Raw genomic sequence first — 60,568 nt, 5'->3', positions numbered from 1 at the left:
TCCACACAAGTGGTTTTGTTTTTACTTCACTGACCATATGACTGAAAGAATAAGATTGCAAACTTGTGTACATTTCTCTGAAGGTTTACACAAAGTGAAGAAGGTTTTTTTTATTTGTCAGCGTTCAGAAACTTGAATCATTACTTATGAATGTCAGAGTCGATGTCTGTTCTCAGTACAAGGTGTTTCTCAGTGTGCTGGAATGTGTTATCAAAGAACATTTATAGTTTTTCTACATGGTTTCATATTCTAGGCACATTTTTACTGCTGCAGTGCAGTGATAAGGCAATTGATATTGGCTTATCAAAAAGATAGAAACGTAGAGTCGGGATACAGTCAGTGTGGATAATACTGGAACAACAAACATTGTGTCAGGAGAAGTGAATAATTCAGTGCATTGATGATAGCCACTGGTAAAATTGTCCATTTGCAAAGTGTTGTCGTGTACCATGGTCATCACTTTTGGTTACGTAAATTTATAGGTTAACCATAATATATTTATTTATTACAGTGAGTAGATTGGTAGCAGAATTTGCATAAGCTCAACTCTGTGCTCTTTGCTCTGTCTCACTTCACATGTGCATTACGTCACACTTTTTTGTGGATTGTTTTCTTTTTGTTTTTGTTTTTTTTCCTTTCATTTCTGTATGTTCATTCTTTTTTTCTTATTTCATCAAAAACGCAATCAGTTCTTACTTTAATCACAATTCTTCTCACAATTCTTCTCTATGTACCACATATTAGTGTACATTTCAAGGTTAAATGTCACCTCAAAATGAGCCAGACTCTACTGGATTGGATCCAGCTTGTCTTGTGGTGACAGCCATGTTGGCTCCAGGAAACTCTGTCAACTGCTCTGGTTATGTGTCGAGTTTCCCCTGGAAGCTGGGAATATTACCAAACCTTGTAGTCAATTGAAATGGATTAAATTACTTTTTTGCGATTAATGAATCCCCCCCCCCGCCCCCATCTCTCACTCCAGACAGACTGAAGTTAAATGCTCAAGGTACTTCACACTTCACATTTCCTCAGTTGATGATGGATCTGTCTAATTAAAACCCACAGAAGCCAGCTGTTTTTGGCTTTTTTTTTAAGTTTTATGTTATGAGTTATAAATAATGTAACCTAAAAGATGTACAATATATTTTAATGATTTTTGTGTTTGCTAAATTATTATACTTATACATAAAGAAAATAAAGTGAAATATTAATATGATTTCTTTGTGGTGAGATTGGCATCCTGATGGTTCAGTGGGTTTAGGCACAACAACCAGTTTTTCACTCTCCACTGTACACCAACTAATAAAGCAGAAATTACAGAATATTTAAAAAATGTTGATTGTTTAGTCCGAATAATTTTGTTTAGATTGCTGCCTTTTACGGGGTTGGATTGAAGCAGGCTTTGAGAAGTCCTTAAGGCAAAGTAGAGCAATTGCACCTAAATCAATTTATATTCAAGGAGTTATGGTAAAGTATTATCTTTTTAAGAAGAGTGGGCATTCTACCACTCTTTATCATTTTTCCCTACAGAAACACTTGGAATGATGGGAAATGTTGGGGGGAGAAACGAGAGAGAAGGTTGTTAGACTTGATCATAGTTTGTGCCGGTATGACCAGGTAACATCCATTCATTCATACATTCATTCACTACAACAGTCTCATGAGTAACCTTGTCTGTGTCCATGCAGTGTGTCAGTCTCCCTGTAGATGGTGCTGCTGCCTTAAACAGCGGCTGCAGCCAGGCAGTGTGCAGCTGTTCAGTGCAATAATCACTATTCACTTCAAGGCTGAGCTCAGTGCGCTTTCAATTCATCACACAAAAGTTAGACTTGATGCATTTGCTAATGATAAAGTATTCAGCTATTTTTAATAGGTTGGGTTCAGCATGATAAACATCTCACACCAGAAGTGTTGATGAGCTGCACCAGAGGGCTCTGCACTGCACTGTCCCATCTGGTGGCATACACCCAGACCAGAGCAAAGCACTGAGTGAAGGCATCATGAATATGCATGAAAAAACAAACAAACATGTGAATCACTTGATTTATCCTGTGTTGTCAGTGTTTCTTGCCCTTATGAGGCAGTTTAAACATCTGACAAGATAAATCAAGCACACTTCAACCAGTTCAAATATTTGAAATCATATTCAGCTATATTTTTGCTCAGGTGTGATAATGCTATCAAAACAACACAGGCAGAGGAGGCAAGGCCATGTAGTTAAAGGGGAATACCACTGAATTTAAGCTTTGAAATATGTTGTGAAATATGCTATTCCTTTAGACAGTTTGGTCCCTGTTAGTGTAAATTCACTGCTCTCTCTCAGGCCACGAGAGAAGAATGACACACGTGAATTCTTAAATTGAGTGGCATTCCCCTTTAAAGGAATGTCCTGTCTTGGCAGTAAGCAGACCGACTCGACCCCTGCAGCAGTTGTGCTCCTGCGCTGCAGGACGGCCCGGCCGGCCAGGTGCTGCTGAGGCCTGCATGGGTTTCCAATTCCAACTCCATGTGCTGCAGCGTCACCACTCTCCTCACTCTCCTGTTTATCTCCTGAGTACTATTTGAGGAACTAGCAGACCAGAGGTGCTGACCCTTTTTGGCCATACTTAGACGGAACAATATTCTGTAGGCCGCATCAATTTATTGATTGACAAAGCCTTGTATGTTTGTATAAGAGGGCCATAAAAAAGCACAATGTGTGGCTCAGCATTGCCCAAAATGCATCAACTTGGATGAACATGATTCATTATAAGTTCATTATGTTGCATTTTTGTTCAACATTTGAGCAAGATCACAAGGTGCGCCTCAACTCATGCCACACCACACTGGTTGGAAACAGTGCAGAAGAATACTGGAGGAGAGTGGCTCACTGTCCCTTAAAATACTAAAATATACTCATGGTTGACCAAATATACCCAAACTAAATAATCTCTAAGTAAAGAAAAAAAATGAGAAGACAGTCAACATGGGACATCACACTACCTCAGAAATGGGGGTGCAACACAAGCACAACAGCATGTTTTTTTTTACCCATTTACTTTCTAAGATTCTCACTGATCTCCTCATGGTGTGACAACACTGTCCACTCCTTATGTTGCCTCCCAGCCACCAAGCAGGAAACCAAACATCTTCTATTACCAACCCAAGGAAAATCTCCTTTGGCCAGTGGAGATGTTTGGAGTAGAACTGGACAAGACTGGCCAAGAGACACAGTCTCTGTCCATTCCTATGCTTTCACACTTCTGTTTCCTTCCTCTACTGTCTATTCCTATTGAGAGCATTAGAAAAACAAGGTGCTGACTAGTGTATGTAATGTCAATAGTAAAAAGAGGAAAAAATAGGAAGACAGCCGTGTGCTGAAACATCAGCAATCAATAAATGTCAGAAGCTGAAGACAGAATTTGTGCTATTTATTCTCTCTTTACTGCCCCTTTAAAATATCCTCAGTCATTCTTCACTGCAATAACTGAGATAGAAAACTAATCTCCAACAATCTCTTCCTTTTAAAAACTCTACATGAGCCACACGTGCCACATTTGTTGAGCAGACAGCCGCACGTAACTGGCAGGCCACCCATGTGTCCATGTGTGCACTGGCACCAGTGATTGAATGGGACTTGTGCTATTCTTGTGCACTCTCTCTGTAACTCTCTCTCTCCCCTCTCTGCTCTCCCTACAGTAGTGTATCCCTAAGTAAAAAAAGAAAAATCAATTAAATACTGAAGCAAAGTAGACAGCCGACACTCCTTTTCAAAAAGTCTCCAATGGCCATCAGTACCACGACAGCTTACATAGAGAAACATCCATTTCTTTCTACCTGTCCACATGTCTCTCTTGTGTATCGACTCAAATGATCACACTACTATTCTGTCACTTCTCTCTCCCACCTTCACTATGATTACATCCACAATAAAGCCACTGTAGTTGTAAAAAAAGATACTGACAGCCCACTCTCCTTTTCAAAAGTCACCATGAAAAGTCTGTCTCTGTCTGTCCCCTTCCAGCTGGCTCGCTCTTCTGACAGGCTGAGCTCTTCTTCTGCCACCTGCTGCACGCACGCCCCTTCACCTCCCTCTCTCTCCTCCCTCTCTCCTTCCTCCTCTCCGCTCTGCTCCCCTCCCCCTTGGCCCCTTTGACCTCTCCCCTCCCTCTCTCCCTCCCTCCCTCCCTCTCTCTCTCTCTCTCTCTCTCTCCAGCAACTGCCAACACATTTACATTTTAGGCGTTTCACCGACACTCTCATCCAGAACGGCTCACAAGTGCATAAAAGTAGCTCAACCTTGCTGTGCAACCCCCCCTGCACCCCTGCCCCACCCCCTCACACACACACACACACACTCCTCCTCCTTCGTACACACACTCTCACTACTTCAGTTTGCACCCCACCACACTTTCTCTCTTTTTCCTTCCAAGTCTTCTAAGTTTTTCTCCCCTTCTTGCTCGATTTCTCCGCTCCCACGCTCTTCATTTAATAAGCTAACCTCATTCTATGACAGTTTTTTATTTTATTTTTTTTGAGCATTATTTTTCTTGCTGGTAGCCCTTTTTGACCATGCAGGATTTCCCCTGACACCCTGCCTATAAGAATTCAATTTCATTAGTTGTTTCATTAGTGTTTTAGTGTCACATCATCTAAATTCTGTTTCAGGTGCCTTCCCATCCAACCAAGAAACAATATTCTTGGAAAATCTGGTACACACTGCAAAAAATGACACGTTGTCAAGTGATTTTAACTTGTCTCCAGACCTATCAAGCTTATTTCATGATATTTTTAATCAAATGATCTCACTGCACTGGCAGATAATCTTGCTGGTTTCAATAAATTTCACTTGACACATGCCAAAATGACTTCTTTCAAGAAATCATCATAAAACAATGAAGAAAATCTTGAAATAAGAAACTTTTTCCAAGACAGTTTAACTTTTACTAAGTGAATGCCTGAAACAAGTTGCATTATCCTGAAAAAAAGTCAAATTTGTTGAAATCTGTAAAATTATCTGCAGTGCAGTACGATGATTTCACACAAAAAATCCTAAAATAAGCTTGATAAGTCTGGATACAAAATGAAATAACTTCACATGTTTGTCAGTTTTTCAGTGCAGGGCCATTGAATTCAACCTCCCTAAACATCCATCTCCTCTGGCTCAACTGACAGTAGGCCTACTTAAAAAGAGCCATAAAAATTGCTTTAATGTTTAGGTGCTTAACCTTACCCCCTCTCTCTTTCTTTCCAACTCGCCCTCTCTCCTAGTCTGTGTTTACCCAGGAAGTGAATGTGTCATATCCAACCAGTTGTGATCCATATTGAAGCTTTTTTATTGCTGCAATAACAGGAATCAGGGTCATGAAAGGTTAAACATCAACATGTCTCCACTCCCACATGAATCCAACCTCAAGGCTGAGATATGAGAGCATTCTGCGGCAATATAGTCAGGTGTTTTTACCTTTAATTATGACCAACAGTGTTTTATTCAGTATTAATTATTCATTTCATTCTTGTTTCTCATAGAAGCTCTAACTATTTTTGACCAAAAGGTGATGGCCTTGATACATTTTGAGGACAAAAGGTAAATTTTCCAACAGCTGTGATCATAAATATGCTTAATGATTTTCTTGTTCCTTAAAATGAGCACTATATTATGATGATCTCCAACTTCCCAAGTCTCTCTGCTGTCTTTACCTCTCCACGTCTCTCTCTCTCTACCTCTCCATGTCTCTCTCTCTCTCTCTATTTGTCCACATGTCTCTCTCTCTCTCCTCCTCTCCCTCTCATGTCTCCTCCAATGTCTCTCTTTCTCTTCTTCTTCTGCTATGCGTCACTTCCTTTGAGTTTATTATAAGCTCCTTGGCACCTCCCATACCCATCCACTCCCTCTGGCCTCTCACACCCCAACTTAGACCCCAACACACACGCACACACACACACACACACACACACACACACACACACACACACACATACACTTGCATGCATGTACACACTCTGTATTTCTTTCTCTATTGCTCACTCATACACACATACACATGCACTAGGCCCCCTCCGCCATTAGAGTTATAATTAATCCAGCTCCTCCAGTGACAGAGCAGAGTAGTCCCTGCAGATAAGGTTTCAGCTGTTGGCTCATGATCTGTTTTAATAGTTTTTCTCCTTATTTATACAATAAGCATACAGTGCAGATTTTTCACAAAAAAATCATATTGTTGTGCTTTGCAGAATGGAATATTTTGCAATTAATAAATTTAGATAAAAAAATAATTTAGGTGCTAATGGATTTGCAGTTGTACCTTCATTAAGAAAGACGTCTTAAAGTTTGCAATTGCTTAATGTTGAAGAATAAGACTTTCCACAAAGATGTTAATAAGTTTTGCACTTCATGCATATACAGTAATTAGATGATAACAGAAAGGTACCTATTTGACAGAAATGTTTCACCTATTTGCAGATACACAAAGACACAGAGAAAGTTTTGTTTCCCACTCTAAGCCCTCAACTTCATTCATTGATTGGAAAAGAGAGTTGTGGTCAATTTAAACGTTGAATTAATGCCAGTATATTTTTAAATTAAAAATATACTGGCATTGTAATTTTATGACTGAATTTTTTTTTTTTTGCATAGAATGTAGCCTGCTTTATAAGCATCTACCAAAAGTTTATGTCGTTTTATATGAGCTTCCTGTGTTGATCAAACTGAGTGTGAACTGAACTCTTAATTGGCACTTTGCGGCTGCAAAACCCTCGCAGGTCGACATGCCGATCTCGTTCAGGCTCGCAGCCCCCAGTGTGGCCTAAATCTGTTCAGATGAGGGCAGCATTTTCCCGTTTTAAGGGTGGATGCGGCCTAGTAGCACCAAATCTATAACCCTGCTTGGTAGCAACTGTCGTCTCCCGTAGAAACCCCCAACGGCCCGCGCGCTCCTTATACGGCCCTCGAGGTGGGCCCGCCAGGCGCGCTGAGGTCCGCGCGGGGAGGTCAAAGCGACAGTTCCATATATGGCGCGCGCTCTCTCTCTCTTGGAAAACCTCGTCGGGGGCGCGCAGCGTCACTCACCTCCCGATCCTCCTGAAACCTGATGGAGTTCCCTTCTCCCCTGCGCGAGGCGCGGCTCCTCACCGCCCCCTCCTCCCCTCCTCCTCCTCGGCCTGTCAACAGCCTAATATGGCAGTGGGCCGGGATGGGGGCCAGTGCCCACGGTTGTGAATGGTGGAGGTCGGGTATATAAGGTGGACGGGCAGCAACGAGGATTGTAGCTGGTTCAGCAACATCACTGGTTGGGTCGTTCTCACTCCGAGCCGCAGCAACACTCCCAAGGTAAGACACCAGCTAGGACCAGCTACCACAGGAGCCAAACTCTGGAGACCAAGCTAGACCATGTAGGCTACCTATGGAACCGAGGCAACACTGGAGACTCTGCTGGAGCAGAAATTAGGCTAGACCAGCAGTATGAGGCCAGCTAGGACCAGCTGCCACTGGAGGCAACCTGGGGAACTCTACTGGAGTATAGGCTAGGCTGTAGGAAACCTGGATGAGAAGGAAAAGACTTGTTGATAGTTGAGGCCTGGGCATTTGGATAGACTGAGAGAGTTATCATAGAAAATACTGGACAGCGCTGGACTGGAGAAACTCTACAAGTGGAGTATCTCCAGGCCTGGGGATTGAGGATAGATTGAATCTGATTTTCCTCAAAAGCATCTTCTTAACTCTAACACTGAACCTTGGAAAGATGCTGATGCTGCAAGACGCCATGCGCCTTCAGCCCAGTTAGACACAGGCAGAGGATAGAGGAAAACATGATCTTCTTACTGGGAGAATAGCCAGGCTGTGGGGATAGATCGATTTACCTGATTGTTAGAATTACTTGAGTGCACAGATTTATTGATTTTGCTTCAGCTTATGACAGTAGACCTACTTCCCAAGTTAGAATAACATAGAATAGCGCATTAGACTGACCACATCCAGATAGGAAAGTAGACATGTTTGCAAATTAATAGACTAGCCTAAAGGAAGTAATTAGTAGAAAGTAATTTATATATACAATATTGTTCGCTGTTAAGTGAGTTTTGTTGGCCACAGGCGGTGTAGGCATAGCCACTGTCATGCGTAATGGCCGGCTGTCAGTGTGCCATGGACACATTTGGAGCAAGCATAGGCCTAAATTACATTAAAATTACAGATTTAAATGATGTAGGGAAAATAGGCAAAAGTAACAGCGAGTGTAGTTAAAACAACGAATGTTACAAGAAAACGAGCGAAAGGGCAAACAAAACTTTCATTTTGCATGTAATTTCTGTCACATTATCATGTATCACTCTGTCAAACAGTTTTACTGACCTGAACTTTTTCTTTTCCCCCTCTCTTCCGCTCCAGAAGCCATCATGTGTGACGACGAAGAGACTACCGCCCTTGTGTGCGACAACGGCTCCGGCCTTGTGAAGGCTGGCTTCGCCGGAGACGATGCCCCCAGGGCCGTCTTCCCCTCCATCGTCGGCCGCCCCCGTCATCAGGTAAACAGCGGGGGAAATCTTCATGCAATAACGGGCTACACGGGCAACATGTTGAGGAAAGACAGATGGGCAATAGCTCTTGAAGAAATGATAAGAATTGGTAAATGGAACAAAACTTTTGGGATAACAAAGAAACAAAAAAAAACTACATCTAGATTTCCTCAAAATGTTTCCCATATGGCCCAGTGCAGAACATCTCAGACTATTCGTTACCTAACTTAGAGAAACACAATACAATTTACAGTTTTACAACACTGAATTGGATATTCGCTCAAACAAGTGGACACCAATTTGGCAGAGGAGCCCCATTGTTCATTTACAGTTCTGGCAGAGCGTTAAACATATTTTACTGACATTTTCAGTCTTTTTGTAACAATTCAATTTATTTTTGTACATCTAGAAATCATCAGGCGACAACAGAGCGCCCTTTTCACACCCAGGAATGCAGCCCTCTGGCTCCCTGGGACTAAATTAGTCACAATTTAATGACAGTCACACACAATTTGTTGCTCTCTCTCTGTCAGTCTGTGTGACCCACGCTGCTATTTGACACATTACGCAACCGTCACCATGCCTGTGTTTCTGCGCCCCGCCACACAGTAAAGACTTTAATCTCAGCCAGAAGGTCATATCTTTCTATGTCTATATGGATTGTTTGACGGCCCCGGCTAACCTTTCCCTCCTCCTGTCCTCTCGCCTCCCTTCAGGGTGTCATGGTCGGTATGGGTCAGAAGGACTCCTACGTCGGCGACGAGGCCCAGAGCAAGAGGGGTATCCTGACTCTGAAGTACCCCATTGAGCACGGCATCATCACCAACTGGGACGACATGGAGAAGATCTGGCACCACACCTTCTACAATGAGCTGAGAGTGGCACCCGAGGAGCACCCCACCCTGCTCACTGAGGCCCCCCTGAACCCCAAGGCCAACAGAGAGAAGATGACCCAGATCATGTTTGAGACCTTCAACGTCCCCGCCATGTATGTGGCCATCCAGGCTGTCCTGTCCCTGTACGCTTCCGGCCGTACCACCGGTAAGACTGACAACAGCAGCAGACAGCTAACTTTATCACAGACTATGCAGCTAAAAACAACAGCAGGAATATATAGCTACAGCTGACACATAACACAGACAGTAGCCTTCATAGTGATCTAACAGATCTACCAGATAAAAGTAACAGTAAATGTACCTAACAACCACAACACAAAACATTAAAGTAGTCATTAATGCGCCTTTTCCCCAGATGTAGCCATTTTACGCACAACTTTTACGCACAGACGGGGACTCATTCAAGGCCAATTTATTGTCATTTTATGGCACTTATACGATGACATAAACGAATAGTTACACCAAAACGTAGTTACATCCACACCTGTGTATTGGTAACTGCTATTTCAAGCATCCATTTTAGTCACAACTTTACGCACAGACAGGACAGAGTATTTAGTGTATTTTCCTTGGAGGACTCTTTGGTGTCTTTACTGAATCGATGCGCCTTGCCTCTCTCCAGGTATTGTGCTGGATGCTGGTGATGGTGTGACCCACAACGTCCCAGTCTATGAGGGTTACGCCCTGCCCCACGCCATCATGCGTCTGGACCTGGCTGGTCGCGATCTGACCGACTACCTGATGAAGATCCTGACTGAGCGTGGCTACTCCTTCGTCACCACCGGTGAGGACCTCCTTCTTTACGCACAGCCTACTCCAAAATAAACAAAAATATTGGGAGAAACAATTAGACCATCAGCCTAGAACACAGATTATTGGGCCGACAATCTATGGCCCAGTATTAGAATATATTATCATCATAACCTTATATATTTGTGCTAGTTAAGTACTCAAATTAACAGCGCATTGACCCAAAACAATTTTGTTGCTAGATTAACGTTCAATTTAATGGCAGCTTGACGCAAAAACTAAAGCTACGAGGACTTTGTGTAATTTATCATAATGGATGATGCACAAATATGGTCCTAGATTATATTGCTGCTATTTTGTTAGCTATTTCTGAGTCATAGCCTAATTAATACGCATTGTGCTTAACAACGCTACTGAAAAATAACGCACATGTTAAAAAAGATAAAGGAACCCTTCAGTCTTGTATTTTTCAGCATTTGTACTTAGGCTGATCATGTGACTTTCGTGGTTTAGCCTTTACGCACAAGGTGTAGTCTATGTGGAAATCGTGCGGTTTGAGCTGGACTCCACTGTTTGAGTAACAACACATAAACTTGTCCCCATACAGCTGAGCGTGAGATCGTGCGCGACATCAAGGAGAAGCTGTGCTATGTGGCTCTGGACTTCGAGAACGAGATGGCCACCGCTGCCTCCTCCTCCTCCCTGGAGAAGAGCTACGAGCTTCCCGACGGTCAGGTCATCACCATCGGTAACGAGAGGTTCCGTTGTCCCGAGACCCTCTTCCAGCCTTCCTTCATCGGTACGTGAGATGACCATACATTCCCCCCTCAAATCAATAACATTTGAAACAGTGACCAATTGGATGTGAGCCCTTCTTTAAATACTTGTCACTCTCACCTGACCAGGTATGGAGTCTGCTGGTATTCACGAGACCGCCTACAACAGCATCATGAAGTGCGACATTGACATCCGTAAGGATCTGTACGCCAACAATGTGCTCTCCGGTGGTACCACCATGTACCCTGGTATTGCTGACCGTATGCAGAAGGAGATCACTGCTCTGGCCCCCAGCACCATGAAGATCAAGGTAGATATAAAAACACACACAAATATGAGAAAAATATAATACAATTAGCCTATAGGGCCTTAATGGAAGATGATTTTACGCACAAGTTTCTCATTAAATACATACACGAATTTATTGAACAAGCCAGCTATGATCAGTAAATATTAAATGAGTATAATATGACGATTTGCCCCTCTAATTTTCTTTTTAAAACTCACCATAAAGTCCACATTGATTTTGTTCAGTATGCAAATCGTCCCATCCTTGCTGAAGACAGTATTGGCTATACCTATTCCTTCAGAAAGTTGCCATGTATTATCACCTTAATGCAACTGTTTCCATGTGATGCCTCCATATTAATCCGTCTCCTCCTCCTCCTCCAGATCATTGCTCCCCCCGAGAGGAAGTACTCCGTCTGGATCGGTGGCTCCATCCTGGCTTCCCTGTCCACCTTCCAGCAGATGTGGATCTCCAAGCAGGAGTACGACGAGGCAGGCCCCAGCATTGTCCACAGGAAGTGCTTCTAAATCCTCCATCTTCTTCTCCATCTTCTCCATCGTCTCCATCATCACCACCAGCCATCTGGAGATCAAGCGAGGAGGAGGACCACCCTCTGCGGCACAGCGGCACTCTGCTGTCAACTGACTGTCTGCCTGCGCTGTTGACATTATGCATTTTTTATTCTTTTAAAAGCTGCATATTTTATAGCTGTCTGTTGTCTGTGTTGCACGGAGAACAAGCTGTGAAAACCAACACTGAACCATGCATCCAACCCCCGAAACATTAATAAAAAAATCAAATAACAACGACATGTAGCCCAACACATGTGAATGTAAGTGTATATACATGACTATTAATAATTTATTAAAGTCCATTATTTGGTATTTTTTCACCGTTTCTTCTTTCTAACAGAGGGGATGATAGGGGGAAAGGGTAAAAAACAGAAGAAAAAAAGCTCTTGACACTTAAAATGAAGGTGCGCTCACGGTGGAAATTACAGTGGAAATCTGGGAATGTGAATGATGTCTATCATTCAAAAGGTGGCACTCAAAGGGAATTCTTCTGCCTTCACAATCATGCAAATGAATGTCACCTAAAGGTTCAAATACTGACATGATGTACAGCAACAGTAAGCTCACTATCAAAGCCAGCCTAATTTAAGAGACCTATGAAATATACTGCCTCTAACACCGGGATAATGAACCAACATGACTGAAACGAGCCCTAAGAGAGATGAATGAAGGCGTGTTGCTATGGCCTAATGGAAAACTGAGTAGCCTAACGGTAATCTCCGCGCAGATATTAGGCTATAATAGGCCTATATAATGACATATAGTCTATCCACCAGCTGACCAGGTCTGGGAGAAAAATGGGAGTGAGGTCGATAGGGGCGCCGGGGTGGCTCTCTGTCTCCGGCTGGGTGGGTGAGAGGGAGAGAGTGACCGCATGAGGGAGGTGACAGGCAGAAAATAAAGAAGACTGTTGGCTTCTGGGTGACAGCGGCGGTGAAAGGCGACCCTCCGACAGTCCGGGTTTGACTTGCCAGGAATGTGCCCAGGCAGCAGCAGCTCCGCTTTAGACCGAGCGGATCAGTAGCACGGGACACCCGACACCCGGCTCTGAATCCCGTTGAGCTGCCTGCCCGCCCTGCCCTGCCCTGCTACACGCTGCCCCGGGCCCCACACCATCTTTAGACAAAACCAGACCCTCCGCAACCCTGCCTTATATGCATGAGAACACACCGGGTTGTCTGGGTGTGGGTTTGGGTCCGGGCTAAGTTCACCAAGGAGCCTATTGGGCGCGTCTGTTGCGCTTATAGCCTGCCAGCTTCTGCCAACAGCCTATAATAGAATAAAATGTAGGATTAGAAAACCACCAATGGCGTTGGCTGCCTATAGTCACATTTTCCTCCCACCCCTTCAAAAATAAAGCAGAAACTCAATGTAAATGCAAAAACAGCCAATCCCACAGCCTACTGGAAGATTTTAAGCCTTGACCAAAAGGGGACATATGGGACCCATCAGTCGCCAATTAAGCCTTATTAATAAATTCATAAGCAACAGGTGAATGTGTCGCCTATATCCCTTAACATCCTCTGTTTATGTGCTGGAGGTGTGATAGTTCCCATTAAATAACTACAGTAAAATATGTTGTCTTTATATCCTCTATAATCATCTGAACGAAATCATTAACAGCCAAACAGTGCAGAACAGCATTCCTCGCAGTCCTTGGCCACCTGTTGCGGGTGTGTTTGGCTTTTTAAAAACGTCTTGAGCGGGCGGAGCTAAAGGACGCAGACTGTGATTACAACACCACTGTGAACGCCATCTGTTCTGTTTTGCTTCCGCGAAATCCGACCTAGTGTAAGTATTGTACACCAAATTAGACTCTTGCAACCCGGAGCTGCTGCGAATTTCTGCTGTCAAGCCTCGTTCTGTTGTAGATGCGAGTCTAATTAAGACTGTAAATAAATAAGGTCTTATATTTACTATCAGCAGGCATAGACAGGCGATTATAGCTACCACTTATTCCCTTATGATTAACATATCTATAAATAACACAAGCATATTTCAGTGAAGAGGTATCATAGAACAATTGACAATTAGTTAACGTAGACAATGGAGCTGTATTACACTGTAACAAGAGTTTTTAGTCCAAAAATGGCGATCGAATAGGCGAGCTGATTATATTGAAGCTTTGGAGAAATCATTGCATCTCCACTATCAGGAAACCAGGCTATGATTATTTGCTGCGATGTAGCCCAGTCGGTGTGATTTCATACAGACTGCTGGCCGTTTAGAATATTCATAAAATCTGGGAGAGTCGTTTAGATCGCTAGAACCAATCAGAGAAGGACAAGACAATGGCGTCATCATATTTAGGAAATTCGGTGTTTACGGCGTTGTTTTTGCCGTGACCGCAAATATTTTGTTCAGAACTGTTAGCCTAGCCTAGCCTACAGGTAAATTACGGTAGTCAAACGCCGCCTGGGTTCACAGAGCGGAGGTCCCAGGTTAGCCTAGCTTGTGACTTCCGCAAAACTTTGACTTAACCTTGTACTACTCGACCCAGGGAGAACGCCCCCCGGGAGAGGAAGAGGGCGTGTTCTCCGCCCGGCACAAGCCTCCAGCTGCTTCGCCATTGGTTTTAACGGCGTCGAGATTTTGGTTTAAATGTCTGGCGGCGTCACGAAACCTACTCGGTTTCATTCACAGAGGTGCGTGTACAATAAACGTCGTTACATTAGAGAGGGCGTTGTTTGGTAGACATATATCAGAATACTTTTTTACTATGTAGCAGTTGTTACATGTTGTTATTGACCTGATTGTGTAACCGTGATATCTATTGGCAGAGTTTGAGTCTTTCAGCTTCATGGTCTGATACAGATTTCAGCTCAAAAAGCCCAACTGAGAGCGAGCTCTTTCAAAAAGGGGAAAAGATGGTGACCAAGAGGATCCGCTCAGAGTACATGAAGAAATTCAAGGATCCCAAATGGGAGACGTACACCAAGTGTTATGAGGAGATGCTGAAGTACAGGCTGACCCGCAGGCTGCTGGAGCACACACACAACCCCTGGTTCTGGAGCGGCTCAGACAGCGACTCGGACTCTGTGGGAAGTGCCACTCCACCCAGCAAGAACCAGGTCCGGTCTGAGACTACCAGACAGCGGACAGAGGCTGAATGGGAGCAGTGTGAGGGAGAGAGGACAGACAGACAGCACAAGCAGCATGGGACTCTGCCCAAAACCACAGTGCCGATACTGAAGATCCCCCTTCCAGAGGAGGAGGAGAGTGTGTCTCCTCAGATTTCTGGAGTCCACGGTAAGAGTTAGCTATAAAAGTGATTGAGGAAAACTGTAAGAATGATATTGGGATGTAGGCCTATTACTGAATATTGTATCCATATTGCTCTATGTGCCAAAGGAGCCAAGAGAATTAAGTCCTTCATTCCTCTCAGGAGCCCGGGTTGACGGTGAGACGAGAGTACCAGAGGAGACAGAGGAGGCGGAGGAGGAGAGAGAGGAGCAGAGGGCCAGCAGTAGAGGCAGTAAACGGTTAACATCCCCTCAAAGGGAACAAGAACAAGGTAATTCAATCTAGAAGGTACTGTCCAGAGTTAGTATGTATCCCTCAATGCTTTGCGTTTATGCACAAGGCATGCTGGACTTGGGACCAGAATGAAAAGGAGGCAGTGAGTCTGAAAATCTGACATGAAAGTAAGAAAATCTCAAAATCTGTAATGGACAGTAGGGTGACATAGTGAGCAGAGAGGCCGTCCTGCAGCTCTGTGGAGGGGGAAAGCAGATCATTTTTTCCTTCAGGGATCAATAGAGTATCACAAAATGAATATCATCTAGCTTGTTGACGGACAAGTAGTGTAACTGTGAAGCTTCCAGTAAACAGACTCTCAAGTGGCTGGCTGTCTCTAACCCCTATTTAGTGGTTCACAAAGGTCTACAGAAACCTTGTCGCTTGATTTCTCAGCTGCTTGCAGATGATCTTGCTCCCATGAATTTGTTTACATTTGAATGTTCCAGTATTATCAGGCTGCAAGACCCTCCTTGTGCAGCCTCCTGTGATGATGCTTGACCCCCCATCTCTCCCTTTTCTGCTCCTAGTATGTTGAGGCTGCTTGACCTCTCCTTGTTTTCTGCTCCTATAGAGAGGGACCCTGGAGCCTCCTGCCAACAGCAGACCAAACCTTCCAAATCTTCTAAACCCACTTGGCGCACCCTGCAGGTCAGGCCTGCACCACTACAGAAGCCCAGGGAGGACAACAAGGAGAGCAGACATCCTTTTGCTCTGTACGGTTCGGGGGAGAAGCATGCGGAGATGGCCGGCAGGAAGACACACAACGTTGGGCCTGCAGCTTCTACTACAGAGGTAAATCTGTAGTCATTCTGTCGTTCCGCCTGTCCCTAGTGCTTTTGTTCTGTGTGTCACAAGTTTTGTTTGTTTTCTCTTGTCAGATCCACGATTCGGCTCTCCGTGCGAAGACCAGGCGGGAGGTGGAGCGCCAGATCCAGACCCAGAGAGCCGAGCGCCGAAGAGCCAAATCTGCCGATCTGGACAAGACCAGAACACAGCTGACTCAGCCCGAGTTCAACCCCTGGCTCACTGAGTACATGCGCTGCTTCTCTGCCCGCTCCCGATAGGACACACACGCACACACACACACTCATATACACACACACACACACACACAAAAATGATCGTTTCCACAGGCATTTACAGAGTAAGATGGCTTAATCAATTGCAAGTTTTTCACTGATTGATACAGTCCTGGCTGTACCACAGGTGTTTTGTATTCCTGCTGAGTACAAAGTCTTGGTTCACATAAAAAATACGTGTATTTAAAAGTTTCACAGCTGTGGTTCTCAGATCGCTTACTGCAGCGATCTGGTTCATGTAGGTTTAATGGTTTGTGTAATGGTTTACGGTTTGAACCGGACTGGTTTGGTGATACGAAGTGAATCATGTTTACGCTGAGTGTTTTATGGTAATAATCATACTCAAGTGGTTTAATCTGTTTAACACCACACTCATGCAATCTAATGGTAATAACACTGCGATTGCATTTTTAATCAACTCACTGAGACTATAACATATAATTCACTTGATACGTTTTTATAACAACATTTTGGTGTGAGTTTTTTACATGAAGAAGTGTGTGTGTGCAGTAATTCATCAACCTGGTGCTAACAGTTTCTGAAAATGGATGATGTGTGTCATTTTTAAAACCGCTTGATGACTGTGAACAGACTGTGTGGCACTGTAGATGCCACAGTGTTTCCTCTATACTCATTCAGCGGTTGTGGGATGTCACAAAGATTTTTCCACCATAGCTTGGAAAAATAAAAAATAAAATATAATATGTAATTTAACTGAATTTCCCGTCAAAACATAACAAGTGAAGTGTCATTGTTGAGAGTGAATGCCTTTATCATAATAAATTATCACTGAATATGCTGCAGAACCAAAAGTGGGACTAAAACAAGGATGGATGTAAAGCCAAAACCCAAATTACCTCCAATCACCACTAATATAGATAAAAATAGAGAGGAAACACATGGGTACATATTACATATTACACGCATAGATACGAATCCACACATGCTCTCCTAAATCACGACCAACAGCACTGTGCTAATTAGAACTGTCACTTTGCCGAAATCTCATTTGTACAGTACATTTTGTGAATTATTTGGATTTTCTGCTTTATTGCGTACATTTTCGAGATGCTCTGTATGTTTGTTGGTATATTTATGTGAATGTATTGTGCGTCAGACAAAGTTGTATTTATGCACATAAGCAGACAAAAAAATTAACTTTTAATCCTTTGTGGTATAAATCTGATCTTTTCACGGCTGTCTAAACAGGGAGAAATCAGATACCACTTGGTTTTCTTGTTCAGACAGTCATGAGGAGATCAGATCTGTGCCACAGAGTTGAAAATCAGACTTTTTCTTCCTTTGTATCTCCAGTTATTGATGTTCAGTATGAGAGGAGAGGAGATGGGAAGTCTCTGTTAGCATTCCAGCACATTTAGGCCTGCGCTTCATATGGGGACATATTTTTTAACATGTTTTCTTTTGCTGTTGCTACTCTAAGTTCAGTATTATTTTGTCTCCTTCCCCTGTGGAATGATTTAGTTTTTCAGTACTATGTTTTCAACAAAATGTTTAACAAGTTATGCTGCAATCTAATTATGAGAAAACTTAAGCCAGGACTAGCTTCAGCCAATAGATTTGAGAAGAAGCCATTGTGAAATCTTGTGCAATATTGTGACGCTTTAAATAGGGCCAATGTTTTTTTAGATCTGGTGAATTTTGACAATCTCAGAAAGCAGTAGCCAAACAAGATAGTTCAGTAGTAGTAGTAGTAGTAGTAATTAGATTCACTGATTCATTGATGCATTACTAAGACCAAACTTTATAGTGAACAGCCTGTTAATACTGTAGAGACATTTTGCTTTTGGTGCAGAGATATTTTACTGTTTCCCAGTGTATCCGCACAGCTGTGTTTATTGTTTGGACGATATGACGGGTGCCTGATGTCATCACAAATCACGCTTTCCTAGGTTTTATTTAGTGTGTAGCAGAGATCCGCTAAGCCTAAATAGCTCTTGGCCAGGGAAGATAATCCTTTGACTCACTGGTAGATGTTTAGTTTAGTTAGTTATCTAGCTCTGCTGCCTATGGCTTGTAAGTTTCAGTCCAGCATGTCATCCCTTGCCAGAAGTTGAATGGGGGATAATGGAGAAGAAACTGAGATGGCGGCCAAATGATTAAGGCACCAAAAGTACTTCAGTTCCGTCCGTGGGCAAATCCCACAGTCTGGTTTTTGTGAAGAGTATGGAACAAAGAAAAGAGGGAGCTCATATCAGACACCTACAGCCAGGTTCCTTAAATCATGAGTTGGACCCAAATGGTTCCAACATGACAAATAACCAGTAGATTTGAATGAGCCGGGGCTGCAGGATGACTAAAGTTACTATCATCGGGTCCTGGACTGGAAAAGTTTAAGAACCTCTGACTTTAAGGATAACTACTGTCACAACACTGATGAATGGTGTGATTTTGTACATTGTGATGTTTACATTTTTAGGCTTTTAACGTGTACATGTGTTTAAGATGATTTTGATGACAACTGCTGCGGCTGACTGACGTGGTGCAAAGCTTTTAAGAAATAAATCACTTTTTCACCTGTCTGTTCGGTGGTATGTTGGTTTGTTTGTCTTGGCCAAAATACACACGTTATTCTGGAGACTTTCAATCGAGTCATTAAGTTTCTTAAAGGAAAACGCCACTGCGCACTTTTATTGTCGTGAGTTCAAGCCTGACTGCTGTTTTTCATCCTCTCTCATTTTTCCTTCCACTGTCTCCTATACTGTGTCCATTACAGCAGATACACCATAAAAATAGCCTTAAAAAAGCTCAGCCCAGCAGTAATTAGATTTTGTCAATGGAAATCTCCACTGAAAATCTTTTCTTGTCCATTATGGCATTACACTGAGAAAAAAATTACGTCTCAAACAGAATTCTAGATTTGTAATTGTTTTATTTTAAAAACATCTGCTTTTATCATACACAATAAATTAAAAATCCATGATATTCATAATGACAAGGGAAAAAATAAACAAACATACAACGAAAGAACTGATGACATAAACGCTAAACAGCAACAACCCGATGTAGAGCAGCCAAAGCCACTGTCAGATAAGACATGATACAAATGATGTAATATCAAATATTTTAACTATTTGAGGTGTGCTTGATTTAAAAGCTTAATCCACAATCCAAATGATAACAAAAGGGCAATCCCACCACCGAAGTTAAAAACATAGGAATGACATGTCTTCTTAATGTTTGTACACACTGAAGTAAAATACATGTGTAGCCCATTACAGCAGTTACAACAGAGTTAAGAAACTTCCAAAACACCCATCTTCCTTATTCAAGTCAAAATCTTCAAGAATATATCAAAATCTACCCAAAATTAAAGTGGTCCAAAAATCAGAATAGGGTCTTTAAATTGTTGAACAGTTTCACAGCTTAAAATATGACACAAAGCTTACTAGATAAAATAAATCAAGCACACGTCAAATATTATTTTCACACAGTTGAAATGCATTCAGCTGGTAGTTTCCCAGTTTTTCAGTCTCATCAAAGCTCCTGAATGAAAGACCTTGGTAGACAAGCAAGAATTTTAGGTGACAGAGGTGAGCCATTTGGTCAAAACTGGAATCCTTTGGACAAAGAACCCATAAATCTGTTTTTACATTTTCAGATGGGTGATTTTTCTGAATGTTGTGCACAAATGAAATTAAAGACAGCACTTTTGAATGATGTGTAATATTCACAGTCCAAATGATTAAGGTGGACGACAGAACTGAAAACCCAACGGCAGTTCAGAATATTTCAACCTGGACGTGTATCGTTCTTCATCTGAGGGCTTAAACTATGACTAACAGCTTTTTTTTCATGATAATCGTGTTATTCATAGTCCAGTATGTTATGCACATACTTGTTGAAAACAGTATTGCCCATCCATACTGCCTAGAAATTGACAATGTAGTTTTGCCATAACATGATAACGAGGAAGAGGATGGTGAAACCGATGATGAATATGACATCTATTTTAATCTATAGATAATAACTCTTCATAATGAAATACTCTGATATTCTGTTTGATAAAACATGCGTCAATCTCTATATACAGGAACATTGTACAGTCTGTAAGATGCTGTAGGGGCTTGGGGAGAGATTTAGAGAGGGGGAGACAAGAAGGTAGAAAGAGAGAGAGAGATGGGTAAAGAGAGAGACAGCTAGACAGGTAGGACAAGTAGGAAGGTAAGCGGTGGATCGGTAGGCAGTTGGTTGGATAGAGAGATAGATAGATGGAGTGTAAAGAATGTGAGAGAGGTAGGTATAGAGGGTGGGAGTAACAAGTGAGAGAGGTGGGGGGGGGAGGGAAAGTAAGGAGTGACAGGGATGGAGGGAGATATAGAAGGAAATCAGATTGGGTTTAAGGTCGGGTGGAGGTTTGTGGAGGGGCAGCAGTCCAGGCAGTGCGTGGGTAGGAAGGTTGGTGAAGTGTAATTTGGCTGGGGCAGTTTACAGAGAGAGAGTGTAGGTAAGTAGGGAGTGCAGAAGGTAGGCAGGTAGATGTTCGTTAGGGTTAGGGTTAGACCTGGCTAACCCAGGCAGGCAGGCAGGTAGGTAGTGTGGAAGGTAAGAAGGCAAGTAGTCAGGTAGGGAGGTGGGTGGGTGGGGTGACAAATAGATACGTAGTTAAGTTGGTAAGTATGTAGATAGGGTAGGATGGTAGGTTTGGTAAGTAGGTACTCTGGTGGCAGGTAAGCCAGTGTGTGGGTGGAATCTGTTAGGTGTGTATGTAGGTTTGCAGGCAGTTGGGTCGGGAGGCAGGCAAGTAGATACAGGGTTCACACACTCAAATTTAAATTCAAATTCAAGGCCTTTTCATTCACTTTCAAGGCCTTGGTTGGTGAAATCCAAGGACTCAAAATTGTCATATTTTGGGTTGAGACATGACATTGGTCAGAATTAGACATCATAGATGCGGCATGGTGAAATCCTTCATGTAATATTTTAATTATTTTAAAAAACAAGTACTTTCAATGCCATCCATTCATTTTAAAATACTTTTATAAAGCCATATTTTCTCAAATCCAAAGACTTTCAAGGATTTTCAAGGCCCATGGGAAAGCTGTAGATGTGTAGGTAAGCAAGTGGGCCAGTAAGGATGGGGAGGGTGACATGTAGACTGGTAGGTATGTAGGTAGGTGTGTGGGTAGGGTGACAAAGAGGTAAATAGGGAAGTAGGTAGGTGGGTCAGGTGATAAGCAGGAAAGTAAGTATATAGGTAGGAAGGGAAGTAGACAAGTAGAGAGATAAGGAGCGAGAGAGAGAGAGAGGTCTGGGGTGCAGAGAGCAGTCCAGGAAGTGAGAACACAACACATCATGTAATTTCACATCCTGATTGGAGGGCTGGGAAGGGTTTGGTCCAATAGTGGAGCAGGTTGTTGGGAGGCGGGCGGTCTGTGGTTGTGACCAGAGTTACCTCAGAGTTCTGAGAGGGGGCGTGGCTAGGAAGTCTTCTCAGCTCTCTGCAGATACAGCCATAACAATGAAGGTTCAAAAAGGTTCTGAAGGGTCCGTGCGAAGGTCGAAGATCAAAGGTCAAAGGTCAGGGAAGAGTCGCTACCACAGCAACCTGAACCCAACATTTTTTTGGGTCCCCTACGTCTGTCCTTCTCCTGGTCTTCACAAACCTGCCTGGAAACACACACACACACACACACACACACACACACACACACACACACACACACACACACACACACACACACACACACACACACAGAAAAGATAAGAATAGTGGAGCAGGTTGGATAAAGCCACTGATATGCAGGTTATTGGTGTTTTATATCAGCTGTATGTGGCTGAAGCCTACTGGTTTGTGAAATTGTGCAGGATAAGCTGCTGCTTCAAATCCTCGGTCTGGTGAAGAAACTGAGAAAGACACTTTCTCTTCCTCCAGCCATTTCCTTCGAGGAGCCCTTAGGCAAAGCACTGAACAGAAAGTGGAACTCAGCAGCCAACAGTGAGACCAGGACTGTGCTGGGCAGCTTTCAGATAAGAACACGAAGTTACACGACCCTCCTCAAGCCTGCAGCTGCTCCCCCAGGCCGCAGATGTAAATATGAAAGGGTTCTCAGTCAACTTGCCTGGTTAAATAAGACCAGGATGCACAAATAAGTTTTGAGTTAAGCAATTTAAATAAGTCTTAGGTTGTAGTCATACAGCATGTGTGCTCTGATCAGAGCATGTGAGTGGGTCATACTGTAATTATTAAGTGTCTGTGAGGTTAATATAGCAATTTTTGGACTCAGAGTGCAATTGTTTGACCGCAAAACACTTTGATTTCGCTGCATGAGCTGTTTAGAGACTGACATGGGGTGAGTATATAATGAGGGTTAGGGAACTTCCATTTTGGGGTGAACTGTTCCTTGAAAGTTTACTGTCTTGTGCACCAGCCTTTCCACATAGCAAATGCACACACACAACAGTGCCCACACAGCAAGAAGAGCTTTGTTTAATTTTGGGGGTCACACACACACACACACAGGCACACACCCCCTTGCCCTTTCACCTTGTCTGTGTGTGTGTGTGTGTGTGTGTGGGCGTGCCCACTAGCAGCCACACTCCTGGGTGCCCTGTGGCTGAGCACGGCGAGGGGAGCGGAGCTGCCGTAACGCGGCGTCGCCGTACTGGATACCTGACCCCATCCTCTCTGGATCCAGCTCCCCTGGAGAGAGAGAGAGAGGGTGGGTGGAGAGACAGAGAGGGGGTCGAGGTTAAGATCACCCCTAGCTCTCAAAAGTAGACAGGTTTTAAAATAACAGTTTTTAACAATACAGTTAAGAATACAGTTTTAAAACAATACAGTGCCAGCAATCTGCCTACTCTGCCATTCTTCCTATATTAGTGCAACTAGTGATGTCATGGTAAGTAAAAGATGGGAAAACTATGACCTCCAGACAGTGAATATCATAAAGTAAACAACCAGCCATATAAATAAAAATAAAAATATCAGAAAAAAACATGAATTTATACTTTTTGTCCTTAAAAAGACCCTATCATCAGTTTGATACCACTTACTATGATGCATACTTTGAATTTAGGTCATAAAGTTTTATGTCAGCCTAAAAACTTTGGTAAACTCTGTTCTGTAAAAAAAAGGAAGTTTTCCCTCCACTACATCCCTGTGTAACACTGTGGTCTCATCTGGTTTGCCACTGATCTCCAGTGTCAGTAGTATTTCTGCTGTTCTTGTTGAAGTCTCTTGCTGGTACAAAGCCCCAGTAAGGTGCAGGGAGTTTGGAGCTAGGGTTTCTTCCTGACTTCATCTTTATTTAGCGGTGTGACAGTGTGGTGCAGGGTTGGGAGTCAAACCTAAGTCTGTCTTGTTGTTGTTGAGCAGGTTAGGGTAAGTAGGGATTTGGGTTAGGGGTTACGGTTACGGGCGAGGATCAGAGTTCCTACCTGACTCTATCTTGTTGAGGATTTTCCGGGCACACTGGACGAACGCCTCCTCGACGTTCTCCCCTGTTAGAGCGCTGGTCTCCAGGAACATCAGCTCTGAAACACACACACACACACACACACACACACACACCAAATCAGAAATTCCCAGACACATTCACAATCCAATTATCACCATCTCACACATATTTAAAAACACATCGTTGTCATACTACACATACACACAAATTAACATTAGTGTCAAACCAACAGCACACACACATATCATCATGAATGTCATAGGACGCACACACATGCACGCACATGCCAACCATTTTCCTGTGTGACATGTGAGGCCCCAAACCCTTCTTATTTGAACATACAAACATTCCTGTAAAACTTCCAATAAAAATCACGTCTCAAATAATGGATCTCCAACAACAGCCAGGTAAAAAAAACATGACATTACCAGAAAAGAGTCTAAATGCATACAATATGCATAGCCTAAATACCATTAAAATTACTAAAATATCACAAAATATATTATCAACAAGAGACGTTGCATGTAGTGGAACACGCTGATGTGCTGATCTCGTTGCCATGGATACAGGTACTGGCATGAAAGCCTTGAAATTCATTACGCAAACATAACTCTACTGCTTGGATCGCTATACAGCATTACTCCTGTTTGCTAGTCAATATGTGACAGAGAGCTTTTTTTATTCAAGCTGTTATATTCCATTTTGACACACTGATGCTTGATTGGAAGACCAGTATGTTCTGATAGCTTACCAGTATGTCACCAAAAATAAACCACATTTTTTGAGAAAGCAGTTCATTGTTTTGTGTGATAACTTCAGATAGATATTTAGTATTATTATTATTATTATTATTGGTAGCAGTAGTAGTATTAGTAGCAGCTGCTATTGGCCTAAAAAGGCATATGTATAAATTATAGCAGCACAGTTCTACAGAAAACTGGTCCATTCACTCACTTTTAGGCATACTGAGTACTGTGGACCTGCCAAAAGAAATAATGGCCTGTCTCTAACAACAGCCTGGAGCTCTCTTTTGTCGAATCAATAAAGGCCCCGGACATTATTGGAAGTTTTACAGTAATATATATATAAAGAGACAGAGAGACAGACAGAAAGAGACAGATGCACCCAAACAGTCCCACCCAGTCATGATCCATCCATCCTACCGTTCTCCTGTGCGAAGCGTGAAGCCTCCAGGAATGTGACCTCTCTGTCAGCGTCCAGGTCCTTCTTGTTCCCACAGAGGATGATGACTATGTTCTGACTGGCCAACATCCTGGCATCGCTCAGCCATGTGGTCAGAGCGTTGTACGTCTCACGACTGACAGAGACAGAGAGAGAGAGAGAGACAGAGAGAGAGAGACAGAGAGAGAGAGAGAGAGAGAGCTGGGTGAGCTGGGTAGAGAAAAGCTCGGAAAGGGGCATGAGACAGGTGACAATCTGAAATCAAGTTCTCTGATTGGCTGATTTACCTGGTGATGTCATAGACCAGCAAGGCTCCCGCCGCTCCTCTGTAGTAACTTCTAGTCACGGACCTAACAGACAAACACATAATTAGACACACAGACGAGTCAGAGAGATATTATTAAAACTCTGACTCACATCGAGGCCATAACCATACTTGAATGCCTTACATTTGGTAAAAATATTCCCAATTTTACACATCACACAACAAAACTGCATGCTTCACATGATATATGAACATTTAGCTGAAGACATCCATGACATTTTATTAACAACTTTGTAGCCATCACTTGATAAAGAATCCATTTAGTTAGCTCTCCAATGCCCCTCCTGTTACTCCAATATCACCACAACAGAAATGACATTTTCTCTGTAACCTCTGTCTTTCATAAACAGGTAAATGTGGGACATGCGATTTTAACAATTAGTTTGTTGTTGTAATAGGAATGACTGATGTGTCCAAAATGTGATGAGAAATACGCAGGTAATAGTAAAAATAGTAACAACTAATATCTGGTAATGGTAACAGGCATAAGAACAGACTGGAGGCTAAGCTCATGCAGTTAGCTGTATCCTACAGCAATCTGTGTATAATTTATAGTCAAATGTTTTCCTACCTGAACCTTTCTTGTCCTGCAGTGTCCCAGATCTGTAGTTTGACCATCTTGTTGACCACACTGATGATCTTAGAGCCAAACTCCACTCCGATAGTGTGGTTGGATTCATCCTTAACTGGAAAACAAAACAAAACATATGATCTTACCATTATTATCAAACAACTGCGATGACAGTGGCCTACAGTATACAGAGCCCAACATCAGTTAGTCTTTATTGTATCTGTTTAGCATGTTCAGTCTGCATATCGTCGCTGTCGGGTGAAAACCTTAAATCTCCAAAATGTCAGCTTTTCAGGAACTAAGAAACACGGCCTTGTTTGTACTTCTGATGTTATCCGATGGGTTTGGAAAGGGTTTCATAAACTCAAGACAATTTTCTCAGCCCATAGAGGACCATGTAATCCTTCAATTGAAGTGAAAACATACCTGGAAAGAAAATTGCAACATACAAAACTCATACAATAACCCTTAACCTAATACTACATGATAATCCTTAAATCAGACTTTAAACAAGCAACATACAACGTTTAACATACAGTAAATCTCATCCCTGACATTAACCCAACAACATACCAAATTCCTAGTCTTGATCTTAACCAAAAATTGTAGCTTATGGTAGGCCTTGAAACCAAGTAACAGTACAATATACTGGCCTAGCCACAAACATATTTATCTTCTCTGAATAAAGTATTATAGCTTTCAATAGGCCTGTGTCTTTCAGTATAGCGGCAGATTTACATTTCTTATAAAGAAATTTACAATAATTAAAGCTTAGTAGCCTCCACAGCAGTGAATCTCACTAAGCCATTGATCTGTGAACTATGAATTAAAACTAGATACCAAATGGTATGTCACATCTCTCTAGGACAAACACCTCTTGTCAACGAACTAACATAAAAATCTCTATATATAGTATGTATACAGTTATGTATACAATATGCACTGTATAGCACAGTCTCACTAGGACTTGCATCTCTTCTTTAAAAGCTAATGCTACATAATGCACAGTGTACTAAATCACTCTAGAGAGACATCTCTGTAAACTACTCTAAATAACTACATCTCAACAAGTCATGTGACTTCAACACCTCATGCCATGTGCTTGTCATGTGACTTTTTTGTGTGTATTTATTTGCCAGAGTTACTTCCTGTTGCACTCATTACAACTGATGATGGTGTTTGGATGAACACCGAAACGTCTTGTTTGTACTTTTTTAGTCCAGTGTTTTAAAATAAATCCTTTTTAAACCTACTCTAAATAAAGTTAAGCAGCCTTCACTACTGTAGTGAACATTACATGTTCACTAGGACCACTACTAAATAATGCAGAGTGTTACTGATTGCTAGAACCTATAACTCATGTTTAAGAATTAGTAGATAAGATGGAAAAAAGGGTGCGAGAAGTGTGAGAAGTACTCTCATATTTTAATAAAATTGTGACATGATAACCAACATTTCGGCACATGTACTAAATAACAGTACAATATGGCACTGTACTGTAATGAAGTCAGAGCTATCATCTATGAAGTGTAATGCGCAGTATGCTGACTTACATCTCTTCTCTATAAACTGGTGCAGCAGACAGGATTTTCCTGTCCCGGCATTCCCAATCACCAGGAACTTAAACAGGAAATCTGAGGAGGGAACATACAAGTCATGATGATACTCATATGTACACCATAAACAGAACAGACTGCACAAAGATTTGCATATCTTTATAGCACTGGCTATATACTTTTGTCATAACATCATAAAATACAACAGAAAAGAACACAACATACTAGAATAGAAGATAATAGAATAGATGCACATTATGCAATGAGTTGTTTCTACATTCAAACAGTCATCAGAATAACTCAAATGGCAATAACTGAATATGACTTCTCTAACACAAGCACATAAAAGCTTAATCCATCATCATTATCAGCTGTGGGAAGATAAACTCAGCTCATTCTTTAGGCGTAATAAACTTTTCAACAAACTTCCCAATGATATATAATGAAAGGTGGTAGGATCACTGCATACCACCTACAGTTAAAATCATCATCATCATCATCATCATCCCACTGTAAAAGTATGAGGCTAGGATCCAACACTGTCTCACATTCCTATGGATGAGTAATCTGTGCACCAAGCCTCCATCATCGTCACCCTTTTTCCCACTACATTGACTAGCTTACAGCATACATAGTACAGTCAGACCTTCAAGTCAGCTTCAACTTCAGCTTCATCATCATCATCATCCCCAGCCAGATTCCCAGGTGTCAGCCCCCTGTCCATTTCTCTAACATATAGCTCTGTGGGAGTCCAAGCAAGCAAACTCGGTAAATCTTGTCTGCACGGCCAGAGTGAACTACACTATACTGCATTACCTGCGTACTGTTGTGTTGATATCGCATTTTAATACAGTTACGACGGGCTAGTAGCCTTCAACAACGGCTAGCTTAGCCTGCCAGCTATTTGTTTACGATGAGAAAGCCTTATCGGCACACCTGCCCCATCCCATCTCTGAGCCTACATGATGATAGAGGCCACTTGTCAAACCGCCCTGCTTACCGTAAGTCTCCGACATCGCCAGTGTGCCGTTATAACAACAAAATGTCTTGTTTTCTGGAACAGGATACAGGGAGAAGGGGGTAAGTGAGGCTGACAGATGGATGAAGTGAAGGAAAATCGCCCCGATGATGATTTCCGCGGATCCCAGCTGATTTTTCCCTCCGACTTCCCGTACGTTGTTTTTTCGTTTCAAAATAAAAGCCCCGTCACTGGGCCGAGGACTGTAGGGTCTGCCACAGGGTGGCGCTGTTGTATAAACACTGTTTTCCGTTCAAGCCCATTTACTTATTTCATGTTGTACCGTTTGTTGCAAATCACAGTACAGGTCTATTTTGTTCCATTGTTTGCAGTCAGTATGTATCAGTATGTAGCATAAACTACAGGGTGAACAATGTAAAATTCATGTAACACAGTTATATCAATTTTGTTGTGAGAAATATCTTGAGGAACCCTTGTGGGGGACTATCATAATTACTATGGAAAATGCTTGGAAACCATAGATACCAAAGGAAAATAGGGTTTAGTTATTTTAATTTTTTTAGGCCTCTCAATATAAAAAAATATATATAAAATAATGATCTTGGATTTAAGGCAACTGTATCATACAATTGATAAACACAGTTCATCAAAAGACATAAAGCATAATAAAAAATGCAATATATTTTGGAAAACAACATCTTATACTCTGAATCCTTCCCTACACCCAAGTGTTCTTATGTGGCTACAGTCTTAATGAATAAAGACCCACACACCGAAAGAAAAACTGAATATAGGCTCAAATAGGCTTCAGATGGACAAAAAGAAATGAGTGATCTACTTACATAATAACAAAGTCATACATACCACACCAGAAAAGGATCAGTTTTTGTCATTATTATTTTGTCTCTATGTCAATAAATCATGTCTACTCATGTGTCTGAAGAGACACTTTTGTCAGACTAAACCTTTTTTTCCAGGAAGTAGGCTATGTTGTACATCTGATGCTGGCACCAGGTAGCTTGCATACACATATTGCATTTCATATCACTGTGATCAGGGACAACTGAGCCGCTGTAAGTGTGTGTACAGATGGAACAATGCACAAAAATGTGTCCTGATGATGTGCAAATATGCAGTGTAATCTGTCCACATGATCAGGTTTACAGATTGTAGTAGTATATGTACAGAAATATGTGCAGAACATAAATGTACAGATGGAGGTAACAGAAACAGCAGTGACCACGCCCACTTGCCCTACGAGCAATGGGATCCAGCAGCAGGACTGTCGGACTGTCCCCTCGGCTGTTGGAGGTAGCAGTTAGAGTCAGAGCTAGCTGGGCTAAACATGGCTGCTGTACTGCCCGTCAGACCGCCTTGCGATAGCAACCCCGCAACTCCGGGAGCACAATCCATAAAGGTACCAGTTGTACTCTGCAGAAAACTACAGTAACAAAATCACGAATAGCTCTGTTTTTGGAGCTCTGCATGTGTGTTTGCCTAGCTAACGGCTAGCTAGCTAGCTAGCCAACCAGCGGCTAGCTTGTTAATGAATGACAACTGTTAGCGACGTTAGCATCACCCCTTTGTTTCCAACTGTGTGCTGAATGGTTAGCCTGCTAAAGTTGGCTAACTTCCTCCCCGCCGTGTTTACAAATAAAATTTTGTTTTGTTTTTTGAAATTTCTAAGCGAGAAACTTTAAATACTGTAACTCGTTTCTACGGGCGCCTGGGCAAAGCTAACCTGAAGCTAGTCAATGCCCTTGCCTGCCTCATTGGCAACTGTGTGTGTAAGCTCATGCTTTTGTTTTGGTTTTACACTGGTGTCATTTTGCGCGTCTACTTTCCAGAATCTCAGGTTGAAGTTATCTGCTTTGTGTCGCTAAAGCCCGAGTTTTAGTCATTTGGGCGCAACCATACCAAAACTCTTAAAGCAGGTACTGTTGAAAAGATTAACCAATTCCTCTGTTTAGAGCCAGTATCAATGTAGGGTGATGACATGAAAGCCTCAGAAAACTTAGTTGCAGTGTGAGTTTATGTGAGTTAATGCGGGAGAGAGCTGGGATACACGGGTTAGAGGTGGAAGGAGGCAGTTACACAGAAGTCCTCAGCAGTGGTCCTCCACTCCAGTCCTTGGGGCACAGAGGACTGCTGGTTTCCTGTTTTGTCAGGTAGTTTTCATTCTAGCTGTCAAATCAGGTACTGCTTCGACCTGAGGCAACAGGTGAATGCAGTTAACTACCTGGCAGAATAGAAAATCAGTAGTACTCTGGTATCGGAGTTAAGGACCACTGCTGTACAGGGCAAACCCAAGGTAAATCCTTTTGTATGAGTGGCCCCCATTACAGACTGATTAAGATTAAATGATTCAGTAAGATTCATAACGTCAAAAGCAAGTGCATTTGAGGGGCTGCAAATGTGTACCAGGGTGAGACAAAATGTGCTCACTTCAGATTGTGGGGTGAAAGTTTAAAAACTCCTATTCGTGCCTCAGGGTGATGTTGTAAAGCTAGTGTAACACAGTACTTTTCAAGGTTTTATGGTTCTTTACCTGCCTTCCACAGGGGAATGCAACTGAGGAACCTATTATGTGGGCAATTGTCTATCCATGTTACTGTTTCTGATTTTCACATGTTGGCTGTATATGTTTTTTCTGCCTCTACAGGAGGATGTAACAGAGGAGGAGTCCAACGATGGGAGCCAGCCTCCCAAGAGGAGGAGAATGGGTTCTGGGGACAGCTCCCGGAGCTGCGACACCTCCAGCCAGGAGCCTGGGTGGGTTGGCTTTGTGCTTGTCATGTCGCTTAGCAACTTGGCAATGTGCTCGCTTGAAAGCATTTATAGCAATTTGAAGTTAAGTTAATGGTGCTGGATTTCAGTATTTGTTAAAATGCCAGTCGCTGTAGTTAACCTCAGAAAACAAGTTATGTATGTAGGCTACATCATTTTTTTGGTGTCTTCCTGCAATATTTCTTTGGTACGGCAAGGGGAAAAAATGTCATCGTCTAATTTTTTTTTGCGTATTTGATAAAATGAACTGTTCAGTTTTATATTTTTAACTGTTCAAATATATGGAAACATTGTAACTATATAATGGATATTAGAAGAGATATTGGGGTGACATCAAACTTTAGCAAAAAAGTTCTGCCATCTGATAAACTTAAAAATCATAAAACTTAAAAATCTAAAGATGTATCAAATATTCTGTCAAGAAAGTACATGCCAGGATTTCACACAGATTTAGCAGTGCTGTTACTTCCTGTAGAGAATGTTACAAAGATAATCTTTGTCTTAATGACTTTTGTTGAAACTAAGACAGTCTTAATGATAACTTGACTTTGGGAAATGGCTGGTAGAGCGGGTAAACTTGGAATCCACACAAAAAGGCAGTGGAAAAAAACGGTTCCCAAAGGGTCAGAGAAACATGAAATAGAAAGGGTGGGAAACCGTATAATGCACAAACAACAGATGCATTTGCTACAAATAGTGCTGAAAAATTACAAGCACTTCAAAGCAAAAAATGAATACAATTAGGCTTGGTGGGGCAGCTACTCATTTGCAATGCGTTTCAAGCTTGGCGCTCTTCCTCAGGCAGCATGAGCTTGCTGCCATTTTTTGCTTTGAAGTGCTTGTAATTTTTCAGCACTATTTGTAGCAAATAAATCTGTGTTTTGTGCATTATACGGTTTCCCACCCTTTCTGTTTCAGAGTGGGTAAACTTGCCAGACAAGAAATGTAACTAAAAATGTATCTTTAAAAGGCTTACTCTGGTTTCAAACTTCAATCCCTGTTTTGTCCCCCCACCCTTCCAGTCCAACATATTTCCCAGCAGAGAACCTGACAGAGTACAAGTGGCCGGCAGACGATACAGGAGAGTACTACATGCTGCAGGAGCAGGTCAGCGAGTACCTGGGAGTCACCTCCTTCAAGAGGAAGTACCCTGGTAAGATTGGAGGAAAGAGCTGAAACAATATCTATTAAAGTGACTGAGGATGTGCTCATTACACTTTTTGACCGCCACTATTGACTCTAACTACATGTTGTTCTCTTATATAGATCAAACATTGCACATACAGTAGATACTGTACTTATAAGTTAGTACAATATGTAAATGACGTGCAGTTATTTCAACACAATTAACAAGCTGTGATTTAGAAACTTAAAATCCAATGTTGTCTTCCAAATTAAATTTCCAACATACCCAATGTGACTGTTCCATCAACCTGTGATATTACTTAGTCCTTTGTCTGTCTTCGCCACCAGCAATAATTGGAAACTGGTAAAAATGACCCCTTGAGAAAATGATCTCAGAACAGAGGGAAAAAAATAATTGGGTTGTGCCGTTTCAAAAGCTTGACTCCCAGATTCTTCTCATTGTTCTGCTGATGCTATAGTAATATTTTACTTTCTATTTCTGTGTAGACTTTTAGAGGAGCGATATTCTTGTAATACTAATACTGCTCCATTTATCTGTGTATACGTGGAGAGGAAAGACCTGTCTCACAGTAGTTGAATTTGTTTGCTGTAGTACTGTTGTACTTATACTGTTCTCTTTACCTGTATGCTGACTTGGAGAAGAACGACCTGCCTGACGCTGTACTTCAGGCAGTAATACTGTTTATTTTTCACCCTGTAGACCTGGAGAGGAGAGACTTGTCCCACAAAGAGAAGCTCTACCTGCGTGAACAGAATGTCATTACTGAGACACAGTGCACTCTGGGTAGGAATCATCCCTAACACTGTCATACCATTTTCATAACATTGTACACAAAAGCATACCAGTCGATTACACAAAAGCAGAGCACTGCATTCAAAGTTGTAATACCTAGTCAGGCACCTTGTACATGTGATATACTTGGCGAGTAAAATTTTAGTCTTTCTATTGGAGTGATGCAGTGAGAGTGTGCTCACTTGTGTGAATGCGTGTGTGTGTTTCCAGGTCTGACAGCACTGCGGAGTGACGAGGTGATAGATCTGATGATAAAGGAGTATCCCACCAAACACTCCGAGTACTCAGTCATACTGCAGGAGAGAGAGAGGCAGAGAATAGCTAAAGAATACTCTGTAAGTATACACTCATACACACACACACACACACACACACACACACACACGCACACACACGGTTTCTCTGTGAAGATAGCTAAAGAGTAAAGTATTTCTCCCCACACTACACAATAAAGATTCAGTATGTATGAGAATCAGTAACAGAATTACAGGAACATAAATAACAAAGTTGTACACATTTTACACACATACAAAAAGTCCTCAGAACTGTGTAATGTACGACTGACTTTAAATGTAACATGAAGCCTTTTCACATTAGTTTATCATTGATAAATCAATGATACTGGCGATAAAACACTGTTGCTTTAGTCAAATTCAGGAGCTCCAGTACTCTTGCTTTCATTTGGGACAGACACAAGGGAAGTTTGCGTTGCTGACAAGGTTTACAGTAAAATAGAGCAAATGTGGATGGAAAGTAGCACACAAAGGCCTGTAGAACATAGTGCTGATGGTTGCTGTAGCATTTCATTTTACTAGGATGCCTTTAATGAAAAACGTACACATACCATCTTAAACTCTTTGTCTACTGACTGTCCTTTCCAGCAAATGCAGCAGCAGAACCCTCAGAAGGTGGAGGCCAGCAAGGTTCCTGAGTACATCAAGAAGGCAGCCAAGAAGGCTGCAGAGTTCAACAGTAACTTCAACAGGGAGCGCATGGAGGAGAGGAGAGCTTACTTTGACCTCCAGACACACGTAGGTCCAATTTACACAGTGAACTCAGCGAGATTATACAAGGGTTCTGTAAAGAGCTCTAAAGCGGTCTGTGCATCACTGGCTATGCTTATGTACACAGTACACATTTTGTTCTTAACCCGGTAAGTAACCAGGTTTCGGGTACGCATGCAAATGTCACAACTCTGTATATGAGTGGGTAAGTTTGTACTCTAATTATGAGAAACCTGGTTAAAATGCCTGGCCTATTTCCGATATGAAATGGGTCACTGTGGTATGTAAACATCTTCCTCCTTTCCTTTTATCATCATCTGCACAGCGTTATGGGTATATTTAGATGCCAACAACAAACATAGCACAGATTATTATTTAGATCATATTTCTTCTTCATGTATCAGAACTAAGATAATATTGCTCATTCAGAGAGGGAGGGGGGAGCGACTCGAAGTACAAGATGTGTAAAACTGTGAACATTAGTCAAGAATCTGTACCAGTAGATGCATACGGCCAATATGTTGAGCACACATAGCCTCGCCTCTCCATGTGATGGAATCAAAACCAGTAGTGTAGAATTTAATGTTTTCTCTTGAGCAGCCTTGAGATTTAGTGTGTTTGTTTTGTTGTCCTAGATTATCCAGGTGCCCCAGGGCAGGTTCAAGGTACTGGCTCCAGAGCTGACCAGGACGGGGCCCTACCCCGTCGCCCTCATCCCGGGGCAGTTCCAGGACTACTACAAGAGGTACATTATCTCAGATAATAATATTTCTAATACATTTTAACATGCTTTTCATTTAAAAAGACTAATGACACGTCTCTTACCTCTTGCATGAATTTTCTTTACATTGGAAAGGTGAATAGTTTCCCGCTAAATACTTGTCACAACAATTCATGTCTCACCATGGCTTGAGAAAGATTTCAAGGCCAGCAAACATAAGGTTATTGTGCTTGTTTAAAAAGGGAAAGATGAACTGAGGATAAATGTAGCCATACAGAAAAATGCTATTGCCTGCATGTTTTTCTTTTATATTCTAGGTAATTACCAACAAGATGTGTTACCTTTTCCTAAGTGTTAAGCTGTGGTGTGTAATTGTGTAATTGTGTGTTCTGGATGCTCTCTCTCTAACAGGTACTCTCCCAACGAGCTCCGTTACCTGCCATTGAACACGGCTCTGTTTGAGCCTCCTCTGGATCCAGAGCTCCCCGCACTGGACTCCGAACCCGACTCAGACGATGCTGAGGATGGCAAGGACGACAAAAAGAACAAGAACTCATCTGTAAGACAGCAGGCTGTGCAACAACAACAGTAGTAGTCGTTGTAGAAGTCTCCCATCATGCCTCTATCCTGCATTACTGCTGTTTATGAATTACTGTAATTGGTTGCAAGAAATACAATCAGCGCCTTGCCTTATGCTTTATTTTACAATTTCAGTTGCCCTGACAAATGGCTTATGCCAGACTTGTCTTGCCGATATGTGAAACTAGTGTACTCCTGAGCCACTAAAAAGAGGACTAGACAATGATGTCATGACATTACAAAAAGTCATATTTCATGGTATCAGCATGGCTACCATTCATAAATCGAGGACATAAAACTTATAGAAAGTACAACAAATATGTCTTGAATGTCTGTCACCTTAAGCAACAGATGCCTGCTGGTCCCATGTCATTAACTTCAGCAAAACATGACTCAGCTTTCTACATGAAAAGACCTTAGTGCACCCCATCCAACACAAACCCCTTTTCTTTCACTGTGTCTCCCTCCTTATCTGTTCCTCTGCAGGACAGTTCTTCAGGCAACACAACAGACGTGGAGAGCCAGGAGGGAGGAGGAGGGCAGAGCCACAAGTCCAAGGCCAAGGACCGGACGGCCACGCCAGGCAAGGACGGCACCCAGCGCCACTCTGCCTCCCACAAAGCAGCCGCCACCCCAGGGTACAAGGTAGAGGACAAAACCACCTGAACTCTCCTCCAACAACAGCAGCAGCACTTTTCTACCCCCTCCTCCTCTTTCTACTACTACCACTCCCTTACTCCATCCATCCCTCCACCCCTCCCTAGCTTTCTTCACTTTGTTCTCCGGCTTCTACAGTTCGACAGCACTTTGAGCTGGGACAACCTGGTCCACACACACACACATACACACACACACACACACACACACACACACACTGGGGGTCCTGTCTGCAGTCAGTGTTTTCCTGGTTGCAACATGGCTTTTTTTCCTTCGTATCAGACTGTGAGCAATAAGAACATTTTAAAGGAACAGTTGACTTTTTTTTTTTTCACTGCACTTTTTCACTTGTTTTCCCTGAAGACAATTTTTGAAGTTTCAAATTTTTAACTTTCCTTTCGAATGTCTTCAATATACCTCTTGTCTGCCCCCACTTGTCAAAAGATACTTCTAAGACAAGTAAGCGGATATTTTGGCTGCTAGTTTCTTTGTTTTTTTTCCGTTTTAAAGAAGAAAAGTTTTTGTTATTATAATATAGATATTATAAGCTACATACATTTTGTGGTAGCTTTGAAACAATAGTTACTGTTAACACTAGAGAATTTGAACGTTTATATCTGAAGTGTGGAGCACTTAACTCTAATGTTTTGAGTGTATTCTGGTATAATTACAATATACTGTGTGTTTTTACGCCAGTAATGTACTGTTAATCTGTTTATAATTATCAGACAGTTGTTTGATACGGGCCTTACTGGACCCTATAATGTTATCTTGGAGAGATGAGGACACTCTGACCCTATTCACACTGCAGCTGAGCTGAGCTACAAGTAGTCTCTGTTCTGTCTGGATTTGGACTCCACTGGTCTGGCCCACGGAAGCTTACTTTTCTTTTAACATCACCCTTTCTTGGCACAGCTCTTGCAATTATTTTGTTAATGCCATGAATTACAAGTAATGTTTTGAGGCAGTGTAGATGGGAAATTGTGCCAAATCTGGGCAAACCATATTTTTTCAGTCTACCTCTTGTTCCTTACGGCCCACTGTGCTGTCCACATTGATTTTTGTCTCTTTTTCCAATCCTTAACCCTGCTGAAGACAATAACTATAATTTCCAATGCCTTAAAATGTTACACTGGTATTTTCACATTAATGAGAATATAATGGACCCAGGTAAGTCCAGTGTAGTTCAGCTCAGCTTCATGGTGTGAGCAGGGTCCTTTGCCAGTGTCTGTTTAAAAGGTTTGCCAGTTCAGTTTGTATTTGAGTTTGACTTCCTCTCAGTGTCTGTTCTCTACGGAGGAGGGGGTAGACGTGGGGATCTAGCCTACCTTGTAGTTAAAGACACCAACACCAATCTGATGACCATTATTCATCAGATAGGTTTGCCTAACTAAAATATTGCATGGCTCTGGGCCTATCCAGCATTAGCTCTGGGACCAAGGCTTACGTGGCATGTTGGGTGCCAAAATTAACCAGAATTGGCCAGTAACAAACCCATAGTACATTTTGTACTTGAGTACAAAAGGACCTATAAATATAAAGATCTTCAAACAGTTCTATATTTAAAAATATACATTTCTTAGTATTGAGAGGTCATAAGGTATCGTTTGGTTAATTTGTGTCCCCATTAAATCCGCAAGTTGCCAAAGTAAAATGCCCATAGAGTTGAAACGTGCCCGTCCCCTTGTAAATTTCCTATTCATTTTCTCAATAGACATTTCCAAAAGTTTTACTGATTTGTAATGATTTTTGTCCGTGTGCACACTCTTCTACTATGTCTAACAGCAAAATGGAGGAACGGTGAATCATCGATACAGGTTGCTAGCCAGCTAACATTATTTCGCTCTGGTTTCTATGGTAACGGTGACCTCTCTAATTGGTGGGAACTCACTAAAGCTTGTGGATAGTGTAGTATTTCAGAAGCAGCTCAGGAATAAAACTTGAAGCAAGTTGAAATCAGATTGACTGATGGCTTCTACAGGAACATTTATAGTTGTTTCACAATCTCATAGCTGATGTATGTCTACCTTACACTGCTAAAACATTATGGTTAATAATCAGGTTCCCCAAGTGAGAAATGAATGGGAAATTTACTTTCGGTACCCGATGCTTCAGCTCTGCAGCCTATCTGTAGCATATCTGTAGATGGAACATTATGGGGCCTAAAACATAAAATGTATTTATTATTTATGTGCAATTGCATAATATGGCATTAATTACACAAACACCAACTGCAAAATATTATATTTACTATCAGTATTTTAGTAAATTGATGATTAATATTTCTGCCCTTGTCATTGCTATTAGTGTAGCTGAGAATGTGTGGTGCTGGTTTGATCCCCAAGTGTAGTTTCATGTTGTTGGAGAGCTGGGAATGTTTTGCATCTTCTGTGTCAGACATGTTGGATTTGAGGGCCATGGTTACCATCAGGTGTCACAAGAGTGGGGGTCATCAGATACACACACACACTGCCCATATAGGTGCTGGCGGGGCACAGCTAACAGGTTAGCATTGCTACCACTCTATTGCTACCAACTGCCCCGAAGTTTTATCAGTTCTTCACATTGTAATGGTCTCTCGACAGCAGAGACAACCAGTATGTTAGTTGACATAACTAGTGACAAGAAAAGTATAAATTAGATGTTTAGACCTTGTAGTCCATTGATTTAAAATATGTGGTTTGGATGGGAATCTACTAGCTGTGGATGAGTGTGTGCCTCTTTGTGTGTCTCTTTGTGTGTATCTATGAGTTGCTTTCATGTGCTTCCCCAACTGAATTATACATAATGATTGGCCCAAAATGGCCGCATACAAGAGCTGTCAGATTATGTGAGAGCAAACAAGCAAGCAGGAAGTATTCTGATAAAAGGTTCCCTTTTAAGTACATGAAATGTTTCTTGCATTGACAAAATTGAGTCAGTTTAGAATTTTAAGTGGATCCAGCCCTATGAATTGCTCGTTTTGGCTTTCGCTCTGTGGATTGTCAGGGGTTGAGGAGGCAGTTTGATTGTGCAGGCATCAAGCACTTTCAATTTGACAATTTGTGGTCTGGATGAGGATGCCAGTAGAAACTGTTTTCATGTTCCCACATGCTAAAGCAACTCTTTGCTATTGTGAACAGTCAGGAACTATGTAGAAATATCATTGGCACAGGGGACGATCTATTCACTAATGAATTCGGGAAAGTAGCGGGGTCAGAGCTATGAATTGCTAAATTCAAAGGGGAATGCATGGTTGAATATGTATGTGTGCATAGTGAATATTTATGAAAATGAATACGAGCAATTCATGGGGCTGCATCCCAGCCCTTCCCTCTTGTTGTTCCCCTCTCCTGCTGCTGTCTTTTCTCTTAGTTTAGTTCTCTGCCTTGTTTCTAGTCTCGCTTTTGCTAAACCTTGTGCTTTATTAACCCATACTTGTGTACCTATGGCCCTCTGTCTAATCTGCTCACTCCTGTCAGGGGACATTGTAATGAAGGATGTCACAGCTTGTCACTGAGGCTTTCAAAGTAACTGGACACAATGTAGGCTGAATAAAAACACTTCAACATTTCTTGGCTTAGAAGCAACGTAAAAACAAGGTACATTTTGTTAGATGAGCATACATCACCGCAAAACATCAGTTATGGGGATAACAAAAATTGCTTTCTCTGACATCCTGCACAAGGTTAACTCAAATCATATATCTTAAATCATATTCTTCAAATTAATACAATTTCAAGTTTTCCTTAGCTCCTTCAACATTTCAGTCGCATTTTAATTTTATTTTGATTGCACAGTATGACTCTGTAGCAGGGGCTAGAAACTCTAGTTTAATTTTACCATATATATATATACATACAGATATGTGGACAGATTTTAAAGTTTTAAAGTGTTAAGTATATAGAATGATCCCCTGTTGACTTGTGTGACTTCCTGAGTTGAATCTCCCCCAACTTCCCCATCTTTCTGCTCTGGTTGGTTCTTTCCTCTCTGACCCCTGTTGAACTTGATGGTATGTTCCATAGGAAGCAACCCTTGAGATGTCCATATTTAGATACCGCAGTTCAAGAGTTGAAATAAAAGTTTCAAACTCATAGAATGGACAGAGAAGTGGTGATTGTGTCCAGCATCACATTAATGATTTGCTCAATTTCCAATGTCATCAGTTGTTTGTCAATTAGCATTGATTATTCTGACATGATAAATAATGGGAAATGTAGGGTATATTCATAAATTGGCATTCTGAGAACCAAAATGCAGTCTGACTCTCAGCTGACCTGTTGGTATGTACACGGCACTATCAGACCTCCTGCCAGTAAACCTGCTAGCAAGCAAGCCGCCACTTGACAACAGTGAAAATAAGTCTGGCTCTCTGACCACAAATGCCAGTCTACATGCTTGCAAGAGAGTCTGCTACACTAAACATGCCTTTATTATAGTTGTCACCTGAACCTTAAATCCCCCTGGTATTTTACACACATTCTGTTTTCCACCAGAGGCCCAGTAACCTGTGGCAGCCTTTCTGCCACATTGACTGTGATTGATTTTGTAACCATAAACACCAAGTTTGCCACACAGTAAAAAGTATCAGATCGACTTCAATTGCATCAAAGTCAAATTCGATAACACTGACTTCAGCTGACTTCACGTCAGACCGAAGTCAATCTGATACTGCTTAGCGTGCACCAAAGTCCCTTTTTATACAGTTATTTTTTCCCTGCAGTTACCAGACTCTAGAAAGGCACAGTGCTAGACCAGGAGAGAAAAACATTTTAATTTAGATTCATATATTTGATCTAGTCAAGGTTCGCTTGATTTATCATGCCAGATAGTTGTACAGCCCCAAAGTGGACACATCCTTTGTGAGACATGATAAATGAAGTGCTCCTTGTTTTTACTTTTTGTTTTCAAGCATTAAAAATATATAACTACTATTTTGCCCATGACTACAGGATACCCATTTCTGATTGGTTTTTATAGCATTATTCTGCCCTTGCAGCCTAAGGTCATTCCCAATGCTATATGTGGCATTTGCCAGAAGGGTAAAGAAGCCAACAAGAAAGGCAAGCCAGAGGCTCTCATTCACTGCTCCCAATGTGACAACAGCGGTAAGTTCAAACAATGATTTCAAAGGATAGTTCCCTGTTTTTATAAAATACTTAGATGGTTCTTTGGCCTAATTTTAGTCTAAGAACCAATTAAAAAGGAAATTATTATGAAATTATTTAAATTCCTTGTTTGGTTCTCTGGTACTTGCTGCATAAACAGCTAAATTTAACCACCTCTAATACTAAGTGAAGGAGGTCATAGGAACAACCACAGAATGCTCACATTTTGGTCAAATTATCCTCATATAGCATATATATATTTAAATAAACAAGAATAGATATAGAATAGAATAGATATAAGCAAGAATTATAAAACAGTTGAACTCTCATTCATTTAACATCAATGGTGCTTAAATTTTGCTGATGATTTGAGTGGTGAATACCAGAGAATTTTCACCTGATCTTTAGATTATAGTTGGGCTAATGAATCTTCCCAATTTCAGACAAAAAAAAAAAAAGGATTTGTCCTTTTTAGCATGGGACAGTCAAGTTCATTTCATTGTGTTTTTAAATAGAGTAACAACTGAGGCCTTCAGATGATGAACCATATAAGTATGTTTTATATGTTCAGGCAAGTGAAGTGTTCACATTGCCTCATCTAAAGACTGTATGTGTGTTGTTTACATTCATGGTTTCAGACAGTAAAGGTTGTGTAATTTCATGTGATTCAAAAGAATGTCAGTTTAGTTATTCATCTGAAGGCTGTCTTGAACATACCTAGGCATTTTGAATTTTAGTGTTCTGTTTTCATTAACCAGGCAGTTGTCACAATATGGGGAAAAAGGTTTGGCATTGGCGCTTCAGGTAATCACAAAAGCAGTTAGTTGATAGACAGTCCTGATTACCACTAATGGGTACCAGGAGGTGCTTGCTAGTTTGTTAGCTTGCAATTAGCTATATCTTTGATTTCAAGAGTATTCCTGACTATGCTTCCAATTCATTTTTATGGCAGCAGAACACCAAATATCAATACTTTTTCCCATAATGTGGTAAGTGCCTGCCGAAGGAAACACAAGACTAAAATTCTAGATGTCAAGGTATCTTTTTAATGGTGTGTCATGCAGTGTTAGTGAATACTATCCATCCCTTAGTTAATGAGAGACTTAATGTGTTAGTGTTAGTTGAAGTTGTTCTGAAATGAGAGGGATGTATCTTCACACGTCTGTGTTGTTCTGTCTGGTCTGTTTGTCCGCGTGTGTCTCTGTGCATATGTGCAATGTATTTATCTCTGTCCGTCTGTCACGGTGTGTGTGTATGGCTGCTTGTCTCTGCCTGTGTGCATGCACGTTTGCGTATGCCTATGTGCTTCTGCATGTGTGTTGTGTTTTTCCGTGTGTGTGTGTGTGTGTGTGTGCCTGTGTGTCCATAAACCCCAGGCCACCCGTCTTGCCTGGACATGAGCGAGGAGCTGGTGAGTGTGATCCAGACGTACCGCTGGCAGTGTATGGAGTGTAAGACCTGCACCGTGTGCCAGCAGCCGCACCACGAGGACGAGATGATGTTCTGCGACAAATGTGACCGGGGATACCACACTTTCTGCGTTGGCGTGGACTCTATACCCATGGGTGAGTGTTTTTTTCAAATTCCAATTCCTCAGTTGAATTGGAATTGATGCGTTCATTCATGAATTGACCCCAACCCTGTTGCACACACAGAATTGCCACTGCAGTCACTCTTTCTCATTCAGTTTGTTTGCCTTTCTGTCTTTCACATTTGGTGCTGTATTTCTTCTGCTCTCTCTCCTTCCTGTAAGGTCTCATGCTGTGTGTCTGTTTGTCCTCAGGTCTCTGGGTGTGTGAGGTGTGTGAGAAAGACTTCACCACACCCAAGAAGAAGGGAGGAGCCAAAACGCCCAAGAAGTCCAAGTCGGCTCAGAAATGACCGACGGCATCGTTAGCCTGGTTCCCTTTTAAGGGTCAGCACACACCACAAGACCTCGACCAGATTTTGCCTCCATCCTCTGTTTCCAACCAAATGCAGACTCATAAGCTATTCAGTTGTAAAAGATCAGGGTGGAAATTTAACCTCAGTTTTTCTCATAGGCTTTCTTGAAGCATGACTACCTTGAAAATTTGTTTAGGATACCAACTCTGGTCTGTAATTTTTGGGATTGACTGAAACAACTTAACACTCCCAACAGCATATAGTAATAAACCTTTAAGTACCAATCAAATCCATTACATTTAGTGAACTATTGGACTCACACCATCAGTTTTGGCCATTGGACAAACAAGTTTGGAATGTGAATGTAATTTATTTTCTCCATTAGAGAGATCTAACATCCTTCTATGTGTGAAAAAGGCAAAAAAAATATTGGGGAAGTATTATAATGATTCCCTACTGTAGCCAGGTATCTGCTATCCATTATCAATATCGGTACATTCCTAATCAATTAGTCTTAAGAAACTTGTAGTGTATGTCTACTGTACAGAACCAAACTAGGCTTGCTTGTTTGTTATTTGCTATTAACTTTCAACCAAAACATTTCTGTGATCCTTAACGCATTTTGTTACCACTCAATAAATTGTTAGCTGGAGTTTTTTTATTTTTTATTTTTCCAGATAAACTAATGGTGCTTTTGATCCTTTGTAAGTTGACTGGTAAGCTCACTTGTTTTTGTACTGTGACTAGTGGCCTGACTTCCACCACAGAAACAAACAGCGTTAGCAAGAGCGTCACTCAGTTTCTTTGAAAACATAACATTTCTGGGATTTTTTTGTATCTTGTACACATTTTATGATTTATCAGCTGGGCTACATTTTGTATTTTTATTTAACTTCTATTTAATTAGGCAGGTCAGTAAAGAACAATCTTATTTAAACAAAAGTTGCCGGTGATCCTGTGTAATGAAGCGTCGTCGACCCTGGTCACTGTGCAGAGTGACTGGTGACAAACCAGCACCTTGGTTCAGACAGCTGCAGACGTTTTCTGGTTTTCTTGTCAGGCTTGACCACTACAACGATAAAGTGTCTCACTTTACACATGTTGGTTTCTACTTGATGAATGAGTGGTCAACCATTCAGTATTGATTTATACTCAAGATGTATCCACTCACTGTAAGGTGCTTTGAATTAAAGTATCCACCAGCTCTGACCAATTAACCGATATTTCTGTAATCAGTTTGATAGAAGTTTTTACATTTTTTGAGCTTTGAAGTTATTTTTATCTATTCTGTATTGTCCTGCAATGAACAGGTTGATCGTGTACTGTGTATATGGAATATTTGTTGCTAATGTCAAAGTCACTGAAAGGTTCTGATTTTTTGTTTTTTCAATAAAAGCCTTTTTTAAAATGACTTATTTCACATTCATCCCTGAACTGCCCCAGGCTGTATTGTACCACGTTAGAGGGTTCCACTCAATTTAGTAATTCATGTGTTCATTCTTCTAGTCAGGACTATCCAATCTGTATTTATGAACATGGAAAAACCTCCTAAATCAGTGACCAGTGGATTGCTTAACACAGGTTTGAGTCTTTGTTCTCTGGTTTCTGGCTTTTGGATAGAGTTGATGTTCAGAAATATTGACTGAACTCGCCTAGACCATAGGAAGAAGATATTGCTTCATTATTAACTGTCATTGAAATTAAACATGTACTGTAGTTGAGGGATACCAAACTTTCATGCCAAGAAAGCCTCCAAAAGATATGCACTACACCATGAGTGAGTGAAATTACAGTACAATTAAACTATATCTCATATTGCTGGAGATTTCAGTTATTAGATTGGATTAAATATGAAAATTGGGGTTTTCAAAACTGATAAATGAGATTCTGATCATTCAGATTGGGATTTGGATTAGGTACTCCTACCTTTAATCAAGTTTCAAAGTTTCTCAAAACTTGAAGGCAGAATCAAGACAGTTCTGCTGCCAAAAGTCAGGATAATCGTGATCCCACTGCAGGATAGATTCAGAGTGGAATTAGAGACATGAAGGGCATTATTACTTTTTCATCTAGTTCACGCATGTCTGATCCTGGGTTGCAAAAAACTTGGATAATTGGATTGTGATCTAGAGATCTATGAGGAACGGCCCTGAAGGTCCCCAGACCCGACTTTGGGAACCACTGCTCTGCACTGTACAGCCTGTGGGGGGCGCTCACTTACAGAGGCAACTTGATAACGCGGATGTTGTGAAAGTAAAAGAAGAGTAGGCTGCCATATTGCAGTGATACAGCGAGTTTACCTGACCAAATTTAACACTGTTGAGGTTTTGTGATAGCAGAAACGATGCTTTCCACGCAAGCTTTCGGAGATAATGGGAAGATGAAAGAGTATCATTATACCGGGCCGGTAGAGCACCGGTTTTCGCCATACGCTTTCAATGGAGGGTAAGTATGACTTGCTGTTGCCGGCTAGCTAGCTGTGTTAGCTAGCGGGTTAGCTAACGATAGATATGCTAGCTGAATCAAATCAATAGATAAGTTATTGAAAAGTGTGTGAACAGAGCTCTGGGTTTCTCATATCCATCATGAGCCATCAGTTGTTCTTGAAATGCTAACATTCATTTAAAAACTTAAAAAGTAAAAAAAAAAGCATAACGTTAATGCAACTGCTACTCTGTTTCGGTTTCAGATCTGTAAGCTCGGTTGTTGCATTAGCCAATGAGGTAGCCGTTAGCAACTGAGAAGGACAGCAACACATTTCTCTATAGCGTTACTTTATGAGATTAATGAGCCAGTTTGTGTTGTGTGTTTCAGGACTGTACTTGCTGTTGCCGGGGAAGACTTCGCCATCGTAGCCTCAGACACCCGTCTCAGTGAAGGCTATTCAATTCACAGCCGTGACTCCCCAAAATGCTACAAGCTGTAAGTGTGCACCATCATCCCACTGAACTGAATGACGGATAGCAGACTGTCAGTTATGAAGAAGGTTTACCACGCCAATTGATCTGTAACGCTAATCTATCATCCTACATATTTTGTCATAACTTCTGAATGAGTTCAGCACTGTCTTTTCATTGTTTCCAAGCAACACAGCCTTATGTGTTCATTTTGTCCCCGTTTGTCATGTGGTCTTCAGCCCTTGCCGTGTGAGTCTTCAAACCCCATGTAAAAAAACATCCTAGTTTGCTATGTAGCACCCATGCCTTTCTGAAAGACAGGGGGATCTCTGTTAGCACATAACTGATAACATTTACATTAACACAGTATTCCAGATAATAGCTAATTTCCAGCAACTATTTATGTGCATATATGAATCTTCATACCTTGATCACAAAGATTACCATGGAAAACATTGGGCTGAGGGGGTCTTCCTACTCACTACACCACCCTGCTACTCTGATATATGATGTTGAATGTGCCAACTGATAAATGGAGGACTGGCGTATCCTGAATATTAAACAGCATATTGGTTTGTATGTAAACATACAGTAGACATTACTGGTACACACCAGCCGCAGCTATACTCCAATGCTCCAGGTGTTTTTATTCACTATTTGAGTGGATGTTTCAGTTTGTACCTACATGGTGCTTAGCGTGGGACATTGGTGCTCAATGACTAACATGGGTGTACACACTACACCCGTGCTCCTCTGTTAAGGATCAAATGATATCCGAGAAGAAAAATCACTTGTCATCATTACAAGCCACAAAACACCTGATTCATGATGTTCATTGCTGATTGAAGATTATGCTACTCTGACCATCACTGACTGTCTGTGTGCTTCTTCTTCTTCGTACAGGACAGACACCACTGTCATTGGCTGCAGCGGTTTCCATGGTGACTGCCTGACCCTGACTAAAATCATTGATGCCAGACTAAAGGTGGGCTTGTCTGGCAAGGTCTTGCCTTAACTTCCTTTTACTCTGATCCTCAAATTTAATTAGGCGTGTCATCTCTCCCCGCCACATTCTGCTGACTAACTGTCCTGCCCCTGCATGCGCTACCAGTGTTACAGGTGATGTAATTTTTACTAACAAACAGCAAGTCGACTAATTTCCCTGCCTCTCTGTCAGATGTACAAACACTCCAACAACAAGATAATGACCAGCGGAGCCATAGCAGCCATGTTGTCCACCATCCTGTACGGCAGGAGGTTCTTCCCCTACTACGTCTACAACATCATTGGAGGACTGGATGAGGAGGGTAGGTACTTTGAAATCAACACTGCTGGTAGTAAGACTAGTAATGCATTGTATTGGTAAGGTACTCAATCACACATCATTGTTGGCAGAAATATCCACAGAAAAGCAATATGTTTAGGTTTTACCTGTCTAGTCTACTGTGAATGCAGTCCTTGTTTTTTCTGAACTTCATACAATATTATTCTACATGTTTAATGTAGACTGTGGAACAGTCCACCGTTTTGGCCTTCAACCAATAGTACTTTAGGCCATCCTGTGTAGTATTGTTGTAATGTTTTGTAAATGTGGTTTTATCATTGTTGTCTTTCTAGTTAGGTTGGAGAGCGACATACTGCTACAGTCCCAGTGGGCTCTTTCTTAGGACTGTATTGTCTATAGAGGTCCTATGTGATGGGTTTTGTCATGTTTTTTATCATTATGATGATGTGAATGTGAAGCAGGGTGTTGCTGGATAAATAAAATGTATAATCTAGGGGGTGTTTTACTGTTTTAACTTGATGGGCTGTTATTTATATATGTATTGTGCTGAATTATGTCACATAGTTATGCTTGTATTACTGTTGTTGTGTCTCAGCCTTGGCCCAGTGTAGAGCTTTTACTGTGTTGTTCTTGTAACACATTATTTTACTTTTGTAATGTAGGCAAGGGAGCAGTGTACAGTTTTGACCCAGTGGGCTCCTACCAGAGAGACACCTACAAGGCTGGAGGATCGGCCAGTGCCATGCTTCAACCACTACTAGACAACCAGGTAAATGCACACTAATGGTGCCATACTGCAGCCATTTCTAGACGCTAATAAACTTGCACCATGTCGGTGTGATTGATGAGAACAGTTTTTCCATGTTGTTTTCTATTAATTCCCCTGATGACTTTGTCTTTTCTTACCTGTGTCCTCCATATTTATCTCTCTGTGTCATTTCTGTCCCCAGATTGGTTTTAAGAACATGGACGGTGTGCAGCATGTTCCTCTGACTCGGGAAAAGGCGACCCAGCTGGTCAAAGACGTCTTCATCTCGGCCGCAGAAAGAGATGTGTACACCGGAGACGCTCTTCGGATCTGTATCATCACCAAGGAGGGCATCGAAGAGGAGACTGTCCCACTGAGGAAGGACTGAGCAGGGAAAGACATATTCCCTCTTTCTCTGCTTTCCTCCTCCCGCTATTCTTCCCATTTCCCCATTGCTTTTTCCCCTATACATCAAGTCTCTTAGAATAGGAGTGTTGATCTGAGGCTAGTTTTCAGGTGCCTAAGTCAGGCTTTCATTGGGGTTGTGATTTTCTTTTTTTTTCTTTTTTTTTTCCTTCACAACCTATATTCATTTAAAATGAATATTCCAGTTTTCTGCTTTCAATTAATTTCCAGCTTTTTTTGCCTTTATCACATCCCTGTTTCATGTCCGGTGACCTGACCAGTGATCCTAGATCAATACTCCTATTCTTAGGATGAAGGAATCAAGCAGGAGACTTTCCACTCAGGAAAGACTTAGGAGGGACTGATATGTCCCCAAAAAAACTTGAGTTTAAAAAATGTTAGTGCTACTCAACAAGATAGTCAAGCACACCTCAAGTACTTAAAATATGTGGATAAAAGGTTTTCAGGTTGTTTTTTTTTGTCCAGGACTGCTCCTCCCTCCTCTGTCTTTGCCTTGCCTGGACTCTCCCTCTGTTTGGATTTTTCATTATTTTTGGAAGGATACGTACTCTGCTGTTCTTTTTACATTCTTATTAAAGAATAAAAAACTGTTGGAGTTGTTCTTTTTTTACCCTTGTTAATTGCAGTGTGAGCACACATGTACACTCCAACCTGGGACTGCTAGTGCTACAGAGCTGCTGCTCACACTGTTGCAGTGGCAGCAGTTTACTAGGCCTATCCCCATTTGTTCTGTGTGGACTAGTGAATCTTGGGAAGAATTATGAAGACATTTGCCAATATCTTTACAGCGATACATCGCAGGATTCTCCTCAGGAATTTGTGACAAGGTGGTACTAGGATGCCGTTGACAAGTGATTAAGTGGAAGATCGACTGGTTGTTTCTCATGGGATTGCAGGAAACCCTGCATCATAAGGCCTACTACTATGTGTTACCTAGACTTGTGTGTATCTGACCTGGGTCAAACAGTAGCTGTTGGGGTTGCCCCATGAGGGCAATTCAGATAGAGTTAGGTAAGTTGTTACTCACACAAGTATACTGATTTGATTTTCAAGTACTTATGTCCTATGTTTGGCTAACCTACCATAGTGGCACCTAACTAGGCTAAAACAAATCACAAAGTGTTTGAAAATGCTGTTTGCCTCATTTCTGCCCCATGCAGATGTGAGGCAAATAGGTTTTAATAAACCTTAGATGCCTTATACAGAAGTTATATACAACAGTGGGCCATATCTTGCAACTTCAATCTACTGACTGCAAACCAAGGAAGTATTACAGACAAGTTTCCATATGTCTCCCAAAGATGCCAGTAATGTGATATCTAGGGGCAGAAATTTAGAAAACCAGAGATGAAGAAGCTTTAATTGCTCTCCCCATATCTGAGCTAAGCTTAGCTATTAGCCTTTATGCACGGTGCTTTTCTAGGTTTGTCCTTATGGGTCTTCGTAGTACAGTAGCTTTGCTGTACTTTATTTACAAATGTGTTGCGGTTTCTGTCACTTAGTGGTCGGAAAATCATTTGTTGCAGCCTTAATTGGAAAAATTTGAAATTACAAAATAAAGTGCACAACCAAATTAAAGCCTGATTACTCTTCTTTACTGACTGACCATTCACTGTGAATGGCTCCACAATTTGTCAGTTTACAATTGTCCAGTTTCTGTTCCTTATGGAGAGCCACTAAATCTGTACTCTGTAATGGACGTGATTTAATGATTTAATGTAATACAAAATACAATACTTTAGCAAAAACGTACTTAAGTAAAAGTAAAATTACTGACTTTAAAAAATACTCAAAAAAGTACAAGTACACATAAGAGCTACTCAATTACAGTAACGTGAATAAATGTAGCTAATTAATTAATTAATTACTTCCACCCTTGTGGTCTGTAAGCTCAGTTTCAATGGAAATATTTATTTTATTATATCTGAGTATGTAAAGGATTCCTTGATTTCAACCAATAGGAGCTTTTATTGGGGATAAATGTGTGTACGTAAACACGCTCAATGATGACCACTCATCTTTTTCTTACTCATTTGCACTCTATCATCTCTATCAAGTCCATCATCCTGGTGTCGTCTCTGTCCATGTCCCAGTTCTGAGTGCTGTATCCAGAGCTTGTGTCTTCTCGCTGTTGAGTATCTTTTCCTCTTCCCATAAGCCCGTCCTCTGAAGAGGTTGGCTGGTCTACACTCACTAGAAAAAAAGAAATGATGAAGTTATTTTAATTTCATATTAATAAGAAATGATATATTCTGCATCTTGATCCTACACGAAGAACTGTAGAATACCTTATTCACTATCTAGAAGACTGTGTTCTGTTTTTTGTCATTTGAGTGAAAGCACTTGAAACTTGGCCTTACTGGTGGGATTTGTGAACTGAATGCTTCTCGCTGTTTTCAGGTGTGTGGAAAGGTAGCTCTTAATGTCCACCAGCAGGAGTTCTCGCATTTCCTTAATCATCTTTTCCATCATCCTTCTCTCCCTCGGGGTATATTCATCCTCATCTTCCCCGTCCAGAGGGTCACTCCATCTTTCACTGCAGTATGTTTCTCTGTGGATCTTGGAGATAATGTTGCTGAAATACTGCCCGGTGTTTGCTTCCACCATTTTGTCTATCCCCTCGAGCAACTCTTTGACTTGTGGGAAATCGTTGAATGGTGTGTCACTGAAAACATGGTATCTGTTGTCACACTTCTTCACCAGCCACTGAAGGGCCTTGCCTTCTGTCTCAATGTGAGTCTCTATGGTTTCCCCTCGCAACTCCTCCCCAAAGGTGAAGAGCACCATGGCGTTTCTCCACATCGTGTCAGAGACACAGGCCAGATGCTGCTCCATGGCAACTCTGTGCTTCTCTGTGAAATTGTGTCTCAAATTCACAACGATGACGAATGCGTGTGGCCCGGGTGGCAGAGAGACAGCGCCTCTGTGATTACTTCTGGCTTTTGGGGGAACCGTGGGTCATTGGACCATCCTGTGTCAACAACCAAGAGAATCCTATCATCAATTATTTTTGTAGTAGCAACACATTTGTTTTTCTGTTCATTATATTCTAGTTTTGCCATAGTTTTTGCTGCAGTGGTCTTCCCGCTCCTTTTCGCGCCAAGCAGCACAAGTCGCACCTCACCGAGTCGATGTGCTCTCCCCTCCCGGAAGATAGCGCTGTGGGCGCGTTCTTTAGCAGCATCTTTCTGCTGTCTTTTGTGTGCCCTCTCATGCAGAGCTTTATTCATCTCCTCCATACTCGCTGCAATAGTTTTGTCCATCCTGTAAAACACGTGGATGTGCTGAGATGCCAACTTTTCAATGCCTTCAAGAAGATCTGTGACCTGAGTGCTGCGACCCTTGTTCCTGTTATTGAAAAGGAAATACCTGTTGCCGCACTTTTCAAGGAGCTTTTGAAGGCTTGAATCTTTGTTTCTCATGAAAGGCCCTACAGCTATGTCCTGCATGATGTCAGCTCCTGTGAAAATTACAATGACATGTTCCTAGGCCCGCTCTCCAAGTAGCCCCATGTATCTCTGCATGTAGCTCCACTGTCCCGAGGTGAAGTTTGCCAGGTTCATAACCAAGAGGAGAGCGTGAGGTCCAGGGGGGCACTGACAGACGCAGTTAACTATATTCTGCTCTGGCGATATCTCTGTGGCGTTTTTCTGCCACCCGGGGGTGTCAATCACCACTACTCTCCTTCCTGCCACCTCTGCCTCTTCCCTCTGGTACTTGGCTGTCCATTCTCCAAACTTAGCACTTCCCAGGATGGTGTTGCCTGTTGAGCTTTTGCCAGCTTTATGCCAACCAAGTAGCACTATCCGAAGCTCCGAGAAGCTCTGATCTTCACCTACGAGGGAAAAAGCGCAGTTTAGTTTATGCTCTCAGAAGGGATGTGATATTTTCTACCTAACAGTTCACTGCTGTTATGCTATTTTAAAGGACATGTCATTTTCAAATTTATTCATGAGTGGAATTTGAGACAACATAGCCTACATCTTTTGTTTGCTACTAGCAGCTGCATATACTGTATATAGAAACTATATGTGTTGCTATTCACACATGCTGTATGTGTGCTGTTCTCACACATGGGTTGAAATTAAAATCTAATAATATTACAATTAATTAATAATAATAATAATAATAATAATTCAATAGTGTAACAGCAGTCAATTGTTGTGTACCAATGTTTACAGGGTGCTACTATATGTTGCCATAGAATTCACTTTGGTGTGTCTGTTAATTGACCTTTCTAGTAGTCTATTTCCTTACACTAACAGTTATTAACTTATGTCAAAATAATGTCAATGTCCTTTTCTCACTGATGCCAATGCATTTGTTTATTTTCTTCAAAGCTTTATGAATGGTTTGGCTAGGTCCCAAGGTCCCAAGAAACATTTTTGTCAATGTCAATTACATTAATCGAGAAAGGGTTTTTGCTGGACAATGGCAAAATGTTGCTGTTGCTAAGATGTCGCTAAGATAAGTATGCAACAAGTAAATGGCTTTACATGAATGGTAAAAGGAATCAAAATACTTGCATGCTTCAGGTTTTTCATAAACCACATCCGGATTCTGGGCCACAGTGTTTTCCATCAGCGGCTCCTCGTTCTCCTCAGAGATGTATTTTACCTCCTCAGAGTCCTGCATGACGCTGTGTTCCAACAACATATTCTCAATCTTCCTCAGCAAATCTTCAACCTGCTTACCATCTTTTCTCTTTGCATTGTTGAATACATGATAATTATTCCTACACATCCTCATAAGAGAATGCAAGGCCTCATTTTCCTTATGTAACATTCTACGGTTTGGTTTTGAAGACAATTTCCAAAGCTGAAAAGCACCATGGTGCGCCCCCACACTGCGTCCCCCAGAAGACTGAGGTGGTCAAACACAGAGTGAATGTAGTCTCCTGTGATTTCCATGTGCAGAGGGATCAGCAGCAACACAGCGTCTGGGGCAGGAGAACTGCTGCTGCTGATCTCCTGCTGCGTGGATCCTGCGGTGTCCTGCAGTGAGCGGTCCGTCCAGCCGGGTGTGTCCACCACTGTCACCTGTCTGGATGAAAGCAACGACAAACACACCACTGCACTTAGATTTGACCTTTTGTTTTTCTTCATCAAGCACAACATGAGGAAATGTTTTTACATTTGCCTTCACTGAAACCCAAAGATTATTGTTCCTACTGATTTTAATTAGGAATGCTAACAGGCCATTTTCAGGTAACTGAGGTGCCTATATGGCTGCATCCCCTCGAAGACTGACACTAATCATACTCATCCTTGATAGATGGGGAATTAAGTAGATATCTCTGGGACCGCCCTGGGCTGGTTCTCACCTGTCCTATAAATCAGAATATTTCAGTCTATATTGGTGAATTCATTAATTAATTCTTTGGTCAATACTATTCTCTGTATAAATGTTGTTTTCCCTCCTCAGCTGAATCACACAGTAAAAACCAAGCGTTTAATGACCAAGTGTTTCATGACTGTCTAGCTGATGTCAAGGACCCAAAACTTCCTTCAACAAAATTTGGACATTCATTCATGTTTAAACTTTGAGCAGCGTCTCAAAAGATTCTGGGATAGCAACATACTTACCTCTCTCCACCAGAGAGGACATCGACTTATAAGTAATCAAGTGCAGGTTTAACTTAAAAATGGTTCAAATACAATACTCTGTACAGCACCTGCAGTAGGCCTAATTCAGCAGCAACCAGACTAATGATTGAAAGATAGCGAGAGCATTCCAGACACCTGAAAATGTTTCACATATTTGCAACCCTGAAACAGCTGATATCTGCCCAGGACATACAGTCTGTGACTGAGATAAATTGAACCAACCTTCCAGCCACCTGAGCATGTCCGCTCACACACCTGGAGCTTCTCCTTCCCTGAAGAAATTCATCTCTGCCCAGGATGGTGTTGCCTGATGCACTCTTCCCTGAACTGGCCCATCCCAGCAACACCAGCCTGAGGGCTGAGGAGACAAAATCTCATTTTGACAAAAAACATACTCTGTACATCAGGTTGAGGGCTTTTCTTCCAACATATAGAATGATAAACTGACCTTTCTTTGAGTTGAAGCCCCCTTCTGCCATCTTTAGCTGCTGTCCTGCACCCTTGCTCCAATCAGTGCTGTACAGATTCAGTGCTTAACAATGCAAACAACTTCTGATGAAAGTGAAAGACTTTCTAGTATGTGTGTGAATGTATAAATTTCTAGTCAAACTGGTTTTCACAAACCACACTCCCACATCTTCCTTTGTAGCCTTATGATAACAACAAAGAAGAACGAAAACACTTTGCTGTTTTCCTTTTTTGAATTTAAGTGTCAGATTGAACTTAGATTTTGATGGGGAACAGGGGAGAGATAATTCAGTGAGATGCAACAAGTGAGATTCCTTGTTGGGTTCTCCAAAAAATAAGAGCATTCTTCACATCTTTAAATATTTCCCCTAATATACTACCAAATTGTTTTTTTTTATCCATTACCACAGATTTTTCAATTTTCAGTTTGTAAAGTATATACATTTTCCATTCTTGCAAACCAGTGGTAACTGTGCACGTGTCTTGCACAGTTACCACTGGTTTTAAATTAGTAGCCTGTAATTAATATTAATAATAACAATAAGAAGAATACCATTAATATTACCTTTATTTATAATGAACTTATCAAATCAGTTTAAAGTGTTTTACAAGATAAATAAAGTAAGGAGTAAGGAGTGCCAGGGTCGGAGCCACGGTGCCCTGACAACATTCCTGTGACAGAAGTGTTAGAAGAGAAGAGAGAAGAGTTAATGAGAATGGAATAAGGCTTTTTTAAATAAGGGCAAGTTACAGCGAGCAGAGGAGAAAGATATGGGAAAGTGAAAAACAAACCTTTACACCTCTGCTGACTTATTTCCCAGGATCACACTATATTCTGTTACATCTATTGTCAGTGTGCTATCACCTAGGAATCTAAGCTTAACTCGCTCTAAATAAGAGCATCAGTTAGAAGACTAAAATGTACAGTAAATGTAATTATACTACCTAGCACACCACATGCAGAATCCAGCAAAAAGTAAAACAGGATTCACTGCTGAAATTTCACTTATTTGCCTGATAAACTCTGTCAATATTTCAACAATATCACGAGAGGGAGTGCCATCCGAACTAACTGTTGTATAACAATTAAGGAATCATGATTTGCTTATTTTCCCATTGACTTGACTGAAAATGTATATTACAACTGGACTACTTGTAACTGAATGTTTGATTTCAATTTTAAAGTAATGAATGAATGGCCATTCATATGGAATATTCAAACTAAATTTTGACACTCACAGCAAGGTCAACTGTTATATAAGGTCATTCATCTATGACAGTTAAAGCTGTAATCATACTTCTCATTCATACATTATATGTTACATGTTCTTGTGCTGAAATTGAAGGTTGTGTATTGTTTATTTAACCCCCATTTGCTATATTCTTGTTTATATTATATTTTCTGTTCATTGTCTATTTTTTCTCTGCTGTATCGTGATACTATTGCTGCTGCACCAACCCAATTTTCCCACTGGGGAAATTAAAGTGTGTTCATTGTGTTTGTGTTTTTATTGTGCCTTGCTGCAAAATGAATTTCCCCTTGTGGGACAATAAAGACCTGAACCTGAACTGAAGGAGTGGGCCCTCTGGTGGTCTATACGTTCCCTACATTCACTTCAGTACCCAAACCAGCACCTTATGAGGTGGTGTCTCTTCCTCCAACCGTTTCATCTGGACTTTTGAGCCAAATTGGTTACACCTGCTCAGAGCTGCTAGGGGTTTAAAGGGCTGGCCCTCCTGACTTTTTTTGGACCTCTCCCTTTTTGCCATCATTTGTTTGTCACTTTGTTTTCACTCTACACCCATCCATGCATGCCCTGCACTACAGATACCACTGACTTACACACCCCATAACTATGCTCTTAGTTTTGTTAATTCTACTTTAAATAAATGTTTTGTTGAGTCTTGGATGTTGTGTCCGGTCTCCCTTATTGTGACAAGCCTGAGCCAGTCTGGAACAGCCTCCTTCCATAGAGCCCAATTTAAGCCACTCCATAAACAAGTGAACTACAGATTGAACAGTCTATTTCACCGGGTCAGTTCTTATGTTGAGTTAGAGAATGTCATTTCGTCAAAAGGAGACAAATGGTGTGATCATCCTGAACCACTTGGAAACAGTAAAAACCATCCTCAAACAGACTCCACTCTCCCTGCTTAGGAAGAAGAAATAAAACAACAACACTTATACTATATGCTACTTCCTTTTATTAACTCAAGTTAATTAACAACTGTAACAACGGTTTCAAAAATCACAGCATACAAACACAGACACAGGCGGTGTCCTCAGGCGTAGTACTGCAGGTTGGCCTTCTTTTTGGCCTGGACCTCCAGGATTCCCTCCATGTAATCCTCGTGGTTCAGCTCGGTGGCCCCGCGACGCAGCGCTATCATACCGGCCTCCACACACACCGCTTTGCACTGGGCTCCGTTGAAGTCGTCGGTGCAGCGGGCCAGCTCCTCGTAGTTGACGTCGGGACTGACGTTCATCTTGCGGGAGTGAATCTGCATGATCCGAGCTCTGGCCTCTTCGTTGGGCATGGGGAACTCGATCTTCCTGTCCAGACGGCCCGAACGGAGCAGCGCTGGGTCCAGGATGTCCACTCTGTTGGTGGCAGCAATCACCTGGAAACAAGCACAATGTTAATGTAGTTAATGCAAGTAAAGAAACTGGGACTGTAACTGAGTGTTCCTGTCTAGACAACCCAGACTGAGTTCAAGATATCAGTAAATATAAAATATAATAATACTTGTAACTGTAAATATAACTCACTATTCCTGTTTTATAGTCAGTGGAAATGCATTTGGCTCATGTTTCATTCTGTATTGTCCTATGTGTCCATATTTCATGTTTATATAGCCTATTCTATTCACTCTATATTTTATTGCTCATTTTGAGAAATAGAGTCGAATTCTCTTTATTACCTTTTTCTGTTCTGCACCTGAAAAACAGCCTTACTGGATGTGTGTGTTCTATTTTTAAATAATTTAGAATTGAACATTTCGACTTTATTAGTACTTTATCAGTATTTCCCACAGGTTTTTGGGTTATGTGCGGTCAGGTAGGCTGAGTTGGGTAAGATGCACAAAGTCACCAGCGGAAAACAGGTTACTGTATCAGTTTGTGAAATCTGTTGTCGGTGGTCTCCTCTGATACTGTGGTGGTGTACAATGTGAAACACAGCTGTATTTGTGGCGGCAGCATTACCTTGACCTGCATGTTGGGCTGAAACCCATCCAGCTGGTTGAGGAGCTCCAACATGGTTCTCTGGACTTCTCTGTCACCTGCCTTCTCGCTGTCAAACCTCTTGGTCCCGATGGCGTCTAGCTCGTCTATGAAGATGATGGATGGGGCTTTCTCTTTGGCCAGGGCAAAGGCATCTCTCACCAGCTTGGCTCCGTCTCCAATGAACATCTGGACCAGCTGTGGGCCTGCCAGCTTCAGGAAGGTGGCCTTGGTTTGAGCAGCACAGGCCCTGGCCAGCAGAGTTTTCCCGGTTCCCGGTGGCCCGTACATCAACACTCCCTTAGGAGGCTGGATGCCCAAGTTCTCAAACTTCTCTTTGTGGTTCATGGGCAGGACGATGGCCTCCACCAGCTCCTGTATCTGCTTGTCCAGCCCTCCGATGTCGCTGTACTGCTCCGTGGGGCGCTCGTCCACCTCCATGGCCTTGACTCTGGAGTCATACTCGGTGGGCAGAGTCTCCAGGATCAGGTAGGAGTCTTTGTTCACTCCGACCAGGTCTCCGGGCTTCAGCTTCTCCGCGTCCACAAGGCCGATCACGGGCAGGAAGTAGGTCTGTCTGGTGGACGTCTTGATGACGGCGCACTTTCCTTTTCTCTGGGAGTCCAGGTCGATGTTGGCCCCGTCTTCCTCCTGGTCGTTTGGGTCCACGTCCAGAAGCTCGATGACATTAGACACCAGGTACGGCAGGGTTTTGTTCACTTTGATTTTCTCGGTGTTTTCCTTGATCTTATCCTTCATGGCCTGGAGCTCGTGGGTCACCCGGAGCACCTCGCTCTTCATGATCTTTATCTCGCTGTCCAGGAGCCGAGTGCGCTGAACGATCTCCTCCGTGGACATTTTTAACACTTCTTCCCCGATTCCATCCTCCACCTCGTCCCAAACTGACTTGTCACTCAGCGACGCCATTTTTGCTTTGAGACGAACTGAACTTCTTCTTCTTCTCTTTCTTTTAGTTTGTTGCCGGATAGAAAAACCAACGTCAAATGTGAGTACCGCCACCTACTGTACTAGAGTGTGTAGAGTCGTGGCGCTACACCATCTTTTTACAATATATATCTATAACAGCGATACATCATCTTTTTACAGTGTAAAACATGTTTTTGAAAGAAAACCGAATAGTGTCTTTTTAATCTCTCATGTACAAACACCTGAGCCCAGCAGCCGTTTGAAATTCCATCCCTGTCCAGCCTTTATTTCTCAAAATGTCCCTCACTTTATTGTATTTCTAATGGCTAATAAGTACATGTTCTACATCTTCCGCTAGCCTACGTTACACCATTCACACCATAGACCATGGAGCCATAGACTAATTCACACAAATTTGATGGATATTAAATGAACTTCGACACACCGGAAAAGAAGTGTTATCCTTCCGGGTGTAGCCTTCGCGAGCGCAAAGCCCGAGCATGATACGAATGCGAAGCTGTTTTAAATGTGATTTTTGCTGATTGGACTTGAGAGAGAGTGGGAGTAAGTCAATGGGAACATAACCTGTGTTGTACTAGCAAATGTCAAAATGCTTTGCAGCCCATATGCATCACTAAAGCGCAGTATTTCACTGTTCTCACTGTGGCCACAAGGGTTTTGACTTAATGGTCGACTAATCATGGTAACGGTAGCTCGGCGGCTAACTTTAGCTAACCAGTTTGTTGTGTTATCTTTTGGAGGCTATCTAGCCACCTTAGCAAACCACCTAGGTACTGAATTTTCTTTGTCAACTCTATCTTGCATTCACGAGTTAATTAATGCATTGCCGGTTGGTACCCAAGTGAATGAACAAGCAAAAATGATTAACGCTAAAGCTGGTTAGCAGACTCTGCTGTGATTCTATTGGCGCCACCAGTGCAGCTACATGGATTCTGATGACCGGCGTCATATTTAAAAAATGTTCGCTCGACTTGAATGATACACGGCGACAAATCATTAGTCAAAGTAATATGAGAAGTATATGAGTAGTGTCACAGTTATCTAACTCTGTCTGTCTTTGCAGGACTTTGCTATCAAAGAGAAGGAGCCAGAAGGAAACATTCTGCAAATTCCAGCACATGCTTGTTGTTGGTTTTTCTCCAGTGCAGACCCTGGCCAACAACATTTAAGCTAACGTTACCGAGCCCGTGTGACTGCCAGCCTCCCTCGGTGGCAGCAGAGCTAAGGAGAGGAAAGAGGTGAAGAGATGGACCAGAACAACAGTCTGCCACCCTTCCAGGGGCTGGCCTCCCCTCAGGTAACTGACAGCTGATTTAAAGCAACATTTGACCTGTTTTAAAACACTTTAAAAACTTTATTTGTCCAGGGAATGGTTTGCTGAGCATGTGTGATCTGTTTCAGCATTGACCTGTTTCATATTCATACAAACAACAAAAATATTCATTCACACAGCTGCAGAGTACAACAGTCACACACAGTCTTCTACTGTCGGCCACTGAGCAGACCCATTGGAGCAGTTTTGGGTTGTGTGACTTGTGACCAACCCTAACCCTTGGTAGTGAGGTAGAGGAGAGGTATTCATTCACTTTCCCTAGATTTTCCCAGCTGGTCTGGCAATTTGAACTATGAATTTTCAGGTCTCCAGCCAGCTTGTCTAGTCTTCCAGCTCCCACCACCCCCTAAATTTTGTAGACTTTGCGGAGGGTAAACCTCTGATACTAGCGGCCCTGGAAGTGTGTATTCACGGTATTCACTACCGGCACCCTAGCTTTTTCCTGTTTCTCTTGATACACACTTACAAAGGCCAAAATTACTCCTTAAAAGCCTACCTACTAGTCAGAACAAAATGAACAACAGCCATCCACTCCATTTTAGTTTGAATGTTTTTAAGAATTTACAG

At 41.8% G+C, this 60,568-nt stretch overlaps 9 protein-coding genes across 11 annotated transcripts in view; 5 read left to right on the top strand and 4 right to left on the bottom strand.

Annotated features, from left to right (window-relative positions):
* Nucleotides 1–7,259: 7,259 nt before the first annotated feature.
* On the top strand, nucleotides 7,260–12,083 carry acta1b (actin alpha 1, skeletal muscle b). Its single transcript, XM_071909410.2, has 7 exons — nucleotides 7,260–7,309; nucleotides 8,366–8,502; nucleotides 9,210–9,534; nucleotides 10,012–10,173; nucleotides 10,747–10,938; nucleotides 11,045–11,226; nucleotides 11,589–12,083. Exons 2-7 carry the CDS (start codon nucleotides 8,374–8,376, stop codon nucleotides 11,730–11,732), a joined length of 1,134 nt encoding a protein of 377 aa, XP_071765511.1. The 5' UTR covers nucleotides 7,260–7,309; nucleotides 8,366–8,373; the 3' UTR covers nucleotides 11,733–12,083.
* Nucleotides 12,084–13,896: 1,813 nt separating this feature from the next.
* Nucleotides 13,897–18,915, top strand: ccsapb (centriole, cilia and spindle-associated protein b). Of its 2 annotated transcripts, XM_078285274.1 has the most exons (5): nucleotides 13,897–14,422; nucleotides 14,558–15,026; nucleotides 15,163–15,291; nucleotides 15,868–16,088; nucleotides 16,175–18,915. In XM_078285274.1, exons 2-5 carry the CDS (start codon nucleotides 14,645–14,647, stop codon nucleotides 16,358–16,360), a joined length of 918 nt encoding a protein of 305 aa, XP_078141400.1. In that variant the 5' UTR covers nucleotides 13,897–14,422; nucleotides 14,558–14,644; the 3' UTR covers nucleotides 16,361–18,915. The 2 variants fall into 2 exon arrangements, with proteins under 2 accessions (XP_078141400.1, XP_071765524.2); XM_071909423.2 differs by having other exon boundaries at nucleotides 13,897–15,026.
* A 3,069-nt stretch (nucleotides 18,916–21,984) lies between these two features.
* rab4a (RAB4a, member RAS oncogene family) lies at nucleotides 21,985–28,477 on the bottom strand. Its single transcript, XM_071909425.2, has 8 exons — nucleotides 28,428–28,477; nucleotides 27,425–27,505; nucleotides 25,872–25,986; nucleotides 25,263–25,325; nucleotides 24,957–25,111; nucleotides 23,774–23,869; nucleotides 22,881–23,036; nucleotides 21,985–22,003 (listed from the first exon to the last, which is right to left on the bottom strand). The coding sequence occupies exons 1-7, from the start codon at nucleotides 28,441–28,443 to the stop codon at nucleotides 22,921–22,923; spliced, it is 642 nt and encodes a 213-aa protein (XP_071765526.1). The 5' UTR covers nucleotides 28,444–28,477; the 3' UTR covers nucleotides 21,985–22,003; nucleotides 22,881–22,920.
* Nucleotides 28,478–29,713: 1,236 nt separating this feature from the next.
* phf10 (PHD finger protein 10) lies at nucleotides 29,714–44,478 on the top strand. Of its 2 annotated transcripts, none has more exons than XM_071909427.1 (12): nucleotides 29,714–29,823; nucleotides 31,069–31,178; nucleotides 32,216–32,346; nucleotides 33,040–33,123; nucleotides 33,343–33,467; nucleotides 34,014–34,163; nucleotides 34,772–34,881; nucleotides 35,269–35,416; nucleotides 35,923–36,081; nucleotides 41,081–41,183; nucleotides 42,560–42,748; nucleotides 42,967–44,478. In XM_071909427.1, exons 1-12 carry the CDS (start codon nucleotides 29,752–29,754, stop codon nucleotides 43,062–43,064), a joined length of 1,479 nt encoding a protein of 492 aa, XP_071765528.1. In that variant the 5' UTR covers nucleotides 29,714–29,751; the 3' UTR covers nucleotides 43,065–44,478. The 2 variants fall into 2 exon arrangements, with proteins under 2 accessions (XP_071765528.1, XP_071765527.1); XM_071909426.1 differs by having other exon boundaries at nucleotides 41,075–41,183.
* An 854-nt stretch (nucleotides 44,479–45,332) lies between these two features.
* psmb1 (proteasome 20S subunit beta 1) lies at nucleotides 45,333–49,015 on the top strand. Its single transcript, XM_071909412.2, has 6 exons — nucleotides 45,333–45,512; nucleotides 45,882–45,989; nucleotides 46,868–46,949; nucleotides 47,142–47,271; nucleotides 47,912–48,018; nucleotides 48,200–49,015. Exons 1-6 carry the CDS (start codon nucleotides 45,412–45,414, stop codon nucleotides 48,383–48,385), a joined length of 714 nt encoding a protein of 237 aa, XP_071765513.1. The 5' UTR covers nucleotides 45,333–45,411; the 3' UTR covers nucleotides 48,386–49,015.
* Nucleotides 49,016–50,354: 1,339 nt separating this feature from the next.
* LOC144539397 (GTPase IMAP family member 5-like) lies at nucleotides 50,355–53,079 on the bottom strand. The gene is made up of 4 exons (XM_078284086.1): nucleotides 52,950–53,079; nucleotides 51,978–52,258; nucleotides 50,784–51,908; nucleotides 50,355–50,616 (listed from the first exon to the last, which is right to left on the bottom strand). The coding sequence occupies exons 1-3, from the start codon at nucleotides 53,077–53,079 to the stop codon at nucleotides 51,297–51,299; spliced, it is 1,023 nt and encodes a 340-aa protein (XP_078140212.1). The 3' UTR covers nucleotides 50,355–50,616; nucleotides 50,784–51,296.
* A 73-nt stretch (nucleotides 53,080–53,152) lies between these two features.
* LOC144539396 (GTPase IMAP family member 4-like) lies at nucleotides 53,153–54,508 on the bottom strand. The gene is made up of 4 exons (XM_078284084.1): nucleotides 54,478–54,508; nucleotides 54,252–54,387; nucleotides 53,253–53,466; nucleotides 53,153–53,158 (listed from the first exon to the last, which is right to left on the bottom strand). The coding sequence occupies exons 1-4, from the start codon at nucleotides 54,506–54,508 to the stop codon at nucleotides 53,153–53,155; spliced, it is 387 nt and encodes a 128-aa protein (XP_078140210.1).
* Nucleotides 54,509–56,685: 2,177 nt separating this feature from the next.
* psmc3 (proteasome 26S subunit, ATPase 3) lies at nucleotides 56,686–58,678 on the bottom strand. Its single transcript, XM_071909415.2, has 2 exons — nucleotides 57,703–58,678; nucleotides 56,686–57,119 (listed from the first exon to the last, which is right to left on the bottom strand). Exons 1-2 carry the CDS (start codon nucleotides 58,645–58,647, stop codon nucleotides 56,781–56,783), a joined length of 1,284 nt encoding a protein of 427 aa, XP_071765516.1. The 5' UTR covers nucleotides 58,648–58,678; the 3' UTR covers nucleotides 56,686–56,780.
* A 439-nt stretch (nucleotides 58,679–59,117) lies between these two features.
* tbp (TATA box binding protein) overlaps nucleotides 59,118–60,568 on the top strand; it is an 8,514-nt gene continuing 7,063 nt past the window's right edge. The window contains exons 1-2 of the mRNA XM_071909408.2: nucleotides 59,118–59,211; nucleotides 59,732–59,965. Of these exons, the coding sequence (XP_071765509.1) occupies nucleotides 59,915–59,965 (51 nt within the window). The 5' untranslated portion in view covers nucleotides 59,118–59,211; nucleotides 59,732–59,914. The remainder of the gene's footprint in view (nucleotides 59,212–59,731; nucleotides 59,966–60,568) is intronic.

Source organism: Centroberyx gerrardi, chromosome 1 (assembly GCF_048128805.1).
Source record: "Centroberyx gerrardi isolate f3 chromosome 1, fCenGer3.hap1.cur.20231027, whole genome shotgun sequence".
Lineage (NCBI taxonomy): Eukaryota > Metazoa > Chordata > Actinopteri > Beryciformes > Berycidae > Centroberyx > Centroberyx gerrardi.
The sequence above is the reverse complement of the archived record's forward strand: the minus strand, read 5'-3'. Positions and strand labels throughout refer to the sequence as shown.

Coding starts and splice junctions, on each gene's coding strand:
- phf10 (XM_071909426.1), top strand. CDS start 29,752: ATGGCTGCTGTACTGCCCGTCAGACCGCCTTGCGATAGCAACCCCGCA. Junction 35,417..35,922: donor AAAAGAACAAGAACTCATCT/GTAAGACAGCAG, acceptor GTTCCTCTGCAG/GACAGTTCTTCAGGCAACAC. Junction 42,749..42,966: donor CGTGGACTCTATACCCATGG/GTGAGTGTTTTT, acceptor GTTTGTCCTCAG/GTCTCTGGGTGTGTGAGGTG.
- acta1b (XM_071909410.2), top strand. CDS start 8,374: ATGTGTGACGACGAAGAGACTACCGCCCTTGTGTGCGACAACGGCTCC. Junction 10,939..11,044: donor CTTCCAGCCTTCCTTCATCG/GTACGTGAGATG, acceptor TCACCTGACCAG/GTATGGAGTCTGCTGGTATT. Junction 11,227..11,588: donor CCAGCACCATGAAGATCAAG/GTAGATATAAAA, acceptor CTCCTCCTCCAG/ATCATTGCTCCCCCCGAGAG.
- LOC144539397 (XM_078284086.1), bottom strand. CDS start 53,079: ATGTTGTTGGAACACAGCGTCATGCAGGACTCTGAGGAGGTAAAATAC. Junction 52,259..52,949: donor TTATGAAAAACCTGAAGCAT/GCAAGTATTTTG, acceptor TTTCCCTCGTAG/GTGAAGATCAGAGCTTCTCG. Junction 51,909..51,977: donor TCCTCTTGGTTATGAACCTG/GCAAACTTCACC, acceptor GAGCGGGCCTAG/GAACATGTCATTGTAATTTT.
- ccsapb (XM_078285274.1), top strand. CDS start 14,645: ATGGTGACCAAGAGGATCCGCTCAGAGTACATGAAGAAATTCAAGGAT. Junction 15,027..15,162: donor TCAGATTTCTGGAGTCCACG/GTAAGAGTTAGC, acceptor CATTCCTCTCAG/GAGCCCGGGTTGACGGTGAG. Junction 16,089..16,174: donor CTGCAGCTTCTACTACAGAG/GTAAATCTGTAG, acceptor TTCTCTTGTCAG/ATCCACGATTCGGCTCTCCG.
- rab4a (XM_071909425.2), bottom strand. Junction 25,987..27,424: donor CCAGTTTATAGAGAAGAGAT/GTAAGTCAGCAT, acceptor TTTGTTTTCCAG/TTAAGGATGAATCCAACCAC. Junction 23,037..23,773: donor CCTCAACAAGATAGAGTCAG/GTAGGAACTCTG, acceptor CTCTCTCTCCAG/GGGAGCTGGATCCAGAGAGG.
- psmc3 (XM_071909415.2), bottom strand. CDS start 58,647: ATGGCGTCGCTGAGTGACAAGTCAGTTTGGGACGAGGTGGAGGATGGA. Junction 57,120..57,702: donor AGCCCAACATGCAGGTCAAG/GTAATGCTGCCG, acceptor GCTTGTTTCCAG/GTGATTGCTGCCACCAACAG.
- psmb1 (XM_071909412.2), top strand. CDS start 45,412: ATGCTTTCCACGCAAGCTTTCGGAGATAATGGGAAGATGAAAGAGTAT. Junction 45,990..46,867: donor TCCCCAAAATGCTACAAGCT/GTAAGTGTGCAC, acceptor TTCTTCGTACAG/GACAGACACCACTGTCATTG. Junction 47,272..47,911: donor TGGAGGACTGGATGAGGAGG/GTAGGTACTTTG, acceptor TTTGTAATGTAG/GCAAGGGAGCAGTGTACAGT.
- LOC144539396 (XM_078284084.1), bottom strand. CDS start 54,508: ATGGCAGAAGGGGGCTTCAACTCAAAGAAAG. Junction 54,388..54,477: donor GGGCTTCAACTCAAAGAAAG/GTCAGTTTATCA, acceptor TTGTCTCCTCAG/CCCTCAGGCTGGTGTTGCTG. Junction 53,467..54,251: donor CATGCTCAGGTGGCTGGAAG/GTTGGTTCAATT, acceptor GCTTTCATCCAG/ACAGGTGACAGTGGTGGACA.